This window comes from Bos javanicus, chromosome 28 (genome assembly GCF_032452875.1).
Source record: "Bos javanicus breed banteng chromosome 28, ARS-OSU_banteng_1.0, whole genome shotgun sequence".
Lineage (NCBI taxonomy): Eukaryota > Metazoa > Chordata > Mammalia > Artiodactyla > Bovidae > Bos > Bos javanicus.
In genome coordinates this window covers 40592965-40659360 of record NC_083895.1, presented here as the reverse complement: position 1 = coordinate 40659360, position 66396 = coordinate 40592965, and the positions used below count along the sequence as shown (strand labels likewise).

General features: G+C 43.5%; 2 protein-coding genes across 5 annotated transcripts; both read right to left on the bottom strand.

Annotated features, from left to right (window-relative positions):
• Nucleotides 1-3518: 3518 nt before the first annotated feature.
• Nucleotides 3519-13676, bottom strand: GPR15LG (G protein-coupled receptor 15 ligand). Its single transcript, XM_061405524.1, has 3 exons — nt 13439-13676; nt 11557-11646; nt 3519-4420 (listed from the first exon to the last, which is right to left on the bottom strand). The coding sequence occupies exons 1-3, from the start codon at nt 13641-13643 to the stop codon at nt 4335-4337; spliced, it is 381 nt and encodes a 126-aa protein (XP_061261508.1). The 5' UTR covers nt 13644-13676; the 3' UTR covers nt 3519-4334.
• A 9441-nt stretch (nt 13677-23117) lies between these two features.
• Nucleotides 23118-37269, bottom strand: GHITM (growth hormone inducible transmembrane protein). Of its 4 annotated transcripts, none has more exons than XM_061405522.1 (9): nt 37155-37269; nt 35383-35547; nt 34297-34396; nt 32693-32804; nt 32153-32294; nt 28903-29011; nt 27258-27446; nt 26649-26820; nt 23118-24480 (listed from the first exon to the last, which is right to left on the bottom strand). In XM_061405522.1, exons 2-9 carry the CDS (start codon nt 35509-35511, stop codon nt 24396-24398), a joined length of 1038 nt encoding a protein of 345 aa, XP_061261506.1. In that variant the 5' UTR covers nt 35512-35547; nt 37155-37269; the 3' UTR covers nt 23118-24395. The 4 variants fall into 4 exon arrangements, with proteins under 4 accessions (XP_061261506.1, XP_061261504.1, XP_061261505.1 ...); XM_061405520.1 differs by having other exon boundaries at nt 37069-37183; XM_061405521.1 differs by lacking the exon at nt 37155-37269 and adding an exon at nt 36919-37010.
• Between the last annotated feature and the right edge of the window lie 29127 nt (nt 37270-66396).

Genomic DNA, 66396 nt, shown 5'->3' with positions numbered 1-66396 from the left:
CGCTCAGTCATGTCCAACTCTTTGCGGCCGGATGGACTGTAGCCTGCACCAGGCTCCTCCGTCTATGGGTTTCTCTAGGCAAGAGTACTGGAGTGGGTTGCCATTTCCTTCTCTAGGGGGCAGGAATCTGGGGCTGCCCTCTATTTCCCCATCTAGCTGGAGCTAGTGCCCACTGGCTGGGATCCTGTGCGGTAATGCTGGCTCTCGGTCACTGTGGCATCCACACAGGTGGGCAAAGCTCCAGCCCTGACGTCACCTATTTTCACCTTATAGCAGTCTCCACTGTTCTCGCAGCCTGCCACATGGCTGAGCCTGGGTAAGGACACTCCCAAGAATGTCTTCTCCTCCAGAAAGCTTTTTTTTCCCCCCTGGCATGCTTCTGCCCCCAGACAGAACTGGTCCCTCCTTAGGACCTTGACAGGGCCCTTGAAAGAATCCAGTGTGTAATCTGTCTGCTTTGGTGTCTCCCCCAGGGTGCCATGAATCATTTAGGGGAGCGACCGTGTTTCATGCATAGGTTGCTTTAGTATCCACACAGGACCTGTCCCTCAGGAGGTCCTCAATGAGCAGTTGTTGACTGGGTGAATGATGACTGAGTACATGAATCAATGAACAGACACTTGAGAGTATTTTGAGTCCTGGTTCCTGGTTCTAGTCAACAGCTGACATTCTGCAGGCCTTTGAAATGCTCCACCCCCTCCATCCATCCATAAACTGGTAGAGTGGAGTAGCCAAAGGGGATACAATGAAATGCCTGCTGAGCCAGGCAAGACATGGAAAAGTGTGAAGTAGTTGAGGGAAAGGCTGTAGGGGACTACTGCACATGTATAAGCGCCCATATCCGGAGCATATTTAAGCCCTGAGTTGAACAAGTGAAAGAGTTGCATTTTTATGTGTGTAAGGAACTTTTCAGTTCTGACAGCTTGACAACTTCCACTCTCTGGCTCATACTTTGCAAATCCTGAGAGGCAGGGCAATTGGACAGATTAAACAGCAGATAAACCAATGACCTCATGCAGAGATGGAGCTATTGATAACAAGCCTGCTTCTGGAGCTGGCCACACGTTACTGGACTGCTTGTAAACAGGCAAGGTCCAGCCACCACTTGGGAGACCAGACTATATACCTAGACACACCCAGATTCTAGAAGTTTTATGATGCTTCCATGACTGGGCAAGCGGCTGCACAGTCAGGGGAGTCACATGTGGGGTCCAGCGTGAACATTAACCAGCCGGGACTCCAGAACCTGGTTCAGCCTGGACAGTCTGCCCAGAGATAAGCTCAGGTGAATCAACAGAGTGAGTGGGCACGCAGGGCTGTAAAGCGTGTGTAGTTTCCAACAGGAAGTTCTGCCATAGCTGGGGATGGAATTGGTCCTGGAGGACCTAGTCTTGAGTGGAGGTGGAGAGGTGGAGAGTCCTGGATGTGTTCAGTTTAGTGGAAGCAAATGAGGCTACTATTTCAGAGCCAGACATTCTTTACTTCCTGATTTCCTCTGCCTCATGGGCCTCTGATAGGCAGTCTTAGCCTCATTTCCAGATGGGAAACCAGAGACTCTGAGAGGTCGTCTGAACTTCCTGATGTCACATGACAGAGGACACGTGACAGAGTCATCCTTTGAGCCCAAGTCTGTCTGAGAAACCTGTGCCTTGCCAATTGCAGTGGGGCCCTACCCAGTCAGGGCACGTGGGCCCCTTCAGTTGCCATGGAGACGGCACACTTTCTCTAGTGACACTACTGTCACGTGCCAGTATGTTAGGATTCTTCAAGGGGATCATTAAGGAGACAGAAGAATTCCAGTTCTGTAATGCAAAGCCACTTCCACATGTCTGGTTTTCTTTGTATCCTCTTAGGTCCCCAAGAGCCTTCCCCCCTCCCCCCACCCACTTTTTTGGCCATGCCTGTGGCATGTGGGCTCTTAGTTCCCTAAGCAAGGATCGAACACACACCCTCTGCATTAGAAGCATGGAATCCTAACCACTGGACCACCAGGGAAGCCCCCTGAGAGCCTTGAATAGCGTTATTCCTAAGACTCTCCCTGTCCACTCAATACCTCAAATCCCTCGCCTCTGTATCTTCCTCGCTGCCCTGCCTTAGTTCTACCTCATTCCATCTCCTCCTAATGGTTCTTCCTACCTGCGTTTTCTCCCGCTCCATTGTCCTCAGGATAAGCTCAAAATACCTGATAACTTTGGGTGCTCTTATGGTCCCAGACTGAAACCTCCCCAGTGTTCCCCATTTTGCTGTCCAGTTGCTGGATTCCTCTCAAACACTCAAGTCTTACCCCTGCTTTACCCCAGCACGCACGTGCGTGCGCGCGCACACACACACACACACACACACACACAAACATCCGTCTCTTCTCCAGCTAGAACTCTCCCAGAATCAGCACAGGCATCAGCGCTTCCTCTTTTCAGGTCCACTCCTGAGCCCAGTCTTCTGTTCTTACCTCACTGTGCAGAGCAGTGAAGGCTTCTCAGCCCTCAAGGACTGAATCTGCTCGTCTCTGAGCCCTGGAACTAGCACATTCTGACAGTTACCTACCCCAGGAATGGGTGACTGAGTGGGTGAGTGGATGAGCTCGCAAATTAAGTTTCTGGCAGGAACAGAAAGGTCTGGCCTAGGATGAGGTGAGGACCCTGGGCTTGCCCTGGGACCACTGTCCCCACTCCCGGGTGCCAGGGAACTTCTGCTCATCAGCCTCACACCTGGTGGGTCTGGCATTTTCAGACAGCCATGGGATGATGTAGGGAGGGGCTTCTCACCTTGCCGGGAGAAGCAGATTAGAAGGAAATTTATTGAGGGATAAGCCTCTTAGACGTGGGCCATCTGTTCCCTCTGAGCCTCCTCTCCACAGTTGCATGTTCACTTGGACATAAACATTCCCTCCAGGATGGGGGCAGGGAAGGCAGGGAGGGGCTTTCTGGAACCAAGCTCCTCTGTTTGTGCCAGGCCCCTTGTGGGCACTTTACATCTGTCTACTTGTTGGGGCCTCACGTTAGCTTCTCTGAATAGGCCTTGGACTCTCCATTTTACAGAAACGGGAACTGACTTGACCAGATCACATGAAAATCCTGGGGAGTGCTGGTGTGTCAAACCGGCACACCAGAGACCCTTGCTCCCGTCAGTTCCTCACTCCCCAGCCCTGCCCCCTTTCATGGTTAGGTTGTGCTGTGACGAGGGTGTTGCCTGCAGGAGAGGCCTCAGCGAGTGGGTTTCCTGCAGCAGACAGCTGTGTCTCACTCAGGTCCTGCCTCCTGTGCGGTGCTGTGCTTAGTCGTATCTGACTCTTTGTGACCCCATGGACTGTAGCCCGCCAGGTTCCTCTGTCAATGGAATTCTCCAGGCAAGAAGACTGGAGTGAGTTGCAATGCCCTCCTCCAGGGGATCTTCCCAAACCAAGGGTCGAACCCAGGCCTCCCACATTGCAGCCAGATTCTTCAGTGTCTGAGCTACCAGGGAAGCCCAAGGTCCTACCGAAGGTCCTACCCCCGGTTTTCTCAAACAACCACGTGCCGTGTATTTTGTTTATTTATTTACAGTTTGTTTCATTGCATGCTCTTTACAGCAGACTCACATCAGAAAATCAGGCAAGGGTTCCTGCAGGGGCCATGGGATGTGGGACAGCTAGGAGCTTAGGTGTGTCTTGGGTCAGCTGAGCCTCTGCATTGCTGTTTGGCCATTCTTGGGTCCCTGTTACCCTTCATTCTAGCAGGCTTAGAAGTCTCTGGATTTGCAGCTCTTCAGGTCACGATGGAGTCTTGATTATCCGTGTGCAAGTGGCCAGATGGAGACTGAGGCTGGGTGGGCTGGACCTGGCTCACAATGACTCTGAAGGTTGGTGGATGATTGATACCAGGATCTGGAGTTCTGGAACTATGCCGGGGCCTTTGCTGCCTGAGATGAAGCCCTCTAACACCTTAGCTCACTGCCATGAGGCTTGAAAGGGGTAAGTGAAGCCCGTTGGCGCCTTCCTTGGATGTCTTCTCTCACTGGAGTTTGTATCTCTGAAGCCAGCCTGAGCCCAGAGGGACTAAGTTACTTGCCCAAAACCATACAGCAAGAAACAGGCATTCCAGAGCTTGGACTTTCGAATCCATGGTGTGGTTTTCAGAAGATTCTAGTTCAGGCTTTTCTAAAAAAATCATGAGCACAGTCCAACACAGTAGGCAAGAAATGCTGTGTCTTTAAGAAAGGAAGCTCAGGTTCATGGGCAGAGGCTTTGTCATCAGTCCCGACTTTGAGGGGAGCACCCTGGGGGAACCTAAGGCTTCTGGGTGCCTCAAGAATTAAGCGTGAGGGTCTCAGGGGTATGGAGCCTGTTTGGGGGCGCACTACACCTGTGGGAGTGCCCCAGGAACCACCCAAAAGTGGGGCTTTGACTTGAGTTTGCATGGTCTGCAGTTTCTCATACGGTGTCCTAGGAAGAAGCAGCGGGCAGACAAGAACAGACAAGATCAGACAAGAGGCAGAGAGGCAGACAGAGTCAAGGTGGGGGAAAGGGAGAAACACAATTAAGATTACTTTTTAGATCGGAAGATATGTTTAAAAAAAAATCAAAGCAAGTGTCAGATCTTACCCTCTTTCTGGGATGCCCAGAGGGGGTCTTTCATTGCAAACATGACCAGCCCTGGCTATTTCTATCCCATGGGGGAGAAATCTTATTTATTAGCAGAAGATGGAGGCAAGGTAGTTTATCTGTTCAGCCGTCTCTGTCAAGAGCAGAGTCCACTAAAATTGAGGGGTCTGGAAGGTCTGTTTCTGATGGGGGTGGTGAGAGGGTTCACCCTTGAACCCTCAGCTGTCTCCTCTTTCTCAGGTAATGTGTGTCTCAAGGCTTGGTTTGCATCTTTTGATGAACCAGTCCCATTTGTGGGAGGGATAATCCATAAGGAAAGCAAAACCTGCACGCATTAAGCTAGTCTTCATAGTTTTGTTTTTAGCAGCAGAAAAAAATTCTGGAAACAGTCTGAATATCCTGTGGTAGAGAAATGGTTAATTACTAAATGATATGTTGTGATGAAAAAAATGTTTAACTGGGATAAAGCCCTGTGGCTATAAAGACTATACAGCACCTTGAAGAAAAACGCATACAATACAATGTTGATTTTAAAAATTGAAAAAAAAAACAAGGTATAATAAAAATAAAGCTAGGTAAACATGTTTGCATGAAAAAAGGAAATATGAATGAGATGGTTATTAAATTATGGTAATATTCTTTTTTCTATTTTAGTTTCTGGATTATTACTATATGCAAGGTGGTATACTAGTTAAGAGCATAGACTCTGGAGCAGATTACTTGGATTCAAAGCCCCGCTCTACCCCTTACTTAATAGCTGGGTGACCTTCAACAGCTGACTAAACTTCTCTGTGCGTTGGTGCCTTGTCTGTAATAAGAAGAGCAATAGTATCTAACTCTTTGGATTATTGTGAGGGTTGACTGAGTTAGCAGATGTAAGTGCCATGCCGTAGTTGCTATATAATTACCAGCTATACAAAAAATAAATTTAATTATCAAAGTTCTTCCATAGCTTCATGTCTTAATCATAAATAAGTGCTAATATTGGTGTAATTTTCTTTTTCTTCCTATTTGAAAGTGCTTTTGCCTTCCCATAGTGATAATCATAGTAATATACAGTGTTAACTACTCCTTTCTATTAATATTGTATTGTGAGAGTTTTCTACTAGCATTTCTGATGGAGAACCATGATTTCCTGACCACTGCTTCCGCTCTACCCCCTATCCCCACCCTCAAGCCCCAAGACTCTCTTCTCTGGTTCCTACAATAAATAATGTGGTTCAGTTCAGTTCAGTTCACTCGCTCAGTCGTGCCCAACGCTGTGACCCCATGAATTGCAGCACGCCAGGCCTCCCTGTCCATCACCAACTCCCTGAGTTCACTCAAACTCACATCCATCGAGTCAGTGATGCCATCCAGCCATCTCATCCTCTGTCGTTAACTGAGTGCAAGTAAGGATAGAGTTCTCTGACCTTCCTTTGCAATGTGACTTTGCATCTTTTCCCATCACGACAAGGGGTCTATTTCCCTGCTCCTTGAATCTGGTCTGGTGACTTGCTTTGGCCCAGAGAATGAAGTGGAAATGAAGATGGATCAGTTCTGAGGCCTAAAGAGGCCTTAGGTACTTCCCTTCTGTAAGTGGAGCCCTGCAGTCCCCAGGTGAACAAGCCTGAGTTAGCCCGTCAGAGGATGACTCTTCCATGCCTTGTGGAAGAGAGTTCAGTCACTCAACTGAGACCATCCTAGCTTCATCCCACTGACCCCCCAAACATGTGAGAGAGCCCAGAGAGGCTCAGCAGAAGTACCTATCCAAACCCTTGGAAAAATGAATGAGCCCATCCAAGACTGGAAGAATGGTTCAGCTGACCTATAGACTCATAGCAGATGATATCTACATATTGTTTTGGGCCACTGAAGCTGGAGGTGTTTTATTATGCAGCCGTGGCTGACAGGTGTAATTACAAGGAACAAGACCGCTAATCTGAGCCCCTCTGATGAGTCCACTGGGCAGGATGCGTACCCTCTCCACCTCCTCGATCTGTTGCACTGAGCCCTGGTGTCCACCTCGCTACCTTCCAAAGTTGCCAAAACCCTCATGTTATCACACTCAAGGTCCTCAGTGGATAACCTTTGTCTCTGTAGTCTAGGCTCCTTTCTGAAGACAGGGGCAACCCCATGGTGGGGAGGAATATCTCTGTGTCCCTTTCAGCCCCTGCCTCCCACGATAATTCAAGTCACTGTGTGAGGCTTCAAAGCGGGGAAGGTGGCATGGAGCTCTCAGGCCCTAGGAAGCCTGCAGGATGTACAGGCACTCTCTCAGACCCCAAGGACCCTCCCACAAGGCCTCTCCAGCCCTCCCCAGGAGTCCCCTCGCTGACAGCCTCAGGACCCATGGAAGGAGGGCAGCCTGACAGAAGCTCAGTGTCACGGAGTTTCCTGGCTGATGAGGCCTGGACAGCTGTCTGTCTGACCACACCTAAACCTGAGACCCCTCAAGTCCCAAGAGAACCAACAAATGGAACATTCCTTTAAAACAATGCTGCCATATAGATGGTTACCAACTTCTCAAATGCTTTAGAGAAAGCCCATTTTTTTTTTTTGACGGAAAAGGTCAGTTTTCATTCCAATCCCAAAGAAAGGCAATGCCAAAGAATGCTCAAACTACTCCACAATTGCACTCATCTCACACACTAGTAAAGTAATGCTCAAAATTCTCTAAGCCAGGCTTCAGCAATATGTGAACCGTGAACTTTCTGATGTTCAAGCTGGTTTTAGAAAAGGCAGAGGAACCAGAGATCAAATTGCCAACATCCGCTGAATCATGGAAAAAGCAAGAGAGTTCCAGAAAAGCATCTATTTCTGCTTTATTGATTATGCCAAAGCCTTTGACTGTGTGGATCACAGTAAATTGTGGAAAATTCTGAAAGAGATGGGAATACCAGACCACCTGATTTGCCTCTTGAGAAATTTGTATGCAGGTCAGGAAGCAACAGTTAGAACTGGACATGGAACAACAGACTGGTTCCAAATAGGAAAAGGAGTTCGTCAAGGCTGTATATTGTCATCCTGCTTATTTAACTTCTTTGCAGAGTACATCATGAGAAACGCTGGACTGGAAGAAACACAAGCTGGAATCAAGATTGCCGGGAGAAATATCAATAACCTCAGATATGCAGATGACACCACCCTTATGGCAGAAAGTGAAGAGGAACTCAAAAGCCTCTTGATGAAAGCGAAAGTGGAGAGTGAAAAAGTTGGCTTAAAGCTCAACATTCAGAAAACGAAGATCATGACATCCGGTCCCATCACTTCATGGGAAATAGATGGGGAAACAGTGAAAACAGTGTCAGACTTTATTTTGGGGGGCTCCAAAATCACTGCAGATGGTGACTGCAGCCATGAAATTAAAAGACGCTTACTCCTTGGAAGGAAACTTATGACCAACCTAGATAGTATATTCAAAAGCAGAGACATTACTTTGCCAACAAAGGTCCGTCTAGTCAAGGCTATGGTTTTTCCTGTGGTCATGTATGGATGTGAGAGTTGGACTGTGAAGAAAGCTGAGTGCCAAAGAATTGATGCTTTTGAACTGTGGTGTTGGAGAAGACTCTTGAGAGTCCCTTGGACTGCAAGCAGATCCAAGCAGTCCATTCTGAAGGAGATCAGCCCTGGGATTTCTTTGGAAGGAATGATGCTAAAGCTGAAACTCCAGTACTTTGGCCACCTCATGCAAAGAGTTGACTCATTAGAAAAGACTCTGATGCTGGGAGGGATTGGGGGCAGGAGGAGAAGGGGACGACAGAGGATGAGATGGCTGGATGGCATCACTGACTCGATGGACGTGAGTCTGAGTGAACTCCGGGAGTTGGTGATGGACAGGGAGGCCTGGTGTGCTGAGATTCATGGGGTCGCAAAGAGTCGGACATGACTGAGCGACTGATCTCATCTGATCTGATCTGAAACAATTTACCAATTGTGGTAAGTTCAGCAAACTGGCCACTCAACACGTTGATTTTTGATGATGGCTTTCTAGAATTAACCCAGAGTCCCATGCTTGCCACTTCATGTCACTGCCACGGGCCTAGCACAGCACTTAGGCAAAGCCATGCTCCCGAAAGACATCTTAGACTGGACAGTGGGCGATACGGGCCTGTGTGTGTCACAGCTGGTGATGGCAGCTCAGGGACATCCTCCAGGCAGCCTAGGCCACTTTCTCTTTCAGCAGACAGGGCACAGGCTCTCCTGTGTCAGTGAACCAGGGTACAAGAGGCCAAATTCCCAGAGCCCGGCACACCCGGCGCCCCTGCTGTTTACTCCACAGTGCTGAGTGAGCCGCAGGGTCAGCCCCAGAAGACGCTGTAAGGGTGGAACCACTACACCTGGGCATGCTCAGACTTCCTCTGTAGCCACAGAGAGCAAGTTTACCAGGTAGCTGGTGCCATGCCAATGCCTGGCTTTATAGTCACAACCTCACTGACTATGGGGTAATAGATTGTGATCATAGAGTCTATTGTTGATCATAGAGTCTATTGTTATACCCATTCACAGGGGTATAACAGAGGCTTAGCAGAGCTGAAGCTGCTCAAGGACGCATATCTAGCCGGTGGTGGAGCTGAGATTCCAACGCAGACAGAGCTTCCCTTGCCGGAAGTCTGCGTTCTCCCTCAGGCACCTGCATGTCTTCATAATGTGATGAGGAAACTCCTTTCTATGCAGGAGGCAGTTGTTGCAATGGAAATACATGGACAGACACAAGTTTCTGGCTCTGCCTCATAACCTTTCTGAGCTTCAGTTTCAAATCTGTAAAATGGACCATGCTGCCCTGGGATGGTACCAAGGATTTAAATGAGACTGCATGGTAGGGACCTAGTAAAAATGCTTGCTTTGCCCTTCTTGTTCCAAGTTGCTTGCAGATCCCTGCAGTGGAATTTAAAAGCTATGTACACTGATAGAAGTCCAGACTCAGCATGGGAGCCACACACTTAGATTATTCTGAAGTATTGTGTGACTCAAAAAAAGAGAGCTACCCTTGTGCTGTGCACAAGGAGTTAATGCTGCTGTTTCCTATGAGTCGTGTGTGCGTGCATGCACATACATCTTCAACTTCTCTTTTCTTTATTGTAATAAAAAACATTTTCACAGGGAATTCCCTGGTGGCTTAGTGGTTAGGATTCTGGGCTTTCAGTGTTGTGGGAAGTCATTCTGGCTCATACATGAGCTAACTTGAATTTTACGCTCAATAAAATAGCCTTTGTGTGCCTATCAAACATACATTGTACATCTACTTTGAATATTTTTAAAAAAGGGCACATTGACCAGAAGTAAAGAATGTCCATGTTTAAAGTGTAGATTAAACGCTCCCCTTCCTAGGACACCAATGCTAATTCTCTGATGATAAGAGTCACTTCCCAGGTACCAAGGCCATACTGATTTGCTGTGTACAGGTTGGTCTGTTTTTTTATTTTTTTTCTAAAAAAAACCTTGAAGAAATGTGACCCTGACTTGTTTAATTGTCTTATTCTGACAAGATATGAAACTGGTGAAAACTCTGCTTCTCTTGGGCAGTTTCTCAAGAGTCAACTGGGAAGCAGGCTTCTGGCTAGTCTTCAGTTTGGCTCAAATAAAACTCTTTTCTATTCTTACTTTTGATTGTTTATTCATTATTTTCATTGACAAGTGCTCCTGAGCAAGTCCATTCTGGGGAGGGCGTTGCAGGGTCTGAGCCCAGCCTGGCCTCCCGGTGCGGAGAGACTCAGGGAAACAGCCCTCCTCTGCCAGGCTGGAGCCTCCAGGGAGAGCCAGGCTGCAGCCAGACAGCCAGCCAGCCCGGGTGGGGGCCTTACACTCGGGTTCAGGGTGTGAGAACCGGTTATTTTTACCCAGCCCCAGTGGGATGTGATGCCACTCTGGAAAGGGGGGCTGTCAGCTTCTCCAGAGAAGTGGCCCGAGGCTGAGCCATGCAGCCTGCCTCCCTCCCTCTGCTTCACACCCAGGCCTCCCCTTGGCACACAGAACTCTTGATAATCAGGCGGGGTGTGGAGGCTCCAGCTCTGGTCACGGGCTCCCTGAGCCATGGCCCCAGAGGAGTCAGCAGAGCTGGGCCTTCTTAGACACCTGAGATGGGGCCTTCCTTAGGCTGCAGAGACTAAGTGGGGGATGGGGGACAGGAACCCTGGGTTTGTGTCAGGCCTGGCTGGCTTTTCCCCTGGGGACTCTGACTGCCCCAGGCCCTAGGACCTTCTACCAAAGGCCAGCCAAGGTTCAGCCATCCCAACCTTGCATCCTGGGTTAGGTAACTCCCATGCATCAGCCTGCCCTGTCCTGGTGCCCCAGTACTGTGAGCTGGGAGCCTGTAGCCCTCTGTTGGCCTGTCTCCTCACCCTTCAATCCCCCTGCCCCCCAGGCCTTGTAGGAGAGGGCAGCCTTGTTCTTCGCGGCCTCACCCTGGCAGGGAGTCCAGCTCTGCACCCCTAGCCTGCCGCCTGGGATGCGTGCTGCCTGCCTGCAGCTCGGGACTCCTTGGATCTGTGCACCCCATCCCCTCTGCCACCCTACCTCATGGGCCAGCTGACTCACCAGGCCAGCCCTGCCTTGGCTCGTAGCTTCTCTGAGCACCTCGCGCTCCCCATCTGCTCTGTATTCATGCCTGCTGTTTCCCCTCCTGCGCCATCCCTTCCACACTCCTTCTGCCAGTTCCTTGGTCTTTCGCGTCTCACAAAGGTTGGTGCCTCTGATGCCTCCCACCCAGGGTAAGGACCTTCTCTATCCCATTTTCTAATTGCATCCTGTTCTTTCTCTTGAGGGAATGTATTCAATCCAAGGTGATTAATCTGTTGACTTTTTGGGGGGGGGGCAGGTCAGTTTCCCCCACTAGACTAGAAAGATCCATGAGGCCAAGATCACGTCTGCTCATGGCTTCTCCACAAAAGGGCCTGATGCCAGGAATGGAGGGCGGGTGGGCGGGGGGGACATACACAGCCTGTCCCACAGCCTCCGTAGAGCATTTCCTTATACCTGGGCAGTTGTGCGGTGCTTACCTTTCTGGGTCATCCGGTCAGGGCCAGGAATTCGGGGACAGCAGGGCTTGCCTTTTCCGGGCTTGGCATGATGCCTCGGGTGACTTCTCCCTGAGAGGGCACACAGGAACAGAGTCCCTCCCTTAGCACACTTGGGGACACTGGGGACAGGGTCTGTGCAGGAGTGACAGGAGGGAACTTCAGGCCCCAAGGCCAAGGGCTTGGGAATATTTATTCAGGGAAACTCAGGATGGGTCAGGCTACAGGAGGATCCAGGGAGAGTGGGCCTTGAGGCTGTCTCTTTTCCATAAATAACAAAGTCAGTGTGGGGAGACACTCTGCCCTCAGAATATGTCTTCCTCATCTTCCTGCCCAAGAAACAGTTCAGCACCATCACTCAGAAGTATCTATGCCCTTGGGACTTCCGTGGTGGTCCAGGGACTACGATTCTGTGCTCCCAGTGTCGGGGACCCAGGTTCCATCCCTGGTCAAAGAACGAGATCCCTCATGTTGCAGCTAAGACTGTGCAGGTGGCAACTGAGACCTGGTGCAGCCACACTAAAAGAGTAAATGTTTGTTTAAGAATCATCTATACCCTTTGACATAGTAATTCTCTCCCCTGGGCAATCTAGGACAATCAGCCGAAATATAGGAAATGTTTTATGTAGACCATGCTTTTTACTGTATACGTAAAATAGCTCAAAGTTGTGAATCATTTAAATATCTAAACATGTAAATTCATCACAGTACATTCATGTAGTGGCGAGTTATACCTAAAATTATTAGTTAAATAACCCCATTTTGGGGAATCTGGTAGAGACACTCCTAGGATAGGAAGCTTAATGAGGAAAGACATTCCTCTTCACTGAAATGTCATCAAGGCAGCATTGGCGATCTCTAACATGTCCAACAGAAGAGGTCTGATAAATCATGTTGCTATGGGCTGTGTTTATGTGGCAATGTTCACTGCAGAAACTTTAGAAAGTGAATACTTTCGATAATCCTACTGCTCAGGCAGAGATGGCTGCTGTTGACATTCTGGTGTAAATGCTTCCAGATTTCAATTGTAAATATTTTTGGTGACTATAATAATACAGTGATAAACAAAACGGATACAAGAGCAAACATACAGAGAGATATCCATTACAAAGATGCTTGTAAGCATACTGAAAAGAAATAAACAAAATGTTGAACATGGCTATTCTTGAGTAATGAAATTATGGGTGTTTTTCACTCCAGTATTTATTTCTATATCCCCAAATTCAGATAAATGTTAAAATAACCATAACTGTTAAAAAAAAACACACACACAGTAAGCAGTTTTTAGAGGGTTAGGCAAGAGAAAAAGTTCAAAATATTCAGCAATCTGAATTGAAAAAGATAGGAGCGCTAAACACTCATATCTGTAAAGGTGCAAGGGCCGTGTGCCCCAGTTCTAAATGAACATGCCTCCCCACCACATTCTCACCCCATCTGCCACAGGTGTTTGCATGAGATTTGGGGGTGTTCAGACCAGATGGTCTACTAACCAATGTATTCACTCGTTCAACACAGATTGACTGCATTATTCACGTGTATCAGAGTGGCTCCAAAGCTTCCAGTGAGGTAGGAATTAGGCGCAGTAGAAGCAGCGTGCTCACCACACAGACACAAAACCTCTTCCTGTTACTTAGTGCGTGCGTGTGCGGGGACCTGGCACTGTGGACAGGTTGCGGGGTTTAAGGCTTCTGAGCCTCCCTCTGGTGCTGCTGCTGTGAATAGAGGTGCCATATGGGTTCAAGGGTGACGTCTTTCAGGGCCCAGGACTGCCTGCCCTCCAACATTTCCTGATTCCCACCATCCCAGACCAGAGAATCCCTGCTCAGGGACCGGCACCCTGGGCGGGGACAGGGGAGAGTCCTACCTTCTGCGGAGAAGACGGACAAGCAGAGAAGCAGGATGCAGAGCAGGCTGGTGAGGATTAGAAGCCTCATGGTGGCGAGCCAGGAACCTCGCGACCTGGGGAGGCTGCTGTGCTGCAGAAGTCCTCCCTTGGGGCCACCTGGGAACTTTATAGAGCAGCAGAGATAGAGGTGTTTCCCAGTGGGCAGGGCACTTGGAATTCTCATAAAGGGTAGAGTCAGCCCCTCCCAAGAGGAAAAAACCCAAACCAGCTTTTCAAGAAGTTGAGAGCATTTCGTGAACTGTAACACGCAAAGCTATAAATGCCCAGCCCCGGGGGGAGCTCCCAGCCCTGGCTTCAGAAAGCTCCTGGGAAGGAAGAGTCATTTTCCAGGGTTGAACATTAACTTTTAGTGTCAGTAATCATTCTATCAAACACAGATTTTCCTGTTTATTCCTTAGATGTGGCAGGGAGAACAGAACCATAAAACCCTTTGCAAAATCTCAGGGGAAGAGTCTTGAGCAGTGAGTGAAAAATAGGGAGTCCAGGGCAAGGAATCAGACAGCCTGGTTTTGAGTCCTTGGTCTGCCACATATCCATGGTGTGTCCTTGAACTTGCCATCAAATGTCTTTGAGTCTGCTTCCTATCTGTGAAGTGGGTACACTGCTCTCTTTCCCACAAACCTGAACAAGGACGTGCGTGAGAAGCCACCCAAAGCACGGGAGATGCTTGTACAGCTGGAAAGGAGATGGATTGGTGGCTGCACCTTGACGGGTATTTAAGATAGAAATGAAACAAAAGAACATGCGGGTTAAGGATCAACGTGAGAAAAGACGCGAAGGAAGAACATCTTATGACAGCAAACATGGGGGAAAGTTGGTCAATGGTACTGGTGGCTTGAGAGTCACCTACTCACTGGATACACATCATGGGCTCGGCTGTGTACTGGGCCCCAGGGACACAGAAGACACTGTGACCGGCTGGTCTCAGGGAGCTTCTGTTGGTGGAGGGCGTCGTGCAGACACACAGAATTGGCATTTGCCCTTGCGATATCATGTCTCTCTGTCCTTTGCCTTAATAAGTCTGCCCTTCTAACCAAAGAGCTGGCTCTGGTTCCCAGCGTTGAAGGGCATGTGGACAGATGGTAGTATCAGGTTCAGCTCTCTAGGATCGTACTAGTTTCTGGCAGTCAGTTTGGACAATCCCCACTGCCTGGGACTGGCCCTCTTCTCTTGCTAGAGATTAGAGATTCAATTTAGATCACATTCTCAGACAGCTTCCTGAGCAAATTGCTCGGCCAGGGGATTTCTGACAGTCAGCCTGTGTGCTTTGATGTGTTTTCAAAAACCTTTAAAACCAGTCCACACAAGGAAACTAGTTGGAGCCACTGGGCTCAAGGACCAAATGTCATACTGCGTTAGTCACTTGCCTGGCCCCTGCCTGATTCCCTTTCCAGGCTGTGTTCTGAATCCTGCTGGCTGTGCTGAGTGGGCAGTGGCAGAAGGTATGATGAGAAAGACCCAAGGGGTCTGCCAAGGGTGGCTTCAGAGCAGGTGCCAAGGAGAGGCATCGTAGGAAGGAGAGGCCGAGAGAGGATGGGGCTGGTCTTGAGGCTGCATCCGTCAGCCCACACCTTGTTCTTAGATTGCTTGTTACAGGTTCCTAAACTCAGCAACATTTCCTGAAGATGCTTCCTAAGATTGAGATTACATCCATGACCCACATCAAGTACTTTACCACTATTTTATCTAATTCTTATCTGGGGTTACTTGGGGTGCCACCGAGTTCTCTGGGCAACAGCATACCTTTGGCTGCCACTCACCCGTTACCTGCTGAAATAGGCACTCTTTGCATTGGCATGGTTCCTTTTTCCTTTTGGCAAACCATCATCAGAGGTGAAAAGAACAAGCCACTTAGCAGAGGGAGTAGAGACTGGCCAAGGTGAACTCTCACTGCTTAGCAGTGGTGCAGAAGTTAGGAGAGAGTCAACCCTGAATATTCACCGGAAGGACTGATGCTGAAGCTGAAGTTCCAATATTTTGGCCACGTGATGGGAAGAGCCAACTCATTGGAAACAACCCTGATACTGGGAAAGATTGAAGGCAAAAGGAGAAGGGGGCAACAGAGGATGAGATGGCTGGATAGCATCACTGAGTCAGTGGATATGAATCTGAGCAACTTTGGGAGATAGTGGAGGATAAGGAAGCCTGCTGTTGCTGCTAAGTCACTTCAGTCGTGTCCAACTCTGTGCGACCCCATAGACGGCAGCCCACCAGGCTCCCCCGTCCCTGGGATTCTCTAGGCAAGAACACTGGAGTGGGTTGCCATTTCCTTCTCCAATGCAGGAAAGTGAAAAGTGAAAGTGAAGTCGCTCAGTCGTGTCCGACTCTTAGTGACCCCATGAACTACAGCCTACCAGGCTCCTCCGTCCATGGGATTTTCCAGGCAAGAGTACTGGAGTGGGGTGCCATTGCCTTCTCTGTAAGGAAGCTTAGCATGCAGCAGTCCATGGGGTCGCAGAGAGTCAGACATGACTGAGCGACCGAACAACAACAACCCAGGCTAGTGAAGAGATTTGTTGAGATTTACGCTCTAACTAAAGCCAGGACTTGGGTAATTTTCTCAGAACCCTCAGCCACTCAGCCAGAGAGTCAGAAATAGACATTAGGTTTTCAGTATGGCTTTTTTGTCACCATAGAACAGAGCCATGGGGGCACGGAACAGTTAAGAGCAAGAAGAACCGGCAATCTCAGGAGACTGTTACTTACACACTCACACATACGATTCACAGATTCTCAGGTGTTCCTGGGACCATATGTTTAAAGAGAAGAGTAGATTCAGATGTCAGAATTCCATCTCCTTTTTAAATGCTTCTAAAAAATTACTGAAGCGATCTCTGATGCATTCATTTGAATAACACAGGGTATTAAGTATAAATTCCATCTGTAATCCCACTCCCCAGAGACAATTCCTGTTCACAGATTTATCACCTGCTTTTTTAAGATTTCAAAGATAGCTGTCAACTTCTTTAAAAAAGGAAGAAACACCTCTGGCTCTTTAGAATATTTGAAATCTCATGTCGAACTGAGAGAGGTGAAAATGAGAAGCATTTTAACAGGAACACCTGTTAGTTTTTAAGCACATGAAGTTTGGGTACAAAAATAATCAAATTTGAGGCTTTGAATCCTTTCCAAAGATGAATTGGAACACTTGGCGGCCTTCCTGAGAAATAAGTCTCTGGAGACACACCTAACACACAAGGGAATTTACAAGGAAGAAAATATTTTCAAGTTAAGTCTGTGATTTGTGAGGTCAATTAGGAAAATGCCTGAAGCCCTTTATGGTAAGAACATTCTGGCTCGTGTCCCTCACTTCACTCTTGGCCATCACGCTTTTCTTCAAGGACGCTTTATGGACCCCGTGATTGATCAGAAATGATTCTCCCTCTTTTATTTGCCCAGCAAATTGCAGGTCAGTTTATAATATAGGGAGGGGTCAGCATCTGGTGTGGTCCTTCAACTGTCTTCTAATTTAATTCTCCTCCTGCCTTAGGGATGCAGGCATTTCATTTCCATCTTGCAACAAGGGAAAGGAAAGTTTTCTTTCACCTGAACAGGTTATGGTAACTTCTCACTTGGAACCAGTCTTGTGCCTCCAAAGCTGAGGTTCTTTCCTGACTTGGTTCCACAAGAACTCGTTGGTTGGAAATAATCCACAATGTTAATGTTTAGCTTACGTGCCATCCTCAATCTGCACCCAAACCCGATACTTTCTCTGTGTTTTTACAGCTAATCTGAACTTCCTCATCAGCCTCCAGCTCACTGGATCCTGCCTGCCTCTGGGTTGCTCTGCTGCTGGGGTCAGGACTGGTGAACCAGGGCCTGCTGCCTCCACCTCTGCCCTCACTGGCCCCCTCGGTGCTCAAAGTTGCTGTGAATCCTTCCACCTCTCCTCTTGCCTCTCCCGCTGCCTGCCCCCAGTCACGGCTGTGGGCTGCCCTGGCTCACCATGGTGGCTACTGGCAGACCTGTTGGCTCCTCCATGGGCACACGCCAGAAAATGATCTCCTCTCCCACACCATGAAGCCGCCCGAGGAGACTGGAAGGCACTGTCTTTCCCATCCTCTGGCCGCTCCATGCTGGTGCTGCAGCACCTATGAAGCCACCACCTCTGAGTCTCTAATAGGACCAGTCCCTTGGCTTTCTGCTTTCTCACTGGACTTCCTGGCCTCTCGCCTCCACCCCTTCACACCCACCACATGGTTTTAGTCTGGAGTAGGGGACTCAGGACACTTGCGATCACTGTCTCCCTACCTTCCCCTACACTTGTGAAGAGCCCAGGCTCTACAGCCACGAGATCCAGGCTCTAAGCGGAGCCGTGCCGTGTGTAAGCTGTATGACTCAGGACAAGTTGCTCAACTCCTCTGTTCCTCAGTTTCTTTGCTCCTCTGTAAAACAGTAGTTGAAGCTGGAGAGGAAGAGATCCCTTTGATAAAAGTGGGATGGTAAAGCATCGTGTTATATGAAAAGGAGTTTTTGTTCCATTAGGCAGTCAGCTGCCAGCAGTGGAGTGCAAAGCTTTCCCTTCTTTTTTCAATAGCAACCTGTCTCCAAGAAATACCAACCTCCCACTGGTGTTCAAGAATGTACTATGCTTCAGTGCGAAATGACTGTCTTTTCTTGCCACGATTCAGGGCTAAGAAAAAATAAGCACACCGAAATTCAGGTCTAAATGACTGACAGCAGACCCACTCATGAACGAGGACCTTGATGGGGAAGGGTCAAAGGACCAGCAGAACGGGTGCCAGGAACTTGGGCAGCAGGGAGGAGGAGGGGGACGCCAAGACGTTCCGCTTCTGCCAGTGCTCGGAGCTGGAGGATGGCAGGGAGGGTTGGGATGGATCCTGTTTGTCAGCATCTGCTGTGCTTTGCAAGTTTGGCAGCAGGCTTCCCAGAAGAGAGGTGTCACCTTCCCTTACTCTCACCCCCACACCTAGCACCACCAGGACCCGGTGGATGCCTAAGGTGCGGCAAGAGCTCTGTGTCCTGGGCTAAACTTCAACCCTGACATCACTGCAGACACAGCACATCAGCGCTTCAAGGACCTTGAAGGCTCTGGGTCAGTCCCACTCAGGTGAGATGGTGCCAAAGGCCACAGGGTGGAGAGAGGTTCTGCTTTCCCACTAAGTTTCTAAAATCCGAAAAGCTTCTTTTAAAGTGTTTCAATGTATTTTCTCTCCCTATGGACTTCCCATTTTACAAAACTATTTGTTGTGGTATTTAGTTGCTAAGTCACATCTGACTCTTGGTGACCACATGGACTGTAGCCCTCCAGGCTCCTATGTCCATGGGATTTCCCAGGCAGGAATACTGGAGTAGGTTGGCACTTTCTTATATCTTCCCAACTCAGGGATCAAACCCATGTCTCCTCCATTGGCAGGCAGATTCTTTACCACTGAGCCACCAGGGAAGCCCCCCAAAACTATTTAGGGGCAGATATAATATACCGAAAAAGATACTGAACACCCCATTTCCCTTCCAAATGCCCATTTTTCTGTCACTCAGAATTAACAAGAGTAAAAATCTTGTCATAATTTCTCCACCTTCTTTTTGCCATGCCTCAGGGCATGCAGGATCTTAGTTCCCTAACCAGGGATTGAACCCATGCCCCATGGCGTGGAAGCTCAGAGTCCTAATCACTACACTGCCAGAGAAGACCCCAACTTCTTTTTTAAATGCTTCTTCTACTTAAATGAGGTAGGAGATCGCACTTCCGTCTTTTCTGAAGCAGCCAGTACAATGGTGACATAACATGTGAGCACACAATTAGTCACAGACACATTTGGTGTGCAGGCAGAGGCCGCTGCTGCCAAGTCGCTTCAGTCGTGTCCGACTCTGTGCGACCCCATAGATGGCAGCCCACCTCTGCAAAGTAGGTCAGGATACTTCCCATGATGCCTTGTGTGGAGGCTGCCCCAGACACGCCCCTTCCCATCAAAGCTGGGGGCTCCCAACCCTTCTGTGGTACGCAGGACATCGGTGTTCCTGTGAGCACTTACATAATTGCTGTCTCTGAACTCCTGGAGCGATCAGTCTGGATACTGCTTTTGTAGTTTCTGAATAATTACTTCACAATTACCTTGGTTTGTTTGTTGCCGTTTCTCCTAACAGCTTGCTACCAAATAGTGACTCTCTTCACCTGACTTCTTAAAAAAGTGACGTGTAAAGATTAATGCTGTGGTGTACAGCCCCGAAATTTCCCACCAATGGTAGAGTTTTGTCTCCAGTGTTCCCTGCTCAAAGGTCACCAGGGCCAGGGCCAGTGTCTGTCTCTCACTTTGGGAGCTCTTCTGGCCACCACCCATTGCCTCTGCCCATCTGATGCTGTCTTCTAGCTGACAAGTTTGCAGCCAGGCTTTGACAGGAGGGCAAAAATGGGTCTCCTTCATCCTGGTTTGTTCCCACAGTTGGTGCTAGGAGGTCTTTCCTTCAAGGAGTACCAAACTGAACCAACTTGTTAATTCCCTACTCTCCTTATGAACAGATCATACCCAAGCACAAAAGCTTTCTTTCTCAGCCACCACTGCCCTTTCTGTTCATAAGTCATTCTGCATTGCTGGGAAATCAGTCCATTCAGCCTGTGTTAAGTACATGACTGGGTGGGGCTAGGTTGTTCTTACTTTTCTTGTGGAAGATTCCCTCTGAATCATCAGATCCCTGTTCTTACAGGACAATGAACTATGAGAAACAGAAAACAAATCATTGAGAACTACCATTATTTCTTCAATTCTAAGATGCCACTGATTTAAAGATAAGCGGTTTGGTTTTATGGGGAAAAAATTACAAAATCAAATACACGTTTCAGAAATGAAGTGTGAAAAATATTGCATCTGAGAACAGGTAGCATGACTAACACGCTAATACATCAAGACATGACACCTCCTGGGAGATCATCATTAGAACCTCAGGTTACCAAGCCCTGTGATGCTATGTAAACTGCCCTGGGGTGCACAGGTGAGCAGTCCACCTTTCCAGGCATGTGGAAGGTTAGGCTGGAAGGACGGCCATCTGACACCACACTTACTGGTCATCAGATTTTAACAAGCGCTTAGTGGAAAGCATTTAAATATTTAAAAACTGTCTGAATTTGCCCAGTTATGAGAATGAATGTCAGGTTGATCCTGCCAGAAAAAAATCAATCCTGTATTTCTGGGTGTAGTCACAGAGACCCTCCCCTCCCCCACCCAAAGGCTTCCAGCTGTAGCCCCAAGGTTGCAACACAACTTCTCAGTTGAAGGCAGAGGGCTGAGAGGCCCCTTTGGAGGGCTGATATTCCATTAGGTGAGGAAGCAACACAAGCAACAAGCAGAGCGGCATGCTGAGGCTGAAGGGAACACACCGCGCTGCTCCTGCCACGTGCTGACTAGCAGCAGCCCTGCCTAGGACCAGCTGAGAGTATAAACCTCCTTCCCCACCAGACTTTTCACTTACTTCATCTTTGCTGAAGATGAAAAGGAGACACAAAATGCTCCTTTTGCTATTTTCAAGTATTAATAATATTGAGAGGGCTTTCTCCATCTTCCTGAGCTGTTTCAAAAAATACAAAGTGGTCAAGATCATAACTTTCATCTTTTCCTGAAAACAGCTTCCATTCTGAGTGCCAGTGAAACTGAGTACTATTTAATAAGGAGGATTTCATCTTACTGATTATTACATCAACCTTAAATAAATGGCCTGCTTTGTAGCTTCAAGTGGACTGGGCAATACAAGAGTTTCTGGTCCTCTATATAATAGGATCTAGGAAGTAAAACATCGATTACCATCCATTTACCCTTCAATATCAATGCCTTTTGATAAACACTAAAATTCTCACGTTCTGCTAAACCTCAACCTATTTAACTAGTACAGAGTTTCTGATTCTCAAATAGGACTTCAGCTCTACGGCATTCATCACAAACAGTATAACTGGTTAACTCTGCCACTTTATTTTTCCCTGCTATGACCTTGTGCAAAGACAACCTGTGGGCTTTGGTTTACTCCTCTGCAAAATGGGGGAAGCAGTGCTTGGCTCAAAGGAATGTTATGATCACACAAAGGACAGCATACAACACGGAAAAATTTCAATTCAATCATTAGCTTTAACATGCCTGGATCCTCCTACCCTATTCCAATGATACAGATCTTGGGTATCAACTCCAGGGACTTTAACTGGGACACATCCTACACAGATGAACAATTTTCAGGAAAGCATGCCTTTCTTCCCAGATCCTAACACTCAAAATGCACATAAAATCCTCAGAAGTCCGGGGCCCTAGGCCCAGCACACACCACCAGCTGTGAGCAGGACGTCGGGCTTCACATCTTGCCATCTGCCCCCATGTCTCCGCCCTGACTCCGCTGTATTGCTGCTGTGTAAAATGCCCTACCTTTTTTATGTGCTGTAACTATGTTTACTCTTGAAGACTTCCTCCTTGGACATCTTAGAAACACACTTTGTTCACTTCTCTTGTAACATTCATCACAATAGATTATGGTTGTTTTTACATGAGGTTGCTGTACTTTAGAAGGCAATTTCTACTTATTATTGCCTCTCCTGGGTCCAGTTAGCACGGTGTCTGCTATATTCACGCCCTCTGAATGTTCATTAGATACCATTCTAAGCAAACAAATAGATCTTTATTACTTTGTGTGACTTTTTAAAATCATGTATCTCAGTTATCCATTAACACTGGATGTTTTAGAAAATGAGAAACATTTTTTTCCCCCTAAAGCTTGTCAATCAGTAGGTCTCCACTCTTCCCCGTGAGTCATGTGAAGAGAAAAAAAAACCCAGTGGTATTGTTAACAGGAGCCAGAGAACTAGAGATCTTCTATTATCATTTTAGACCTACTATTTTAATTTATAAGTATTCATATTTTATATCTCACTTTATATTGAAGTCTTCATTGTCTTATCTACAATAAAATGATCCCCACCCCGATTTTCTAGCTAAGCCTTTGCCTGACACCCAGTGTTGAGATACAGCATTTTGCATTGTGTATACCATGCAAACATAAGGATATAAACTGAATTCTAAAACATGACTGACAACAGGACCTGTAAGATTACATTTTAAGACGTAGACAAGGGAAAACAAATACAGATCTTTCTTAAGAAAAAAAAAAAACCCTTCAAAACCAGCCAGCAACAGCAGGTAAATCTCAGGCAGTGTTTACTAAGTGCCCGTACATTTCACCTTAACCCTATGAGGTAGTTCTGTTGTCATCTTCGTTTTACAGACGAGGCAATGGGGGGAGAGGTGAAATAATTTGCCTGCAGTCACAAAAGGAATAAACAGAAGAGCCAGAGTTCAAATAAATGCAGTTCTAGCTGGAAGTACCATGGTTATCATCATGACATACTGTAGCTCAGTGGTTAAGAATCCGGCTGCCCATGTAGGAAGACGCAGGTTTGATCCCTGGGTCAGGAAGATCCCCTGGAAAAGGAAATGGCAATCCACTCCAGTATTGCTGCTGGAAAATCCCACAGACAGCTGAGCCTGGTGACCTACAGTCCATGGGGTCACAAAGAGCTGGACATGATTTAGCGACTAAACAGCAACTACTACTCTACGTACTACGTCAGTGAGAGAGTCATGTGCTTTCTCAAACCCCTATTCGATGGGACGTATATGGTTCAGCTGGAAAAATTACAGACCAATCACCATCTGACTAGACCCTTTATTATTCAGAAATGAACATCCTGAAGTGAGGTGGTTAGAATAGTTTTTTTCTGGATTACTGTAATAAATATTTGTCGATACACCATCTCAATAATCATACACTTTTTTCATTCTTAAGAGCTTCCAGAAATAACTCTTCTGTATCAAAAAACTTACAAAGGACACAAGATAACAGTCTATGCGGAAGGAAAATCCTGGTGGGGGAAACTCTAATGAAGTGTTTTCTCCAATACATTTTTGATCAATACAGTTCAGGAAAAAAGCCTCACTTTGCCTTCCTTTTTGAATGCAAGAAATCAGATTAAAGGGAAAAACTTTCATAATCTCAAGTATAAATCATGAACAGGTTTTTCTGATAAAAGCTTTAAAGCTTGAAGAAATGAGAAAGACAAGCATGCATTTCTTTAAGCATCTCAATAAATTTGCAAAATTTTTCAGCAATTATGCACATATTGTTTCTATACTTAAAAATGCAGTAACATTCATGCTTTGAGTATTTTTTCCTGAGTGTTTTAAGGATACTTTGTTTCAGGTGATTCAAAAGTAAGACTTACAACATACACGTTATATAACAGGAATTCGCCATGTGGTTAGCATTTTGAACTCTGCTAACAGCGTGAGACAGCAGGCAGTCAAGCATGACCCCATCTGTACTGTAAGGAGCGCCTGGAGAACCCTCGATGTCTTTGTCACCTGCTCAGTGTGTCTGGCGGCTCTGCAGAGATGCAGCCATGCCTCGTCTGCTCATGTGCAGACTCCCTGGCTTGCCGCCGCCATCGCCTCAGTGCTGAGCATTCAAAGAAACACTGCAGGTGCCCTTTTGCTTCTCTCTGGTCCCTTCACCAAATCCTTTCATCACTTATGACATTACTTGTTAATATTCCACATTCCAAAAAGGAAACTGCAGGTACACAAGTTTGTGAACTTTCACTAAACCAAATAAATTTTAAAACAGATAAAACACTCAAATTCCTGAAAAACAAACCTTGGTTTTCACAATAATTTGAACATTGTAGAATTACTGAGACATAAGAATTGAAAATGCATGTGCTATCTGGAAGAGAACTACTGAATTTATTCTCCAGGAGAAAAACAGACCTGAAGCATCACATTACTGGAACGTTTGAAACACGATGACAAGTTCTTATCTTCTAAACTTCAACGAAAGCTGCTTGTACAAACTATTTAATGAATATCTGCCCCTATTAAACAAGCCAGATATCTGATGTATTGAGGATATCAGAAGCTGAGTCACTTCACTTCTTCCTGTTGCCTCCAGTTGCTAGAATAGTGGCAACACGCATAAATATGTTTAATGTATCCATGTAGATTCCCAGCATCCTAGAAAAGAAATTATGTCCATTAAATATGATGTAGTTCTTGTAACGATGACAAAAACTATTCCTTAATGAAGGACAGAAAGAGCAATACTGATTATGTGTCCTGCTGCTGCTAAGTCACTTCAGTCGTGTCCGACTCTGTGTGACCCCACAGACGGCAGCCCACCAGGCTCCCCGTCCCTGGGATTCTCCAGGCAAGAACACTGGAGTGGGTTGCCATTTCCTTTTCCAATGCATGGAAGTGAAAAGTGAAAGTGAAGTCGCTTAGTTGTGTCCAACTCTTAGCGACCCCATGGACTGCAGCCTACCAGGCTCCTCTGTCCATGGGATTTTCCAGGCAAGAGTACTGGAGTGGGGTGCCATTGCCTTCTCCAGAGATTATGTGTCCTAGGTATATGAAATGGAAATTTTAAAAAAGATGTCAACTAAAGAAATCCTGGGCTTCCCTGGTGGCTCAACGGTAAAGAATCTGTCTGCTAATGCAGGAGATGCGGGTTCGATCCTTGGGTCTGGAAGATTCCCTAGAGAAGGAAATGGCAATCCATTCCAGTGTTCTTGCCTGGGATATCCCAGGGAGAGAGGAGCCTGGCAGGCTATAGTTGGTGGGGCTGCAAAAGAGTCGGGACACTACTTAGGGACTAAACAACAAAAAAGGAAGTCCCAGACTAGCAAACTGTCAAGATTTTCTTTTGGCAGATTAATCTTTGTTTAAGGGCAGTTTTTAAAAAATCTTTATATTCTCTGGTACTCTGAGTACAGTTATTTTGTTAAAAAAAAAAGAAAGGGTGATAGACAATGAACTCATCAAAACAAGACCAAAGAGACACCTTACAAAAATGTGTCAGACACAAGCCTGGCGTTTTAAAGTGTACTTCCTCATTGCCTCCCTGCGTCACCTCCAAAGAAACCTGCTACAAATCTGTAAGCATTATAGGAACACTTAAAAAAAATCATTATATTAAGTTTTAAATAAAGAAAAATAGGTTACTTTTAGAAATGTCACAGACCCTGTGAAACTCATGGAAATTACTTAATTACTTTGGTGGAGACACCAAGGAAACGAAACAGCATCATTATACAACACTTAACATCAGCGTGTAAGCTGAATATTTCCAAAATGGAATTTTCAATTTTTAATAAAAAATTTAAAATTGAAGTGTTCTCAATTTTTAATAAAACTGGCTTTTCTATAAAAAATTAAGTCAATCATGCACACTCGCCAAAAACACTTGACTAATATATCTTTTCTTCACTTTTAAAGTCTGTTAAATATAAACTACAAAAATAATTTACCGACAAGAGTTTTATAAGGCTAACTAACAAAAGTAGGTACAATACTCTGAATGAACTGAATACACACCTAATTATCACACTTAGTTGCCATACAATCAAATGTTCCATGTACATATAGCTTACTAAGGACAGAGACCAGACCAAATGTTAATAGTAATAAAATACTAAAATTCAACAAAGTCATTGTTGGAGGCTGAACTCAAAAGATATGTTCAAGTCCTAATCTGTGTTATCCGTGAATGTGACCTTATTTTCGGGTCTTTGTGAATGTAATTAAGATGTGAATTAAGAAGAGGTAGGACTGGAGAAGGGTGAACCTTAGTCCAATATGGCATCATCATGAGAGACATAATACTCTGGGCAAGACTGACGGCAGGAGAAGGGGACGACAGAGGATGAGATGGCTGGATGGCATCACTGACTCAATGGACATGAGTTTGAGCAAGTTCTGGGAGCTGGTGGTGGACAGGGAAGCCTGGTGTGCTGCTGTCCACGGGGCTGCAAAGAGTTGGACACGACTGAATGACTGAACTGAACTGATGAGAGACAGAGATACAGGGAGAATATCACATGAACACAGGAGCAGAGGTCAGAGGGACAGAAGCTAAGGAATGCCAAGGATGGCTGGTCACGACAAGAAGCTAGGAGAGGCATGGACCAGATGCTCCTCTGGAACCCTCAGAACGCACCAGCCCTGATGATACCCTGGTGTCACACTTCTGGGCTCTGAAACAGAATAAACTTCTGTTGTTGTGAATCACCCAGTTTACATAATTGTTACAGCAGCCCTTGGAAACTAAGAGTCATAAAACAAAATAGGCCAAACCAATACAAACGTCCTTATGCAACGAAGAAAAGACATTCAAGGCTACTTACGAATTGATGGGATCGTATTTCTGAACTCCATACATTGGTACTACTTCTGCACGCTTGATTACTTTCTGTGTATCATATAGAAGAAACATGCTGAAAAGAACTAATCCACCATAAACCGCCACTGAGTACAGAGTGGCACCAGCCACAGTGGTAGGTGGAAGAAACATCGATCCTGAAATCAAAATGGGAAAAAAATTGTTTGAAAGGATTTTTCTGTAACTGGGATTTGTAATCAACATTACTCACAAAACTTTTTGTTTGGTATACTGCACAGGTAAGGAAACATTTGAGTAAGCGCACTAATTTTAAATACATTTAGTTCAAAAGCCATTGTACTCATTCCTGCAATGGGTCATCTGCCCACATAATAGGAAGGTTCCTGCATCAGAGCAATTTTCACATTCTCCAGACCAACTTTCTCATTTTAGATGTATTTGGTTAAACCAGTAATAATGGTCTGCCATTATGCCAAATGAGTAAATCCAGTCAAACTGGCATATATCTTTAAATCAACTTGAATGACACTGACTACATTCTCTCCATTAGAATACCAGGGTATGCTAGATGATTTCAGGACCAAGAACCAAGCGTCAAAGCATAGCGGCTTACCTAGTGAGGACACAAAGACGACACCGAGGCCCACACCCAGGGGGGCCCCCATGTTCAGAAACTTCTCACTGGGCGCACACATGGCCACGGTGGAGAGACCTCCCACGATGCCAGCCGTGTACCACGCAGCTCTGAGGAGAAGAGGCCCCCCTAGGATCGTCAGAGGAGCCACCACAGCACCCATTACACCTGGAGAAAGAGCAAGTGGGCACTTAAGCATTTACTACATAACCATCAAAAGGAAAATGCTTCTAACTAACCTGCCTTTTCAACAAATTAGAGCTTACTGTTAAACAATAGGACTACAAAGTTTTCTCCTTATTTAGCTAACAGTAGCCACAAAACTCCTAAGCTAAAACTTATACCTATCCAAATTCTAAATCACAACAGTAACACCATTTCTAGCCAAATAATCAATACTCACAAGTATAAACAGTAGTCTAGATTTTTAGTAGCTGTCAAATTCAATGTAGCTCACTATTTGGGTCTGAGTCTACCAAGTCTTCATAATAACACTCACATTTGGAAGAAATGAGATGAAGAAAAGGCTTAAAATAACTTTTTTTAAAAAGCAGCAAATGCATATTATGTTATAATTTTCTTCTTAAAAGCAGGATACTGGTATTAAAAGAAACACTGGGATCACTGCCCTCCCATCCACTAAAGTTCCGTCTTGTAAAGCTCCATGGAAAATACCTATGGTTGAATTACCTAAGACCTAATGGGACAGAGACCTGAAAGCCAAGGTTGGGAAGTCACGCTGTCTCATATACACCCAAAGACAGCACATGAATATAAATGATGTATTTCACACTGGAAATTCATCATATTGGGTGTCCAAAGCCTAATTTCCATGTACTAACCCCTGTTAAAAACATTTCAGTCTCTCTCCCTGGAAGTTTCATGGAAACGCTTATAGAATTTGTCTTATTTTGTGGCAGGGAACATGCATCTAAGAAGCGTTTTGGTTCTGTACCTGGCTGGCTCTTTGCTCAACCCAGAGGCAGATACTTGCCATGGAAAATACTTTATGTAAATAAGCATGTGCCATTCCATAATTAAGGAGACTATTACAAGTACCTCAAAGAATACTAAAACTGTTCCAGAATACCAGGGTTGGACAGCCTCTGCCTTGCCTACAGTAACTTTGTGTCAAGATCTATCTAAATATCGATCCAGCTAATGGTGTCACATTAGCTGTACTTCTGTACAGATCTTTTTGATTGTTTTCTTCCCTATATTCTACTGCAAAAACCTCTGCTCTTATTTTTACCTCCTCTGTCCCTGGTGGAGACCTTTAGTTTTTTATTTTCTGAAAGATACACAGTAAGAACAATTCTCAAGTGATGTGTACCAGACCTGAAATCTTTCTGGTATTAGACAAAATACATAAAAAGAAACCTCTGCCTTACCTAGACTATTACCAGAGAATAGTGTACCACTGGGACCGTCCATGGTCTCAGTATCAGAAACATTAACTTGCCAGAATGGAGCTCTGGCAATAATACAACCAGGAATAAGTGCAGGATAAGTGTTTAGTAGACCAGAGGCTTAATTAAACTGTGTGTGTATCATTTACGACCGTGAAGAGCCACCCAAAAAGGTAGTATTTAAGATTGTCTAACAACAATTTTAAACAACATACCAGAATGTAGTAACCAAGCAAGGTGCTTTGGGCCTGGACTCTGCTCGTATGATATTGACTGTACCAGCATTCCAGCTCCAATCATGGCTGCAAAGGTTGCACCAATGGTCTGAAAGACATGTATTACTAAGAAAAATGGATCCTCACACAACAACAAAGTAGAACCCACAAGTTCCAAGTTCAGTTAGTCCTTCCAATAGACTATGCTTAAAAAGATGAAGAATAAACAGAATCCTTTATTTTTCTAGCACATTAAAAGGCCTTGTGCTTACTTCAGTTTGATCAAATTAGCAAGAGTGCCCCCTACTGTCATACATAAGGTATTGCACACAACTTTAAGTAAATGAGTTTTTATTCTGGGCTTCCCTGGTGGTCCAGTGGTTAGGAATCCACCCTGCAATGCTAGGGGACACCTATTTATCCCTGGTCCGGGAGTGTCCCACATTCCACGAAGTAACTAGGCCTGTGCACCACAACTGCTGGGCCTGACAGAGTCCAGGAGCCACAACTACGAGCCCACACACCTAGAGCCTGTGCTCCGCAACAAGAGAAGCCACAGCAATGAGGTCACGCACCACAATGGAGAGAGGGCCCCACATGCCGCAGCTAGAGAGCCCACGTGCAGCAACAAGGACCCACCACAGTCAAACAAATAAATGTAAAAATAAATCTTTAAAAAAGTTTATTCTTGCTAGACAGAGGTGTAACAAAACCACTTTAAAAATCCCAGAACAATTATTTTAGATTATATTTATTTTGGCATAGCACTAACATTAAAAACAATTAGTGATGATATACCGATTAGAACATATATGGCACACTGCCTTAAACTTTATTCTCTAAATGAAAACTTGAAAAATAGGAGCACATGAAAAGATGAGAAATAAGAGTCTTCGCTTCTAACCTCCCAGTTTTTGGCTGAATTGGCCCTCATCCCTCTTCTTTGTCTATGTTAGATTTCCATTGTTATACATTTATATATTCTGTGTGCACAAAAAAGAAATGTTTGTAATGCAAGAAAGATGATGACCTTCAGGAAATTTAAGGCAGAAACTGCATACTTGCAGCCCTTTGGCAAGATTAGGCAGCAGACATTTTGTTTGGCCAACTATTCAAACAAACAAACAGAAGTGAATTCATTTAGTTGGGAAGGCTTTCTCTGCTGGCTCAGACGGTAAAGCATCTGCCTACAACGCGGGAGACCTGGGTTAGATCCCTGGGTCAGGAAGATCCCCTGGAGAAGGAAATGGCAACCCACTCCAGTATTCATGCCTGGAAAATCCCATGGACCGAGGAGCCTGGTGGGCTACAGTCCATGGGGTAGCTGAGTCAGACACGACTGAGCGACTTCACTTCACTTCTCTAGGTGCCAATAATCCCGTGTAACATACCAGGCCTGCCTCATTCATCTGCCTTATCTGCCTGAACCAAGGACATCTGAATGGTCAACCCCTGTGGTAAAGTCCAGGTAAGTGTAACAGCTGTTTCTGCTGAGAATGGGAAAGCCTTCACTCCTAATACAGATCAGCACACTGGATTCTACTCCAACATCTTCCAACGGAGAAACAATTACTAAAAGCTACTTCATGGATCTCTGCATTTTCAGGATATTTAACACAATTCTGTATTTTTCTTTTAAAATCCTTCATGACCCAGGTCCGTTTTTTGCCTTTTACCTTCCCATACTGTACACTTCAGCTACACTGAACTGGTATACTGCAAATACATCCCAGTTTCCTGCCTCTTTAATTCTGTTTATTGTGCCAAAAAATACCTGTCTTCCTATCTGGCTGACGTATTCAAGGATTCCTTCCTTGAGAAAGTTTTCTTAGTAGATACCATGGCTGTTATAAGCACTGTCAGATGTCTCTACTCTGTTTCAAAAGCAGAAACTTTGTGCTTGGTACTTTGACAGCATGCGTATGCCTGTCACCTTCCAAAGGCTTCTTCATCTCTGTAGCACCTGTCTGGCTTTCTAAACTATTTTACTTAAGCAGCCCTAACAGCAGGTGAGACTAATCTTATGCCTACAGGCACCTGAGAATATGGTTCAAGCACAAAACTTCCTTTAAGTCTTGTATTTTAGGGGTTAAAGTCTTTTGTGTATTTTAATCTTTCATGTTTGCTTTATTATAAAAGCACTGCTTTGAACTGTTTACCTCATTAAAACTGGCATACCTGATGAGAATGCAACAAGCTGATTGTGTGCCTTCGATAACCTCGAGGCTAGGAGACCCTTACACCCATCTGAGAAGCAAGACCCTAATACTCAAGCGTCCAAATGGCTAGATAACTGCACATGGGTCTCCTTTTGGAAAGTACAGTATAGTGGAAATATTACAGATTTGGAAGTCATGGGGATCTGGGTTGCCAAGAGAAAAATGGAAAGAATCAGTGGGGCAGTTGCCATGAGAAGCCTGTAAGTGTATTAGATAAACTTTCCCATCTCCCCTTCCTTTCCAGTCTCACACTACTGCTCTGGTTTGTGCTCTTACCATCCCTTGTTTCAGACCTCGAAGAGACACAGCTGGTACACTTGCTTCTCGTCTCTTCCACATCAGCTCTTAAAGCTCAAATACATATCATACTTTTGCTGTTTCAGTATCTGCAATGGCCTCTGTTAGGCACTCTGCTCAGCTTGGCAATCAAACACACCCTAATTGTGTCTTCTTTATACTCCAGACCTCAAACACTCAAAGTTCACTTGAATGGGATTATAAAGTCACTTGGAGTGACTACCTTCGCTCCTCTTTCCAAACTATTTTATACAACTGGACTGCTCTGTCCTCTGAACTGAAACTCTCATTGAATATAAAGCCTTATATAGGTTCAAGGAGAATTCAGAGTAACAGCAGCAGTATTATTCTACTCTTAGAGTAGCTTGGGTTTTTGTGACAGCTATTTTCCTTGATCTCTAAGATGGATTTTCATCTGCCTTATTTTTTAGTGAACTTCTAGAAAACAGAGCTGTGTTAAATCTGCTACTAGGTAAGTAGGATGTTCCCTGTAAGTTTAAGTTCCAACACCTTTACTGCTACTAAAATACATATTCAACATGGAATAATACCTGACTTGCCTAAGAATGTATATCCTACTTTGTTTCAGCTGCACCCACAATTCATATATTACCTGAACAAAAACATATTTAATATAGTAAGGTATTCTTTCCACTTAATACCCCTCCTCCAATAGTTTTCATCTAATCTTTTGCTATTTAGTGGCAAAGGAAAACAAAAACAAGCCGACTTACTATCCAAGAGCCTCTCATCATGAAGTTCATGAGAGCAGGAGTTCTGCTCACTGCCACAGCAGACAAAGCTGTTAAGCCAATACTTCCTGCTAAGTACATGTAAGTGGAATGAATTCTATCCTTCACATACTGAGGCCAAATTCTGTAAGAAACACAACATGGTTAATTTACAGGATTATGAATGTGAATCTTGGTTGAATCATTTACTGGCTGGGAGACCTGGATAATTGCTCCAAATTTTATCCCATTATCTAGGAGATAATGATGTGTATGTTGGAGTTATGATAAAAAGTACCAAAATGCATAGAAGCACTTGGCATACATACAAAACAACACATTTTCTCCTAGCTTAAACACATATGACTATGGTAAAGATTTCTATTTACTTTGAATAAATAGGTGCAAAGGAAATAGATTGTTTTTATTCATGTATATCTGCACACAGTTAGAACACTGGACATAAAAGATTCCAAAAGCGGCAAAAGATGAGAAGAAACCTGGAAGCTTTAAGGCTAACTTGTCTGGGAACAATTTACTTACACAGCTTTTTCAATAGCTCCGATCTCATTAGATATTCCCAATCCATAGTAGCACAAAGCTCCAAGACCAACTGCAGCCCCTCCAGCAATAAACCATCTTCCCATCTGATCAACTGCAGAACACAGGAGGAGATGCACAGTAATTGTTGTCTTGACTAACATGATCAGACTTAATTAATCTGTAATTTCACTCTAACAAAATTTGAGGACACAGTGTTATCTGCAGATGTAGGGGTACTTCTGTGATACACACTATTTTATTCATAAGAGATGTATATCCTCATGGCACTCTTAGAAAGTAAAGATGAGCACATTTTCAGTCAAATGTTATACAGTGCTATTAACAAAGATGATCAAGAACAAAAGAACCAAAGTAAAATGTCATTAGTGTTTATGCAGCTGAATCAAGGGAGAGGGTGCTCTTGTTTTCAAGAGTACTGAGAAAGAAACAATTTATCAACTCTTAACTGGATGGAGATATTGACAAAAAGCCTCTTACTCCCTTTAGTCAAAGTCTGTTCACTAACAATGTTACTATGGACTGAGATGACTCCTATAATTTGGTTTCTAGGGCCAACTGACCAATAGAAATGCCCTGAGGAACGCCACGTAGGGCTCTCTCCCATTTGTATACAGATGGTCCCCAACTTAAGATTTTTCAACTTTACAAAGATGCAAAACCAATATGCATTCAAGTAGAAACTGCACTTTAAATTTTTAATGTGAGTCTTTTCCTGGGTTAATAGTTCCCTGTGATGCAGGGCCGTGACAGGAAGCCACAGTGCCCAGCCAGCCAGCTGACTGTGCGGGCAAACCACCCACACACTTATAACCATTCTGTGCTCATTCAACAAGTTTTTCACCTTCAGGATTCAACAAATAACAGGGAAGAGTCAACACTTTATAAAACAGTTTTGCCCAACTTTAGGCAAATGTTATATATTCTCAACACATTTAAGGTAGGCTAGGCTGAGCTATGTATGATATTCTCAAGGTTAGGTATATTAAGTGTATCCTGAACTTATCCTCAACTTATGATGGGTTTATCAGGATGTAACCCCATTTTAAGTCAGGGAAGATAGGTATTAACCTTTTGCAAGGGTGTTAAGTAGAGTTCTTTGACTTTGGGTAGATGACCAATCAAGATTCTGAGGTTGCAAAGCTGAAAGTCAAGCTGTGAACTAAGCTGACTTCATTAAGGTATTGCTTCCTGAGAGGCCCTAAATGGGCCCTTCTTGAACAACCAGGTTTTTATTAACACCTATGTTTTGGTGATTTACTCTTGGCCTGAAACATATACAAATATTATGTCTGAGTAAGAGTCTACACAACTTCAAATGAACTTCATTAACAGAGTGTAACTTTCAGATTATAGCATAATAACTAATAATCCTTAAAAAAAAAAAAGGTGAAAGTACAATTTTTTTCTGGAAGAAATCTGACTGGGAACCACTGAGCCCAGAGCCAAGTAGCAATCTTTCCAGGGTCATCAGATCCCTGAGGATGACTGCCCTTCTCACAAGATGCACATACACACAAGTTTGCACACATTTTAAGGAGGTTGTTCAGGGGCCTCTTAAGAGTTTACTAAAGGTTGCCACCTACTTTTAAATATTTTTTCCACCGATGGTTCCAAAGCTGCCTCCTTGAGTTCTTGGGTTGTTTTTCCACGTCGAATCCCAATTCTTGTCTTGGTAGCATATTCCTGACATAAATGAAAACAAAGACACATACCACCCATATATAAAAGAATGTTAACAATAAAACAGAGGGTGGATCTCGACACTCTAGATAACTCTGTAAAAAGTAGCTTGATACTTTCTATGTGTGTAACTTCACTATGAAGGTTAGCTAATCTTTAAAAAATTAAATTAGACCCTACCTGTACTCTAGCTTTGAAGTGACTCACTAATTCATTACAATATAACTTCTGAGTTCAAGTTTCAGAATTACTTATTTCATAAACTATAAATTTTATTTATACCTCTAGACTTATCATTTTAAACACTAACTTTTAAAAGATATGCATTCAATAAGCATTAACTACAGTTCTCTTCTGGGAAATGGGCTCAATTTTTCCCTCAACACAAAGCCAAATGGAGAGAGGACTTCTACCTGTATTTCAGCTTTTTCAACAGTGAAACAGTTAATTTTAAGAAGAAAAAAGTTGTCCCTCTTAGCTTCTGTACATTTCCATCTACCTCACATTTAAAAATTTATACTCCTAATCTGAATGCTAGAGCAGAAATCTAGTATAAAAGGAACGGGTTTCTCTTTAACGTGACAGATTTTATTTTACCACTCTCTAAGCAAGAGCTGAAATGACATGGTTAGCAATTGGTCAGCCAGTAATATTCCCAGGGTCTTAAGCTTTTGACAATAGGATCCACGATTTCTTTGTTGAACCATACAGCTCTCAATCCTTCACAAATTACTCTAAATTCTCTGAATGAGAAACTCCAAGAGCTGTAAGTAAAGGACAAGTTATAGGGGTTCTTTTTCATATGCGATAAGGACGGAACAGAATGCTAAGAAGCCAATAGGGAGACAGTGCTGATTTGGGGCTTTTTCAGGGTTGTTTCAGTTAATCACTAATGATAGAGTCGGGAGCTTCATGCTTTGTCCAAAAAAAAAAAAAAAAAGGCCCAGGAGCATAGAGACAGACAGACAATACAAAAACATTATCTTTACCCTGCTGGGTGTTAAAAGCCATTGATTCTTTGTGATGGAATTCTTCACAGCGGGGGAGGCCTTGGTGAAAGCTGGGTGGAAAACCCTAGAAGGCAGTGCTCGGAGACACACAAGTCTTGCGGCCAGCATGGTGGTGCACCAGGTTTACCAAGCAGATCTGAAACGCTAGAAACAGACAAAAAATAACCCATTAACCAACTGAAGGAAGGACGTAGAAGAGATAAAAGCCAGTCACTTCCTAGTGGAAAAGATCAAGAGATGTTTTAAAATGATAATAAATACTCTGCTTGTTTCTTGTTAGTTCAAGAAACCCATCTCACAAAAAGTTTGAGATAGATCACCAAAATGGGCTTAAATCTCAACAGGAACAGTAGCAAAAGAAATAACTTGTTTGAGTTATGTGGCTAACAGAGAATTAAAAGGGTGTGTGATGGATTTTATAAACGTGGTTTTGGCTGAAGATTTATACCAGTATTCAGCGGGAAATTATAAAAGAGAGCTAATAACAACTTTGAGCAGAGGAAAAATGTCATCCAAACAAGAAATGATTAACTTTTCAAGGTCATATTACTTTTTAAGGCTATACAAACCATCCGTGGAAACCAAACATGCCAAGTGTTGTTGTTTAGTTGGTTAAGTCCAAGGGACTCTTTTCAACCCCATGGACTGCAGCATGCCAGGCTCCTCTGTCCTGGATTTCCCAGGCAAGAATACTGGAGTAGGCCGCCGTATCTTTCTCCAGAGGATCTTCCCCACCCAGAGACTGAGCCTGAGGTTCCTGCATTGGTAGGCAGATATTTCATCACTGAGCCACCTGGGAAGCCCATGCCAAGTATTACTTCCCTTGGAAACAAAACATAAAAATATTCAAGGTACTAAAACCACCTGGGATATATCTTAAAAATGTAGATTTCTAGGTCTAACTCCTGTTCTAATGATTTAACCCCTAGAAGACAGCTAAGAATCCTTGCTTTTAAATATATAAATATATTTCCAGATCTGTCACGGGATCTGCGAGGTGCACAACTCTGACAAATATCCTTTGGGAAAACACCATGTCATTCTAGCACTTTCACGCCATTACATCATCTCAGGCTAAAGCTGCTATGCCTCTCAGTCCTCAACACACCTACGGAGGCACGCCAGTTCAGCGGCCTCCAAGATGGCAATTCTGCTTCTACCGTAAGAAAAAAGTGGCCTCGGGCACAGGTTTGTTCTCTGAAACTCAGGTGCCTTAGCTACAGAATGGGTAATGTTACCGAGCCCTTACGCTTCCGTGCACATTCATGAGCTCCGGCGCTTGGTCATCAAAGAAAATTCACCCTTACCACAACACTCGGAAGAGAGCCGGGCAGCAAAACTCGCACCACTCTACAACACAGCAGACTCGGGATCCCCTTATCTACTAGGGCGGCGGCTGGGCCGCCCGGCCGCGAAGATGAATCAGCACCTCGCTGCCCAAGAAGAGGGCAGAGAGGACGAGCCCCTGCCCGCCTATCCCAGGTCCCGCAGCAGCCACCCCCTCCACAGGGTCACCTGCAGGAGAAAACTGACGGGCCGCCAGGCCGTGACGCAGTCTGCAGCGCCGCAGCTTCCGACCTTCCCCACACGTCGGCAGCGGCCCCAGAGGGCCGACAGTCAGTAGTGCAGAGTACCGCGGTACCTGCAGGCCCGGGGGAGCCGTACCTCAGTCCCTGGACACCTCAAGCGCGCAGTTCCCCTTCCGGGCCGGTGAAACTCAAGCACCCAAACCTCCCGCTCCCTCCGCCCACCTCTTACTGACGGTGCGCGCAGTCTCTTTAGCTCACGGCGTGACGCAGCATCCGGAGAAGCTGCAAACCCTACGACGGACAGCCAATCATGAGCGGAGCCCTAACGGAAGGGTGGGCATAGTAGGGAGGAGGGCTTCCGGGTTAGGGGGCGGGGCCAGTGGAGCTCTGTTGAGGGCGTCACAGACAACGTCCATTGTGGGTGTGGGCAGCGAAGGCGTTTAAGCCGTCTTTGCGGAGGACCGCGGAACGTTCTTTCGTTCTTGTCTTAACGGCAGGAATTACAGAAATTATGATCTGATCTGATCTGATTTTAAAATTGAAAGAGGATAGTATGAGAATATTATTCTTTCGCCGCGTTTCTTTCCCCTTGTTGCGTTTTTGCGCCTTCTCAAGAACGTATTGCGACATAGTGTGCCAAATTGGGTTCAAACCGGAACCAACCGGTGTCTTGGGTACGAGGTGAAAAGTGCAAAAGGGTGTGAGTTACACAAGGTCGGAGAGCGGACAGGCAGATTTTTAGAAGTTTATTTCATTGTTTAGTGACATACCCACGACATATGTTCAAGGTTCAGCGAATACTTGAATAATAGGTTGGTACAACAGGCTCTGCCTCTTATGCAGGGTTGTTCTGAGAACTGCTCCTATTCAGATAATTTGTAAATTGAAAAACCTTTTTTTGGTTACGCGAGGAAGACTTTTTTCTCCTAGCCTGTTTACTCATTAAATATTTACTGAGGCTAACTTTGTACCAAGCTCTGTACTAGGGATACATACAAATAAAAGATAACATTGTACCGTTTTGGCAAAACAAAGGTACTATGGCGTTTACTCTGCTGGAGACGAAAAATTGACAAAATATTTGTTAGTGATAAGTACTAAGAAGTACCAGGTTCCCTGGTAGCTCAGACAGTAAAGCGTCTGCCTACAATGCGGGAGACCAGGGTTCGATCCCTGGGTCCGATCCCTGGGCCAGGAAGATCCCCTAGAGAAGGAAATGGCAACGCACTCCAGTACTCTTGCCTGGAAAATCCCATGGACTGAGGAGCCTGGTAGACTACAGTCCATAGGGTCGCAAAGAGTTGGACACGACCGAGCAACTTCACTAAGAAGAAAAAGCTGCGTGAAACACTAGAGGGGCGGTATTTCGATAAAGGTGATTTAACAACATGTAAAATTTATGAACCTTATCTAAGCTATTGTTAATTGTGATTTATGATAATTCTCTAACCATGTAAATCTTGACACACAGATTTGCATTTTATGTGGGTAATAAAACTGGCAGCTCACACACAGTTCTTGTTTCTTTACCCTGAAAATGGCAGGAAAATACTGTAGAGAAAGCTGTCACTTGAGGTTATGAACAGATCATGAATAATCTTCAGGCTAGTATTGTTTCCAAAGATGTTAAGTGTTTTAAGGAAGGCGAGTTACCTAGGCACATCACTGGGAAGATGTGCTTAGTGTGGAGTGGGAGAGGTTTCATTGACTTAGAAACCAGTTAGGAATCTATTGCAATTGTTAAGCAAAAAGGGACCGACGTTGGAATTAAGGCAGTAGAGCGACAGAGGGGGTTTATGACAGAGGTAAAAAAGTAAGGAGGAATTTACAGGTTTTAATGACTGATTGAATGTAGCTGATAAGGATGAGGGAGGCACTCAACATAATCCCTCTGTACTGAATGGAGTGAGATCGGCTGGATAATTGCACCATTAATTTAGAGGCAGGATACAGGAAGAGCTACAAATGTGGGGGAAGTAGATAAAGCTCAGTATGAAGTGTTCCATTGTAAGTTCTCTGAGTCTAAGACCTTGGCACTGTAGGACAGATAACAGAAAAAGTCATTAATCACTAATCCTAATGTAGGTACACTGTGCTCAGCGTGTCCCACTCTTTGCAGCCCCATGGACTGTAGCCTGCCAGGCTCCTCTGTCCATGGAATTTTCCAGGCAGGACTATTGGAGCGGGTTTCTGTTCATCTGTTGATGGAGGCGTCCATACTTTGGCAATTGTAAGTAATGCTGCTATGAACACTGGGGTGTATGTATCTTGTCAAATTAGCATTACTTCCCCCGCCCCCAAATATCTCCCAAGGAGTGGAAATTCTGGGTCATATAGTAGTCCTTTGTTCACTTTTTTTGAGAAACCTCCATTCTGTTTTCCACAGTGGCTACACCAATTTCCATTCCCACCAACAGTATGAGAGTTCACTTTTCCCCACATCCTTGCCAACATCTGTTGTTTGTGTTCTTTTTAATGATAAACACTCTGACAGGTGGGAGGTGACATCTCATTGTGGTTTTGATTTTGCATTTCCCTGATGATTAGCAATGTTGAGCATCTTTTCAGGTGCCCATTGACCATCTGCAGGTCCTCTGGAAAAAATGGGAAAACTGGGCAGCTACATGTAAAAGAATGAAATTAGAATATTCTCTAACACCATACACAAAAATGAACTCAAAATGGATTAAAGACCTAAATATAAGACTACTAGATACTGGAGGCAGGGAAGGCAATGGCACCCCACTCCAGTACTCTTGCCTGGAAAATCCCATGGTTGGAGGAGCCTGGTGGGCTGCAGTCCATGGGGTCGCAAAGAGTCTGACACGACTGAGCAACTTCACGTTCACTTTTCACTTTCATGCACTGGAGAAGGAAATGGCAACCCACTCCAGTGTTCTTGCCTGGAGAATCCCAGTGATGGGGGAGCCTGGTGGGCTGCCATCTATGGGGTCACACAGAGTTGGACACGACTGAAGCGACTTAGCAGTAGCAGCAGATACTGGAGGAAAACAGGCAGAACACTATTTGACATAAATCACAGTAATATTTTTTGGATCCGTCTCCTAAAGTAAAAGAAACAAAAGCAAAAATATTAAAGTGGGACCTAATTAAACTTAAAAGCTTTTGCATAGTAAAGCAAACTATGGACAAAACAGGTAACTGACTTAATGTGTGTGTGTTGTGTGTTATTCGTTCAGTAGTGTCCAACTCTATGACCCCGGGGACTGTAGCCCACCAGGCCCTTCCTTTGTCAGCGGAATTCTCCAGGCAAGAATACTGGAGTGGGTTGTCATTCAGGAGATCTTCCTGCATTGCAGGCAGATTTTTTACTGTCTGAGCCACCAAGGAAGCCCTAACTTACTCAATGGGAAAAAATGCTTGTAAATGACATAAGGATTAATACTCAACATATATAAAGAGCTCATACAACTCAACATCAAAAACAAAACAAAACAGCAGCCCAATTTAAAAATGGGCAGAAGAACTGAATAATGTGGCTGTTCTAATCCACATGGGACCCAGGAGAGGAGAAAATAGTTTGAACTCCAGGGTTGGTGATAGGTTCTAAATCTGGGCTGGCAAATTATCAGACTGTCCTGAGCTTCCCAGAATGGAATAAACTAAGCTATCTGCTTTAGACTGACTGAGGACTCGAAAGCAACATTGATGCCAGACTAAGGGAAGATGTAGCTCATTTTCATTCTCATTTTACTGGCAACTTTTCAGTGTCTACTTCACACGGAGATGCAACCAAATACTGTATATGGGTCACAGGGGAACACCATTAATGGAATAGTATCCATGGAGGTGCAGAACATTGGAGAAATCCTGAGAATTGTCTCATACTTCCTGATCAGATTGTAAGGAGTAAACTAAGATCCAGAAATGATCGTAAGCTTAAGAAAACCTAACAAGATAATGGTGGATCTGGGTCTAGAATGTACGTTCCCAAATGAATGTAAAAACTGGTTCTCAAGGGGTGAAAAAAATCTTTATACACAGACAGACTTTAGAGATATTGTGGGTTTGATTCTGGGCTACAACATAAAGTGACTGTCTCATTAAAAAGAGTTACACAAATATTTTGATTTCCCAACACATGTAAAAATTATGTTTACACTATGCTGCACTCTATTAAGTGTGCAATAAAAGCATTGTGTCTGAAAAAACAATGTTCATATCTTAATTAAAAAATGTTTTATTGCTAAAAAATACAAACCATCATCTGAGTCTTCAGTCATAGTAGTAAACTCAAAGATCACTGACCACAGATCACCATAACAAATAAAATAATACTGAAAACATTGGAAATGTTCTGAGAATTACCAAAATGTGTCGTAGAGACACGAAGTAAACGAATACCATTGGAAAAATGGCTCCGATAGACTTGCTCACTGCAAGGTTGCCACAGACCTTCAACTTGTAAAAGATGTAGTGTATCTTCAAAGTGCAATAAATGAGATATGCCTGGATACGTATAAAGAATCTGCTAAAGAATCTGCCTGCAATGCAGGAGATGCAGGAGACACAGATTTGAGCCCTGGGTTGGGAAGATCCCCTGGAGGAGGGCATGGCAACCCATTTCAGCATTCTAACCCGGAGAATTCCATGGACAGAGGAGCCTGGTGGGCTACAGTCCATGGGGTCTCAGAGAGTCGGACATAAATGAAGGAACTTAGCATGCATGCACACGCGTGCACACACACACACACACCACAGCTATACATTACACACAGTACACGTACCAGTTTATCTGTGACATTAAAATTTCATGGAGGAGGGAAATTAGGGAAAAAATGCCTGAAAAGATTCCTTAAAGAAGAAATCATGAAAAATTGGCTGAAGAAACTTTAGAATCTTGGACTCCTCTGACATGGTGGTCCACTCTGGTGGCAGGCCTGCTCAGCAGAAAAGTTTTAGTTTGCCATCTATGATTCTATCAATCAATGAGATGTTGTTTGAGGTAGTTTTATGATCTCTCGGTAATCCATAAATGTGTTCTCTGTATTCCAGAATCTTATTTCTAGCTGCTCTAGGACATCTCTATCTAACATGTCTAAAACCAAGTTAAACTAAGAGGTGGTCCAGCAGATTGCATGTAAGAGATGTACTCCAATATTCCTTTCTCCCTGAGCCTTCAGATTCTTTTATGGTAGTGCTTTTCATGTGTAGGGCTTCCCTTGTGGCTCAGCTGGTAAAGGATCCACCTGCGATATGGGAGAGCTGGGTTTGATCCCTGGGTTGGGAAGATCCCCTGGAGAAGGGAAAGGCTACCCACGCCAATATTCTGGCCTGGAGAATTCCATGGACTGTATAGTCCATGGTGTTGCAAAGAGTCAGGCAGGATTGAGTGACTTTCACTCCAAGTGTAAGGATTAATAGGTTCTAGGTGGCTCAGAGGTTAAGGCTTCTGCCTGCAATGCGGGAGACCTGGGTTCGATCCCTGGGTTGGGAAGATCCCCTGAAGAAGGAAATGGCAACCCATTCCAGTATTCTTGCCTGGAGAATCCCATGGACGGAGGAGCCTGGTGGGCTACAGTCCACTGGGTCACAAAGAGTCAGACACGACTGAGCGACTTCACTTTCACTTTCTTTCAGATCCTTGTGCCAGACGCAGTGGCATCACCCCTGAGCTTGTTAGATACGAAAATTCAAGGTCCCCCTCAACCTACTAGATCAGAATTTCTGGCTCTAGGGCCCAGGAAACTGTTTAACCAAATTTCCAAGTGATATTTCAGCATGTTAAAAATTAACAACCACTTTTTGACAGTATGCTAGGGAAATTTTGGTGTCTCATATACCTTCATATAGGGTACTGTTTAATCCAAGCTTCAGTCGTGGTGTGCTTAGTCGCTCAGTGTATCCGACTCTTTGTTGGACTGTAGCCTGTCAGGCTCCTCTGTCCATGAGGATTCTCCAGGCAAGACTACTGGAGGGGATTGCCATGCCACCCTCCAGGGATCCCAACCCAGGGATCAAACCCAGGTCTCCCGCATTACAGGTAGGTTCTTTACTGTCTGAGTCACCAGGGAAGCCCAAGCTTTAGTTAATCAACTAGAAAATTATAAAGGGACTTCTACAGGCTTACGTGTGTGTATGTGCTAAGTAGCTTCAGTCATGTCCAACTCTTTGTAACCCCATGTTCTGTAGCTTGCCAGGTTCCTTGGGCCATGGAATTCTTCAGGCAAGAATACTAAAGTGGGTTGCCATGCCCTCCTCCAGGGGATCTTCCTCACTCAGGGATCGAACCCACGTCTTCTGCATTGCAGGCAAATTCTTTACCACTGAGCCACCAGGGAAGACCTCACAAGCTCATAGTAATGCAATTTAAATCCTGAATTCCAGGGGAGTACATCTGTATTGATAATCAAACTATATATTTAATTTTCCTTAATACCCTTACATTCTACACCCTTATGTGCTAGCCAGACTACTGATGATTCTAATTGGTGAGATCCTATAACTCCTTGGTATGTTAAAAAAAAAAAAAAAAAGCCTCCAGAAGCAGCTTTCTCCATCTGGGTTATGTTGAAATCTGACTCTTATCTTGGACCTGGAGCCAGTAAGTGGTGGTATAGGTGATAAGATTCTGCATCTTTTATGAGTAAAGTGCTTTAGGTGTAGCTGTTGAATTTTAGTTTTTTAAATGGAGCAAAGGCAAGGTTTCCTTGTGGGGGGAGTGGCAGGCATTTGTGTGTGTGTGTGTGTGTGTGTGTGTGACTACTGCTGCCAGGAAAGAATACTAAGGGACACTTGGGGGTTCAAAATTCTCAACCTCATTAGGATCTGCCCAAATGTTGCCACACCATTCTGTCTGCACCGATGCCCTCACCTTAGTGTGAGATTTGGCAGATTTTCCTAGATAACTCATGCTGAAACTTTATAATCCTTCTAATCAGGCCCCAAGTTTGATTCTCAACTACATCTGTTCTGTGGTCACAGGAGATAAGAAATTGTTGTCATAGTGGTGTTTTTTGTTTTAATATTAAATTAAAAAAATTAATTAACTTATTTTTCGGCCACATTGTGCAGCTTCCAGGATCTTAGTTCTGTGACCAGGATTAGAACCCATGTGCCCCACAGTGGAAGCCCAGAGTCCAAACCACTCGACACCCAGGGAAGTCCCATAGTGATATTTTGATTTTATACCCATTATTTGAGTTTGGGTTTCAAAGTTTCAGTGTCGTCTTCCCTGTACAGGACAGTCAGAAATAGCCAGCTGGCCCCACATGTTTATAATGACCTCTGTTGCCTTAACAAATAAGTGCCACGTTTTGTCTTAGCAACTAAATGCTACAACTCTCAACTCCCTTCCCTGGATCCATGCTGCACTCCTTTCTATACCAGTAATAATCTGAGTCATTGTGTTGCCACCACATGTCTGGGAAAAAGGTTATCTATCCTCTCATCAAATATGTGAGCCATTTCAGAATCCTGTTTTGAGAGCCTGTATCTCAAAAGGATTATCTCCTGGGTACCACTGATTGTATTAGCATCTCATAGAAAACAGATGGTACATTAAAAGGAGACAATTGAAGAGTCTAATGAAGTCACTATTTGCAAGTGTGTGTGCTAGCATAACACACACATGGGAATAGTAGAGCATCCTAGAATTAGCAGCAGTGAGAAGCTGTTACCACCTTGGGCCCAGAGGAACAAGGGGAGGAAACAGTTAGTGGATCCTGGCAAGAGTTTCAGGCATAGGAGAGAGAGATCATCAAACGGAGCCATGCATGACCATTATTAAACCTATGCAATGGCAGGATGGGAGCCATGGGGATAAATATCCCAACCTCCCATCCTCTAACCTCCTGCTGGTGTCTCCCAGTGGCTGAACTCAACTCAAGCCAGAGGGAGCTGCAACAGTGCATCCCTGAGGTCAGTCTTCCAGAGCCCATGGCATCGTGGATGAGTGTTGAGAGTGGACTCTAGTTCTTCATTTGTTATAGGCAGAATTATGGTCCCCTTCTCCCTCAGTCATAAGCTGAAGCTCTAACCACCAGTGTAACTGTGTTTGGACAAGGGCTCTTAAGGAGGTGAAGTTAAATGAGGTGGTAAGTGTAGGGCCTTAATCTGATAGGACTAATGTCCTTGTTAGAAGAGGAATAGACACCAGATAATCTCTCGTACTCTCTCCCTCACTCTCATCTGAGACACAGCGAGAAGTCAGCTGTCTACAAACCGGGAAGGGAGGTCTCACCGGATGCCAACCCTGATGGCACTTTGATCTTGGACTTCGAGCTTCCAGAACTGTGGGAAAATAAATTCCTGTTGATTAAGCCATCTGATCTGTGGCATTTTGCTGTGGCAGTCCAAGCAGTCTAAGACATCATTTATAAGATGAAGATTGGAATACGTGGCCCATGGGGTTCCTAGAAGGAATAAATGATGTAGCATGTATGAGGTTTCTGAGCCGAGTAAATGCACAATAATTAATAACCCATTTAAAAATATTTTATTGCTTTATTTTGGCCATGATGCTTGGTATGTGGGATCTTAGTTTCCTGACCAGATGTCAAATCTGCACACCCTGTCTTGGAAGTACAGTGTCTTAACCACTTGACTGCCTGGAAAGTTCAATAATTCTTTATTATGTTTATTATTGGTATTAAGAGTTAAGTAGTGAGTCTCATTTTTTTTTTAGAAACCATTTTTTTTTTTTTTGAGCTTCAGTTCTCTTTCTTGAGGTGAACCAAACAGGCTTTCATACATTATATATACTATGTGGTTTGGGATACACTTTTTAATGTATAATGTAATCTGTTTTTGTTAATATCTCACTCCCCTCCCCAACCTCTGTGGCCCTCTGGATTAGTGTCTCCTTTAGAAGTTTATAGTGTCTTCTTTACTGGTTTATAACAGATGGTTCTGAGCTCATTACTCTATAAATATAGATTATATTATTATTTTTTTCCTGAGTGGATTACTTTTATCAGTCTCTGATGAAGCTCACCTGCCACATTTCAAAATGTTCTTGTCAAATAGCAAGCCCAACACTATTTTCATTTTCTATCTTCTATATTTTACATCATGTCTTGCTTGTCTTTTTAATACATAAATGCTTATGGGCAGAAAGCACTCATTTTATATCATTTTATATGTCAGTTTCAAGCATCAAACACACTGATAGTTTTGGAAAATATAATGAAAATCTTTTCAGGAAAAAAAATTCGTATCTTAGAACTTGATTTATTTAGATTTATAGGAATGGAAGGTGTACTTGTAATAAAGCGTGATCATCCAGATATTTTAGGACAGGACTAGGCCACATGGTCAAAAACCTGAAAGTGAGGGGCCCATATGGATCTTTAAAGAAAAGATAACAATAGTGCAACAGTTTGTTAGATATTAGGATTATACTGTTTTAAAAATAATACAGAAAGTAGGCTGAAAGAATAATAATAGATAAAACTTACTGAATTCTACTATGGGCAGGCATTGCTAGTTGTTGGTCATTTTATATTTATTATATTGCTTTATTGACTTTGCCAAAGCCTTTGACTGTGAGGACTACAACAAACTCTGGAAAATTCTGAAAGAGATGGGAATACCAGACCACCTGACCTGCGTCTTGAGAAATCTGTATGCAGGTCAGGAAGCAACAGTTAGAACTGGACACGGAAAAACAGACTGGTTCCAAATAGGGAAAGGAGTATGTCAAGGCTGTATATTGTCACTCTGCTTATTTAACTCATATACAGAGTACATCATGAGAAATGCTGGGCTGGAAGAAGCACAAACTGGAATCAAGATTGCTGGGAGAAATATCAATAACCTCAGATATGTAGATGACACCGCCCTCATGGCAGAAAGTGAAGAGGAACTAAAGAGCCTCTTGTTGAAAGTGAAAGAGGAGAGTGAAAAAGTTGGCTTAAAGCTCAACATTCAGAAAACAAAGATCATGGCATCCCGTCCCATCACTTCGTGGGCAAATAAATGGGGAAACAGTGACAGACTTTATTTTTTTGGGCTCCAAAATCACTGCAGATGGTGACTTCAGCCATGAAAAGATGCTTGCTCCTTGGAAGAAAAGCTATGACCAACCTAGACAGCATATTAAAAAGCAGAGAATTAGTTTGCCAGCAAAGGTCCGTCTAGTTAAAGCTATGGTTTTTCCCGTAGTCATGTATGGATGTGATAGTTGGACTAGAAAGAAAGCTGAGCGCTGAAGAATTGATGCTTTTGAACTATGGTGTTGAAGAAGACTCTTGAGCATCCCTTGGACCACAAGGAGATCCAACCAGTCCATCCAAAAGGAAATCAGTCCTGACTATTCATTGGAAGGACTGATGCTGAAGCTGAAATTCCAATACTTTGGCCACCTGATGCAAGGAGCTGACTCATTTGAAAAGACCCTGATGCTGGGAAAGATTGAAGGTGGGAGGAGAAGGGGACGACAGAGGATGAGATGGTTGGATGGCATCACTGACTCCATGGACATGAGTTTAAGTAAACTCCAGGAGTTGGCGATGGACAGGGAGACCTGGTGTGCTGCAGTCCATGGGGTTGCAAAGAGTTGGACATGGCTGAGTGACTGAACTGAACTGAACTGAAGGCTTACTAGAAAGTCTCAGAGGCTTGACCTTGCTCTATACCCTGTTACCCCCCTCCCCCCACTCCCTCCACTTGAGAATCTAAATCTCTTGATTGTATTTGACCCAGGATGGGACTTTTTCAGGTGAGTGTGTGGGTGGTCAAAAAGGGCAAACAAGGATTTTCAAGGTAGGGATTATAATGATGGACTATTATAATCCAAGATCCATGGATCTTGGCTGGGTCAGATGGATGTGGGAAAGATGAAAGAAACTAAAAACCTGCTACTGTTAATGAGTTGGAAGTTTCGGAATTTGCATTATTTCTAGAATTGGTGATTTCAATGAAATGAGGTTGTAGTGAAAAAAAAAAAAAAACCAGGGTATTTGAAATTCAGAGTTTGGAGCAAGTGTGGTTAACGGTAATGGCAAGGTCATGAGTATTACCGTGAGATAAGTGAGTAATGTATGGTAGAATAAAAGATGATTACTAGCGACAGAGCTGAGAGGGCAGGTGTTGGACAGATCTTCCAGTGGATGCTGATGCGCTGAGAATGGTGACAGGAGTAGAGGTGGAAGGGAGGGTGGGTGTGTAAATGCAATATTGGCCCCCGAAAAATGCCCATGTTCTAATCTCTGGACCCTATGTTTCCTTATGTGGCAAAAGGGACTTTGTATATATGTTTGGGTTAAGGATCGTCAGATGGGGAGTTTACCCTGGATTATGGGGCTAAGGGGAAATTTAGTCACAAGGATGATTATAAGAATGAGGCAACAGGATTAGAGTCAGGGAAGGAGATGTGATGACAGGTTGGAGTGGGGGTTATGGCTCAAGGAATGTGGGCAGCCTCTCAGAGCTAGAAAAGGCACAGAGATAGATGCTTCCCTTCTGGAAGCCCTACAGTCCATGGAATTCTCCAGGCCAGAATCCTGGAGTGGGGAGCCTTTCCTTCTCCAGGGGATCTTCCCAACCCAGGGATCGAACCCAAGTCTCCCATGTTTCAGGTAGATTCTTTACCAGCTGAGCCACAAGGGAAGCCCAGGAATACTGGAGTAGTCTATTCCTTCTCCAGTGGATCTTTCTGGCCCAGGAATTGAACCAGGGTCTCCTGCATTGTAGGTGGATTCTTTACCAACTGAGCTATCAGGGAAGCAAGAATATGGAGAATATTAAGTTCATGGAATTATATAGGCCAAAATACTGGAGTGGGTAGCCTTTCCCTTCTCCAGGGAATCTTCCCAATCTGGGAATCGAACCCAGGTCTCCCACATTGCAGGCAGATTCTTTGCCAACTGAGCCACAAGGGAAGTGCAAGAAGGAATGCAACCCTTTCTGAAACCATTTTAGATTCCACAACTGAAGTATAACAAATTTGTGTTGTTTTAAGCCAATAAGTTAGTGGCAATCTGTTACAGGAGCCCATCTGTTATGGGCAAGAATGATTTGTTGACCCACAGGCAAGTTAGTGCAACCTCCTGGGGACTCCTGGGGACTGTTCTTCTGAATGCCAGAAATTTGAGTTGCTCTAAAAGATTCCTTTTTCTCTTCTATGAGCAAAGTGGTATGGCAGTCTGGATGGTGGAGGGGAGACGAGAAGGAAAGAACACTGATGGCAGTGATGTCTTATTTGGAATAGGAAGCTTGGGACTTTCGTTTTCTCTGGTGGCTTGACAGGCCGGAGAAGAGAAGGCCACCTAAAATGAAAGAAGAATCAGACTGGCGTCAGATTTCTTATTCACAACATCAGATGCTAGGAGTCAGGGGAGCAATGCCTGTAAGAAAGAAAAAGGACTTAGCACCTGGAGCTGTGTACTAAGCAAGAACACAAAGTGAGTGTGAGTGTGGGTGAGATTTTGCTCTGGGGTAGATTCCTTGCCTTTTCCTCTGCCCTGCAGGGGAGTTGTTCCAGAGACTGCGGCTCCCAGGCTTCTGTTTCACTGGCTTCTGGCTGGGTTCAACCAGCAAGAGCACAAAAAGAATGAAGAAACTAGGTTTTAATTCCTCCCAACGCCTCCCACCCCTACCCCTCTAGAGGAGTCTGATCTTTGCTGTGTGTTCTCGGTGGCTCCAGCTTCTGGATGATCTGGCCGAAGGCTGGCACCTGCAAACACCACCTCTTGCTTTGTCCCTCTAGCCTAAGGATGACTGTGAGTGTCTACTCTCTAATAACTGGGTTGCCTTTCTCCTTGCTTGGTGTCATGGTTCTTCCATTATTTATGTAACCAATTGTTGCCATTAAATTTCCTGTTTGGATGCTCATAATGGTTTTACTTTTCCTGTTAGGAATTCGAGTGATGTAATAGCAAGATAAAGTTATTTTTTGGAAATTCATGGATTCAGAAAGTTTTATCTCTGGCATAGTCCTTCTTAGGAAGTTTTATGATGGTAAAAAGTAAGGGAAGAATTCAAGAAAGAGGCTGGATCCACTCCAAGAGGACAAGAGGGAACAGTAGATCCAATTCGAGAGAGCAGTGAAGGAAAATCCAGGATAAGAATTGTGCCACAGGCCTATAGCCCAAACACATCACCTTGAAGCAGTTCAGAGGGCTCCAAAACAGGCCATTTCACACCTCTCCAAAATAAAATCTATGTAAGGCCACAAGCTGTTATGATCCAAACTTGAAGCAAAATAAAATATGCAATGATTTTAAGCATAATTGATAGAATATAAGAAAACTCATTTCACCTTGATGCAAGGAGCATTCTTCCTGTCATGGCCTGAGGCTGTGGCACTGGACTTGTAAAGAAAGGGTATATAATCATAGCATTCCATTTGGCTTTGCCATAGAAAATATTGAGTCATATTAATGTAAATGCTGTTTATTGCTTTTTAGCTCTTAAAGTCAACCTAAATACAAAGAAAAGAGAACTCAATTGTGGTTGCAGCAGAGAACGTAAATGTTAACAACCTTGGTACTATAAGCAAAAGTGCAGTTGCAGGAGGTCAAGGGAAGAAAATTGAAGGGAAGTATGAGGCATTAATATTCCCACTTTGTGAATGAAGAATTCTAAAATGATAGAATAAGTAGAGGATGACTATATAATTTAAAATGATTAAGAAAACCAATAGTAGACTTATGAGCAGAATGGTAATTGTCAGATGGTATGAGATGCAGGAGTAGCATTGCTGGTTTCTATAAATACTTGTTCCAGTTGTCGGCTCAAGAGAGAGGCTGTTCTGGGGGGTGGGCTGGGAGCAGGGATGACAGGGGTGGATTGGGGCAGGCTGTGTTGCTTTCCACCCTCAGCTCTCTTTTATTCTTTAATTTGTGTCCAGGAGGTTTTAAAACATGTTGGAATGAAAGAGAAGGGCTTCCCAGATGGTGCTAGTGGTAAAGAACCTGCCTGTGAATGCAGGAGACATAAGAGACACAGGTTTGATCCCTGGGTGGAGAAGATTCCCTGGAGGAGGGCATGGCAAATATACTCCAGGATTTTTGCCTGGAAAATCCCACGGACAAAGGCGCTTGGTGGGCTGAAGTCCATAGGGTTGCAAAAAGTCATACATGACTGAAATGACTTAGCACACACATTTCCATAAAAGAGAAAAAAGTTAACAGCATTTATCTCTGGGAAGTAAAATCGTATTTCCTCCCTTCTTTTTGCTTTATCCTTTGAGTTATCTATATGATTTCTATTTACTTTTCCATGGAAGCAGTTGTTTACTTAAAAAAAAAACAAAAACAAAAGCAAGTGTTCTACTTCTGTTCATCCTGGAGAGAATTAAGCGCAAACTTCATATTACCAACAGCCAATAGTGGGTGGTCGTTCCGAGCACGGTTGAAATCTTACTGGCTATGTGATCTCAGTCACGTTATATGACCTTACTATACTTCAGTTTATTACCTGTGAAGTTGGGATATTAAATATAGGACCCACCTCTTCATGACTGTTCTGAGGATGACATGAGTTAATCTACAAAAAACTTGGGGACTGGAACCTGGGACATTGAAAACACTATACAAGTGTTTTCTCTTATATTTCATTACTTTGCTGTCACAGACTCTTTATGATCTGGCTCCTTGATACCCTTCCAACTGTGCCTCCCTTTCTACTTTCTTTTTGAACTGTTTGCTACTCTTCATACATAACTGTGTTCTCCCACTTTCCCCTTTTGTTCTCTTCATTTCGCATCGCTTTTCTATCTAACTTTATCTGATCTTCCAGCTAGAAGTTCCTCCTCTGCATACCGCAGTTTTCATCTGTGCTGTGAAGAATTTTACAGTATTGAATACTTCCTAAGCTGTATTCTGATATTTCTGTGCATATGTATATATTTTTCCAATTAGGTTGGATGCTTCTGGAGGACAGAGTATTTTATTTTCAAGTGTCTGGCAGAAAGTAGATGTTTCCAAAAATGTTATTTTGAATGTGTATTAACGAGTCAGAGAAGAAAACGATGAGCAATGTGATATCTTAGTTAAAATAAAAAGCTCAGTGCTTTCCCCCTGTGGTAGAATTGTTGTGCTTGTTTCAATTTTTGTTTTTCTTTTGTAATAGGCTGGGGTAAGACTCAGAAACAGCCTTGATAATAAACCACATTTTCCATTTCTAATAACCCTTTAGTAGCTCCCTGCTGAAGCTTATTAGAGTAAGGCCTTTTTGTTTACTGCACAAAGACCACTGTTTTTCACTACAATACTGACTCATTGCTTTATGATGTTTGATCTGGTTCAGTCTTTGCAGAAACAGCCTGTTTGCCGTCAGCACAATTTTTCACTTTTGTTTCCATAGGTGGTGCTAGCTGTGTGTGTTAAAGCCACAAACTGGGGTGAAAATTAATCTTGTTCAGAAATAACTGAGTGCCCATTTGCTTTTCATTCTTTCTCCCAAGCTTCTTGCTTCTTTATATTTATTTACTCTTAAGAGAATTTCTATAAGCAATGTTCTGGAGATGCTGCTCTCAGACAGGTCATTAAAACAGGTCCATTAATCAGGTTGGGGTCATCTTCAACACCTTTGGGTAATTCAGGTTTTAAGGAAAACATTAATAATAATAAAAAAAACCTTAAGTTATTTATAGTGATTCTGAATCTATTATGCTATAGCATTAATTTAAGCAAATCGTGTACTTAATCATGCCTAGCTAAATACAGAATGCTAATTTATTAACATTAATGGAAATATTCTTAGCATTTCATACTTGATAATATTTCTATGCCTAACCTCCCTGCAGCCTTTTTATTACACCCATAAGTAATAATGCTGACACTTCTCCTTTCAATATTCTTTTTATATTATGAATGGGAGCATTTGATGTTACTATGCTAAAAGCAATATTTTCTGTTTGGAAAATAATTTACAGCAAGGATTTAAAGGTGAGCATCTTGTGCTTTGGCCCATGATTCTAAGGTCTGAAGAAATCTAGTAGTGAGCTCATTGAGATTGAGTTAATGAGAGTCACACACACATATGTGCATGAACACACATTGTGTGTAAGAAGTTGACTACACTAGCTTAATGAGAGAAGAGCAACATCAGGAAAATCACAGTGAATTCATGGAGGGAAGTGTAGCCAGTCTTTAGGGCACTAATTTCAGGAGAAGGTGAGTAACATTTCTGTAGGCAAGGATGTCTTCATGGGCCTGTGATCTATACAGTCACGCAAAGCTATGTGCTTAGAAAGATCCAGTGCTTGGTTTAATGTTCTGCTATTACTCTCTTGAAAACATTAAAAAATTATTAAGAACTACATCTTGCCTTGGACCTCCCACATCACATATGTGGTCCTGTCTGTAGGCTTAATAGCTTTAAAAACAGTTGCAGGGCTAGAGAGAAGAATTTGTAATAGGCGTCATAAACCTGTGTGACTATCTTCACGGCTTTAAGATTGAATGAAATGGCGAATCAACGAGATTCCCTGGAAATAGCCCTAGCGCGGGTCATTGTTAATGGGCTGTGGGGGAGCTGTCTCCGTGGAGCCCTGAGCAGACGGCAGCTGAAAACTCGGCAACTAGCCTTCCTTACCCAGATTTCAAAACATGCAGTCAGGATTCTCATGCTGAGAACTTTTTAAAATTAAGAATTTTCGATACTTTTCCAAAAATATTCCTATCACCTCTCATTGTATTCATTTCCTGAATGGATGTCTGAAATATTTTTTTTTTCTAGTAGGTGGAACATGTTTCCTTGCCAATCTTGCTAAGGAAGACAATAAAAGAAGACAGAGCTAAGCCACCTACACATTTAGTCTAGTGCAATGGTGGCACACCTATTATTGCATTTTCAACTAGGGTGGTTTTGAACTTTGAAACTGAAACTCATAACTATATTGCTGATATCCTTTTGCAGAGAGAGATGACTTTTTATCAGCTGTTCACTTGCTTATGCAGAAAATAAATGAGTCTGTGCTTAATATAATTTCTCCTTGGAGTGAGCTCGCACTGAAGTTTTAAAAATTAGATCTGGGGGGAAATCCGAGCATACCATGGCTTTGCCTCCTGCTCTGCATTCTAGATGCCTTTCTCCTTACACTGCAAAGGGTTTCAGGGGCTTATTTATTGCAGCTGCTTATATTAATACTATGGTATCTAGTTAATAAGAGCATCTTCTGTGTTCTAGCCTTTACAATACACATTTCAGCAGGGACAAATGGAGGGATCATTCATATCCCCACAGACTGCAGAGCAGAGTTTCTGAGAACACACTTAAACATTTAGCACGTTGGGTTCCTGACCCTTGACATCAAAAGAAACTGAACTAATATTTAGATTCAAATTCTTTTTCATGTAGAAGAATTTATGTTCAGTGTGTATTCATTCATTCATTCTCCATTTACGGTTTATTCTTAGTTCTTGATTTAGAAATGAATTTGAAGCTTGCAGGTTTATGCTGAACAAAGACTCTAATGTTGAGGCCATTGACAGTTGGAGCTAAAGAGATTTTAACATTCTCTAGCATGACCCTTTCAGAGGAAGAAAAGAATTTGTTTAAAGCTGTAGGTTTATTAGTGTCCACCTGAAATATACAACTTCCTTTGAGGCTAATTTCAAGGAAGGAAGTGATCACATGTTACAGAACTATCAAGTTTCTGGGCTTTCCTGGTGTCTCAGTGGTAAAGAATCTTCCTGCCAATGTAGGAGACATGGGTTCGATCGTTGGTCCAGGAGGATCTCATGTGCCCCAGAGCAACTAAGCCTGTGCACCACAGCCATTGAGTTTGTGCTCTAGAGCCCAGGAACCACAACTGCTGAAGCCTGTGCTCTGTAGCAAGAGAGGCCACTACAATGAGAAGCCCACGCACCACAATGAGGAGTACCCCTGCTTCTACAACCAGAGAAAAGCCTGTGCAGCAACGAGAACACAATGCAGCCAAAAATAAATAAATAATCATATACAATTATTTTTTTTTAAAAAGTACTATCAGGTTCCCTATAGCAGAGAGGAGCCAACCAGTTTTCACCTTTGCCATAAAATCTGAGTTATTAAGATAGCAGGGATATAGCATTTGCTTGCTGTTGCTAGTATGTGAGTTCCTGAGTCAGCACCTCTGAGTGGTAGAGTTGGGCTTTTTGTTCAGAAGTCCTTAATGACATCCACACTGAGGAATCAGATTTCTAAAGAATATTACCACAGAGCAGTTCTTTATCTTCCCATTTCTGCAAGACATTTCCATATTTATTATACATTTTTAAAAGTCTGTGATCAGAAAAGGCAAGTTGGAAAAAGTATCAACTATAGTTAATTTCAGGTGTAAGTTAACAAACATCTGAAATAAAAACTAAGGTTAATATTTTCTTCCTAATTTAGTGTTTTATAAATATAAGATATAATGCTGTTCCTATAGTAAAGCAATTTATTTGAAAGTTTTATAGTCTCATTTTTATAGTCTTTAATTTTCCAAGGAATTATGGAAATATTTGAGAGTTGTCAGGTATAGAAATATATGCTAAAAGTTTATTCTTCTTTTCAATAAAAGAACTTAGCAAAGTACTCGGATCCCTTTGATTTTCTTTGTCCCCTCTTTAGTTCTCTGTAACAAATTTCTAGGTCCAAGAGGAATATTTTGGTTTAATCTTTTTTCTAGGAAGGATGCTGGCTAGAGCAGGGGCTTCCGATGAATGACCAAGGTTACCCTGGAGACTTGTAAAAAGTAAATACCCAGCAAAACAACAACAAAACTGCAACCTAGAAAGCATATTGAAAAGCAGAGACATTACTTTGCCAACAAAGGTCCGTCTAGTCAAGGCTATGGTTTTTCCTGTGGTCATGTATGGATGTGAGAGTTGGACTGTGAAGAAGGCTGAGCGCCAAAGAATTGATGCTTTTGAACTGTGGTGTTGGAGAAGACTCTTGAGAGTCCCTTGGACTCAAGGAGATCCAACCAGTCCATTCTGAAGGAGATCAGCCCTGGGGTTTCTTTGGAGGGAATGATGCTGAAGCTGAAACTCCAGTACTTCGGCCACCTCATGTGAAGAGTTGACTCATTGGAAAAGACTCTGATGCTGGGAGGGATTGGGGGCAGGAGGAGAAGGGGACGACAGAGGATGAGATGGCTGGATGGCATCACTGAGTCAATGGACATGAGTCTGAGTGAACTCCGGGAGTTGGTGATGGACAGGGAGGCCTGGCGTGCTGCAATTCATGGGGTCACGAAGAGTCGGACACGACTGAGCGACTGAACTGAACTGAACTGATGATTCCATTTATATAAAACTCTAGAAAATGTAGACTACTCAAAAGTGACAGAAAGCCAATCAGTGGTGGCCTGGAGAGAGTGGAGGGAGGGAGAGGCGAGAGGAAGGGGTTACAGCAAAGCGGCCTAAAGAAACTTCTTGAGTATCAGCCATGTTCTTGTCTTGATTATGGTTTCATGTATGTTCATACATCAAAAATTTCCAAATTGTACACTTTAAATACTGTGCAGTTTCTGTACATCAATCATACCTCAAAATATACGCAATTTTTTGGTGTCAATTATACCACACAAAAAAGCAAGTGCTCTACAGATTAAACATAAGAAAAACAAAACAACCCATAATCCCAGTGGTCAGAGATAAGCACTGTTTTGTTTTTGTTTTTTTTGCCTGCACCACATTGAACATGGGATCTTAGTTCCCCAATCACGGGTTGAAAGCACAGAGTGTTAACTACTGGATCACCAGGAAAGTCCCTGTAAACACTGTTAATGCAATAGTTTTGTACTTCTAGAACCTTTTCTATGAATGTAATCACTGCTGGTGTATCCATCTATATCTTTTAAGGATCTATAATATTTTCCTGTTCTACCTATATACGTATATACAGGATATATGTACATATGTATACATATATACATGGGATATATGTATACATATGTATATATATATAATTTATATATATGGAGAGTGAAAAAGTTGGCTTAAAACTCAGCATTCAAAAACTAAGATCATGGCATCTGGTCCCATCACTTCATGGCAAATAGATGGGGAAACAATGGAAAAAGTGACAGACTTTATTTTTGGGGGCTTCAAAATCACTGAAGATGGTGACTGCAGCCATGAAATTAAAAAACGCTTGCTCCTTGGAAGAAAAGCTATGACCAACCAAGGTAGCATATTCAAAAGAAGAGACATTACTTTGCCAACAAAGGTCCTTCTAGTCAAAGCTATGGTTTTTCCAGTGGTCATGTATGGATGTAAGAGTTGAACTACAAGGAAAGCTGAACGCCAAAGAATTGATGCTTTTGAACTGTGGTGTTGGATAAGACTCTTGAGAGTCCCTTGGACTGCAAGGAGATCAAACCAGTCAATCCTGAAGGAAATCAGTCCTGAATACTCATCGTTAAGGACTGATGCTGAAGCTGAAACTCCAATACTCTGGCCACCTGATGCGAAGAACTGACTCACTGGAAAAGACCCGGATGCTGGGAAAGATTGAAGGCAGGAGGAGAAGGGGACGACAGAGGATGAGATGGTTGGATGGCATCACCAACTCAATGGACACGAGTTTGAGCAAGCTCCGGCAGTTGGTGATGGACAGGGAAGCCTGGGGTGTTGCAGTCCAGGGATCGCAAAGAGTCGAACATGATGGAGCCACTGAACTGACTGACTGATTATATACATATATATATATAAGGTCAGTTTGCTGCTTTTAGGAAAATGACTATTTTCGGGTGTTCTGCTGTCCTCTCCCTCAGAGAAGAGACGCGGCATTTTTTGAAAGTGAAAGTGTTAGTTGCTTCAGTCTGGTCCAACTCTTTGTGACTCCATGAACTGTAGTTCGCCTGGCTCCTCTGTCCATGGAATTCTGTAGGCAAGAATACTGGAGTGGGTAGCCATTTCCTTCTCCAGGGGATCTTCCCGACCCATAGATTGAACCCAGGTCTCCCGGCTTGCAGGCAGATTCTTTACTGAGAGATTTGTCAGGGGTGCCCAAATCTTCCCTTCATCCCTTCGCTGCTATGTTTGAAGTGTTTGCCCATGAATGTCAGCCTGCCTGAGAATTGCTGGTCTCTCACATCCGTGTCTGCAAATCCACCTCAGAACTCTGCAAAGCAGAAAAGTAACTGCTGTCTCGAAAGATTGGACTCCTCAGACATGGCACTCTCGAGTTTTGAAAAGTGGTGTTTACCTGATTGTGAACAATTTCTAGAGTGGAGTACATCACTAGCCTTGGGTGTAGTTGCTGTGATTCACTCTCTCCAGGCAATTTTGTCTGGTTCTGCTGGGATTGCAGTGGTGCTCTTCAGAACCCCAGGAAAAAAAAGCTTTCAACGGCACTGCAGTCCTTTCTGACCCACAATGATTGCTTGTCTGCTCCTGTGGCTTCTAGTAGCTCTTTCCCTCACTTGAATAAGAAGTTTCCCCTTCTGCTACTTCAAGTTGATATTCTTAAAAAAAAAAAATTTATATATATATATATATATATATATATATATATAGGTTGGTCATCCTGTACCTCTGCAACCAAGATAGAAAGGAAAAAGAGAGCAAGATTGAGAAATGAGAGAATTTTCAGTTGCTGTCTTCATTTCTTTTATTTCAGAATCCTTTACTTACGGCCGGGCCCATCTGTCTGCACTCTCTGCTCTCTTTACTAAGGCTTTAGCTTTTAAAGTTCTCAGGAAAGGATTTTGGGACCCAAAAAGTCAATAGGACTCCAAGAATTGTCAACATACTTATACATAGAAGCTAACCAATCTCAATAAACCTCAAACAAGCACGGCTAACACTTGTCTATAAAGAATAGCTATTTCAACTGTTTGCCAAAGCATAGATCTAGGAGCCATTTTATTTGCCATCTTCACAGACACAGTGTTATTAAAGTCATTCACCTACTGGAAATATTTTCCAAAAAATTACTGCCCCATGGGAAATTATAAAAAATTTAGAACAGTACATTTTAACTACTGAATATTAATGCAACGTTTTCTAACTACTAATAAAAGAATCAAATCCCTGTTTGTGAATATATTAAAAAGTTAGACCAGGCTGTTTCATATGCACCAGTAATTTTTTCACTGTGACATTCATTTTCACTTTAGAATTTAGACAGGATTGTAATGGGACTGATAAAAGCAGAACTATACACTTTGAAATATGTGTTAATTGTGCCCATTTTTGTCTTCATGACAATTGATTGCAGTGTTTGCATTCGAGATGAATGAGTTCAGAGTCCTCAATTCCATGTGTGACATACACCATTACAGGGTATTGCTGCTGCTACTGCTGCTAAGTCGCTCAGTCGTGTCCGACTCTTTGCGACCCCATGAATCGCAGCACGCCAGGCCTCCCTGTCCATCACCAACTCCCGGAGTTCACTCAGGGACTCAGTGATGCCATCCAGCCATCTCATCCTCTGTCGTCCCCTTCTCCTCCTGCCCCCAATCCCTCCCAGCATCAGAGTCTTTTCCAATGAGTCAACTCTTCGCATGAGGTGGCCAAAGTACTGGAGTTTCAGCTTTAGCATCATTCCTTCCAAAGAAATCCCAGGGCTGATCTCCTTCAGAATGGACTGGTTGGATCTCCTTGCAGTCCAAGGGACTCTCAAGAGTCTTCTCCAACACCACAGTTCAAAAGCATCAATTCTTCGGCACTCAGCCTTCTTCACAGTCCAACTCTCACATCTATACATGACCACAGTAAAAACCATAGCCTTGACTAGACGGACCTTTGTTGGCAAAGTAATGTCTCTGCTTTTTAATGTGCTATCTAGGTTGGTCATAACTTTCCTTTCAAGGAGTAAGAGTCTTTTAATTTCATGGCTGCAGTCACCATCTGTAGTGATTTTGGAGCCCAGAAAAATAAAGTCTGACACTGTTTCCACTGTTTCCCCATCTATTTCCCATGAAGTGATGGGACCGGATGCCATGATCTTCGTTTTCTGAATGTTGAGCTTTAAGCCAACTTTTTCACTCTCCACTTTCACTTTCATCAAGAGGCTTTTGAGTTCCTCTTCACTTTCTGTCATAAGGGTGGTGTCATCTGCATATCTGAGGTTATTGATATTTCTCCCGGCAATCTTGATTCCAGTTTGTGCTTCTTCCAGTCCAGTGTTTCTCATGATGTACTCTGCATATAGGTTAAATAAACAGGGTGACAATATACAGCCTTGACGAACTCCTTTTCCTATTTGGAACCAGTCTGTTGTTCCATGTCCAGTTCTAACTGTTGCTTCCTGACCTGCATACAAATTTCTCAAGAGGCAGATCAGGTGGTCTGGTATTCCCATCTCTTTCAGAATTTTCCACAGTTTATTGTGATCCACACAGTCAAAGGCTTTGGCATAGTCAATAAAGCTGGTACAATACTAATAACTAAATTACAGACTTCATTTAGATTTTTATCGGTTTCCCACTAATTTTTTTCTTCTGTTCTAAGATCCAGTCCAGAACACCACATTGTGTTGGATTGCCATGCCGCTTCAGTATTTTCTTATCTGGGATTGTTTTGCAGACTTTGTCTTTCCTGACCTTCGCACCTTCACACGTCTGCAATGTGCTGATCGGGTGTTTTGTAGCAATAGGTTTCTTTCTTGGAGATAAGGAATATTGGAGGAATAGGTGATTTCGGAAGAAAAGAGCTAAGGTATATTTAAGTATGGACATGTACAGTGGAGGAACCTTTATGAAACATCCACAGAGGGTTGTGCAGTACGTTGGTCATACAGAAGGCTGGAATTTAGAAGAGAGGTCTGGCACAGAAATAAAGAGCTGAAAGTCATCAGTAGGTTGCTGGAAGTTAGAATCCATGGAAATGCACGACATTGTCTAGGAAAAGAATGTGGAAACAGAAAAATCCTAGCAGGCTAAGGATCACCAATGTAAAGATGGGAAGAAGGAAAGGAACTCACACAGAGAGAATGAAATTGGGCACCTGGAACAGTAGGAGGACAAGTAACATGGTGGGAAAATGCAGGCCAAGTGAGGAAAAGTCTTACGGAGGAAGCAATGCTTCGCCACCAGCCGGGGTGCAGAGAAGTCACTAAGAAATAGGCTGGAACGACGGGGCAGCTCCGAGTGCATTTCATCAGAGCAGTTTCAGCACAACGGTGAGTATATTACATACTCTGCCCTTTTCATACCCATAAGTTATGACCATAAGTATATTTATTTTTTATTCTTTAGCATGTGCCATTCCCCTTATTTTTCTGAGTGCTTTTTTTTTTGCGGGGAGAGGCTCACCGCTCAGCTTGCAGGATCTTTATTCCCTCACCAGGGATTAAACCCCAGGCCCTGGTAAAAGCGCCAATTCCTAACCACTAGACTGCCAAGAAATTCCCTCTCTGGGTGCTTTACATTAAGATACACATACACATTCATACACACACACACACATTATTATCTGGTGGCATTCTAGATAATTCATCTTTCCACTGAATGACTGTGCTTCACTTGACTGGCACAGAATTACCTACAAGCGTTTCATTATTGCATCTCAATTCAGTGTGTGTGGGTTGAGTATTTGGCCAAGGCCTCAGTGTACTCAGTGGATGGGTCAATTTGCTTTGCTTGGCCAGGCTCCTGTGTGCCCCCCTGTCCCCAGCCTTATAAATGTGTCATCATCAGCTGAACAGAGGGCAAGGTGAAAGGAGAAAGGATGGTTCAGCTCAAATCCATCCCCACGAGGGAAAAAGCAATTCAAAACATATGCCCTGCTCACAGAGGAGCAAAAGCATTATCTTTGTATAACATCACTTCAACAAAGAGGTCAAATTTTCCTCAGTAAACTCAATTACTCCCTTTATTCTCTCTGGAAAGAAAAATATTTGCCTCTAGAACAGCCTTCGAGCATGAGAAATTAACCCTGGACTATGAATCATTTTTGGAGAAGGAGCTAGCAACCCACTCCAGCATTCTTGCCTGGAGAATCCCAGGGATGGGGGAGCCTGGTGGGCTGCCGTCTCTGGGGTCGCACAGAGTTGGACACGATTGAAGTGACTTAGCAGCAGCGTGAATCATTTAAGCTAAAAGCACAAGAAATTCTGGAAGCTGAATTTGGCCTTGTAGCTATTTATTAACATTTGTAAGAAACTTCTTTTGATTGTAAAAACAATGTAATAATATAACAGAGAGTCAAAAAGCAGAAAAGAGAACCACTGCTAATCTTATTAGCATAGTTACTATCCTTTTTGAGTATTTCTATATTTCTTCTATATGCACTCATATTTTTGCATAATTACAATCATACAGATTATATATAGTTTTATCACTGGCTTTTTTGGTTGACTCAAGCATTGTTCTGAGTTGCTAAGTAGCCTTTATCATTATTTTTTTTAAATGATTGCATAATATGCCATGGAATATATAGGCCATAAGTTAATTAAATATCCCTCTACTCTAGGACATTTAGTCTGTTTCTAATTTATCAATATCATAAGTAAGGCTGTATTGAAAAATATTGTATGTGTGACTCTATCCCTATATTTTATATTGTGTTGTAGGTTATCTTTTCAAAAGTGGGATTACTGAGTCATAGAGGATGAACATTTAAACTTCATATTTATTTCCATATTTCCTTTTTAAAAGAGCTTACTAATTATGACATCACCAATTAAAGTTTGCTAAGTGGGTTGATGTTGTTCAGTTGCTCAGTTGTGTCTGACTCTTTGCAACCCCATGGACTCTTTGCACACCAGGTTTCCCTGTCTTTCAATATCTCCCAGAGTTTGCTCAAACTCCATTGAGTTGGTGATGCCACCCAACCATCTCATTCTCTGTTGCCTGCTTCTTCTGCCCTCAATCTTTCCCAGCACCACGTCTTTTCCAATGAGCTGGCTTTTTGCATCATGTGGCCAAAGTATTGGAGCTTCAGCTCCAGCATCAGTCCTTCCAATGAATATTCAGGGTTGATTTCCTTTAGGATTGACTGGTTTGATCTCCCTGCAGTCCAAAGGACTCCCAAGAGCCTTCTCCAGCACCACAGTTCGAAAGCATCAATGCTTTGGTGCTTAACCTTCTTTAAGGCCCAACTCTGACATCCATACATGACTACTAGAAAAACCATAGCTTTGATTATATGGTCCAAAAGGCTAGAGCAGGGTCAGGTAGAATGACTCTCCCATGTGGAAAGAGGTTGAAGGCCACTGAAAGGTTTCATCTAGGGATTTGCTGACAGTAAAACTTAGTGAAGCTGAAATTCTGCTGTGAACTTCAAGTCAGAGGTAGAATTGTAAGTAGGAGGAATAAAAGGAAATAGGAAGTAAAAAAAAAAAAGAAAAGGTCAAAAATCTGATGGACACTTAAAGATTGAAGAAGCAGTGGGGCAGAAAAAGCCAAGAGGGCGGGGCGGGCAGGGTGAAGTACAAGGTTTGAAGCCCGTATTGCTTGTGTCTGTGTCAACTCACAGGAAGTGTTTCAGACACACACAACCACACTGGACTCAGCAATAATTAAAAGTTGATTTTTACTGTCTAATGGATACTTTAAGTTTTTAAGGGACTCCCTCATTTCATCTTCATTACAGCATGAATTTCGGCCACATGATGTGAAGAACTGACTCATTCGAAGAGATCCTGATGCTGGGAAGGATTGAAGGCAGGAGGAGAAGGGGACGACAGAAGATGAGACGGTTGGATGGCATCACGGACTCGATGGAAGTGAGTTTGGATGGGAGCTGGTGATGGACAGGGAAGCCTGGCGTGCTGCAGTCCATGGGGCCGCAGAGTCAGACGAGGCTGAACTCAACTGACTGAACAGCACGAACAGGTGCTGTGACTGGCCCATTTTCAGGTGGCAATGGCAAGGCTGAGAGGTGAGCTGGCCAGGGACTGTCCTAAGAGGCGCAGCGGTCATCTGTCAGATGATCTAATGCTTTTTCCTTTGCCCCACCATGCTCTGCTGACATTTCACATTTTGTAAACACACTCTGGGTATTAATATACCTCATTCTTCTTTCAGTTTCTATTTCTCTGGTTTCAAGTCATGCTCAATACTTGAATAAGACATTTGTAATATAAGAATTGGGAAGAGGGACTACTTCATACAGTAATAGTAATAATATTTATTTAACCATTTGATATCTGCACTACTAGAGGGACATAAGCATTGTTTTAGTTCACTTAAAACATTTTTTTTTTTTGGCTGCATGCTATGGCATATGGGACCTCAGTTCACTGACCAGTTCCCTGGAGATCACTGACCCTCTGGCCCCTGCATTGGGAGGTGGAGTCTTAACCACGGGACCACCAGGGAGTTCCCTTATTTCACTTTCGTGGTACTCAGCAACTGTTGTTGAATTGTCAAAGGGTTTTCATAAAAAGGTAGAAGAAAGTTTTTGAAATGTTAACAGTTGTCTTTACATGGTAAGAAAATGAATAATTGTTTACACCCTACACTTTGGCATTTTCTAAATGATATAAAATTGCTATTTTCTTTGAAATTAATAAAAAAAATTTAAAACAAAAGAATTGGAAAGAGAACAAAAGGGTCACTTACATAACTGGAAAAAGTAGCCACAGACAAGGAGGTGGACATATTCTTAATTGATATTGAGTCAGCACAAAACTAAGCCATGGCATTCGACTTTCAAATTCAGCAGTGTTTGCCCAACACCAGAGCTTCCTCGACCAAGGGTCCCCAGCCACTGGGATCTGATGCCTGATGATCTGAGGTGGAGCTGACATAATAATAATAGAAATAAAGTGCACAATACATGCAATGTGCCTGAATCGTCCTGAAACCACCCCCCCAACCTTCTCATTCCGTGGAAAAATTGTCTTCCACGAAACGTGGTCCCTGGTGCCCAAAAGGTTGGGGACTACTGTCCTGGATTATGGCTGTGATTTATCATAAATATTTCATATTTAGAAATGAAAAGGAAACACAGTTAAGGCTTATTATTCCAGTGTCCTTGCCACATTGTACATGGGATTATATTGTGTATTGATAAGAAAAAATTGTCTTTGGAGTACAGTGAACTGAGGATGAAATCAGGATCTTCTACAAGAAGGCTGTGGATATCTTGAGCAGAAATACCAAATCCAAATGTGGCCAAAATTCAGTCTCTATACCCTGGTGCTGGATTAAATCCCGTAGAGCTTTGGGTGAAGTAGAAAGAAATGTCTTTATTGATTGGTTTGCCAGGCAAAGGGTGCCACAGTGGGCTAATGCCCTCAAGACTGTGCCTTGCCCCACAGAGGGTATTGAGGAGCAGGATGTGATCAGCTCACGGACATTCTTCTGATTGGCTAGTGGTGAGGTAATTGGGATTCAGCATCGTTAGCTTTCCGGTTCCGACTAGCCTGGGGTCTACGTGCTGGTGACCAGCATATAGTTAACTTCCTTCACCTGGTGGGGGTTTTGGTGTGTGTAAAATAGCTCAAAGGAGCTATTTTTGAGCTCACAATATTATCTATAGCCCTTGGGTGCCTGCGTGCTAAGTCGCTTCAGTCATGTCTGACTTTGCGACCCTAGGCACAGTAGCCCTCCAGACTCCTCTGTCCGTGGGATTCTCCAGGCAAGAATACTACAGTGGGCTGCCAGTGCCCGCCTCTAGGGCGATCTTCCCAACCCAGGGATCGAACCTGCGGTTCTTACATCTCCTACATTGGCAGGCAGGTTCTTTACCAGGAGTGTCACCTGGGAAGCCCAGAGGACATGTTGCCTCCCTGTCAGGAAATCAAACTCTGGCCTCCGGAGTGACGGTGGGGATACCTGTCACTATGCTAAGGAGGACAGCGTAGTCCTTGAAGGAGAGCTAAAGGCCCTTAACTTTGTTTAATGGCTAAAGTATTATTATTTTGTCCTGCTTGACTGTTTTTGCATTTTCTCACTTCTCTGATTAAATTTATTCTTTGACTAAAGTTTTCTACAGACAAAAGGCAGGCGGAGGACATGGGTGGGGGCCTATCCTGGGAAGGCATCATAGGGTCCTGCTTGGTTACACAAGTTTTCATCTTAGTTCTGTTTTTTTTTTAAATTTATTTATTTTAATTAGAGGCTAATTACTTTACAATATTGTATTGGTTTTGCCATACATCAACATGAATCTGTTTTTGAACAGAAGTCCTGAGCAAGATGCTTGAGGAACTGGCATGGATGGTCTTTGGTTTTGAAATGACACATGAATCTGGCTTTATTTCTGTTGATAACTTTCCTTTATGAAACTATGATGTTTAGATTAACATTGAAAAGATTTCCAGGGATTTCCCTGGTGGTCCAGTGGTTAAGACTCTGTCTTCCAATGCAGAGGGCATGGGTTCGATCCCTGGTCAGGGAACTAAAGTTCCACATGCTGTGGGGTGAGGCCCAAATATTTTTTAAAAAAGGACTTTCAATTCAGCTTCCAAATGTGAAGAGCTTGGAATCTGCCACTCCCATCCTTACAACAAGAAAAACTGGACAACCTGAAAACCAGTGACTTTTCTTGGTTTTATTATGGGAATGAAGATGCAGGGGAAACCACCATCCTGAAACCTTGGGTAGGGAACGAGTTCATTAAAGAGAACAAGCACTGGGGCTTCCCCAGTGGTCCAGTGGTCGAGAACCCACCTGCCAATGCAGAGGACA

Coding starts and splice junctions, on each gene's coding strand:
- GPR15LG (XM_061405524.1), bottom strand. CDS start 13,643: ATGAGAATTCCAAGTGCCCTGCCCACTGGGAAACACCTCTATCTCTGC. Junction 11,647..13,438: donor GTCCGTCTTCTCCGCAGAAG/GTAGGACTCTCC, acceptor GTGCCCTCTCAG/GGAGAAGTCACCCGAGGCAT. Junction 4,421..11,556: donor TGACCGGATGACCCAGAAAG/GTAAGCACCGCA, acceptor GCTTCTTCCTAG/GACACCGTATGAGAAACTGC.
- GHITM (XM_061405522.1), bottom strand. CDS start 35,511: ATGCTGGCCGCAAGACTTGTGTGTCTCCGAGCACTGCCTTCTAGGGTT. Junction 27,447..28,902: donor TGCTTGGTTACTACATTCTG/GTATGTTGTTTA, acceptor CTCTTTCTCCAG/GTGTAATGGGTGCTGTGGTG. Junction 24,481..26,648: donor AAATACGATCCCATCAATTC/GTAAGTAGCCTT, acceptor TTTCTTTTCTAG/GATGCTGGGAATCTACATGG.